Source organism: Perna viridis, chromosome 6, assembly GCF_037379345.1.
Source record: "Perna viridis isolate PV_CMFRI_1.1 ecotype Kerala chromosome 6, ASM3737934v1, whole genome shotgun sequence".
NCBI classification, from domain to species: domain Eukaryota; kingdom Metazoa; phylum Mollusca; class Bivalvia; order Mytilida; family Mytilidae; genus Perna; species Perna viridis.
Window position 1 is genome coordinate 2508170 of NC_142450.1, and position 72089 is coordinate 2580258.

General features: G+C 32.3%; 1 protein-coding gene and 1 pseudogene across 2 annotated transcripts; both read right to left on the reverse strand.

Annotated features, from left to right (window-relative positions):
* Positions 1–13826: 13826 nt before the first annotated feature.
* On the reverse strand, positions 13827–22288 carry LOC148613206 (lewis-type alpha-(1,3)-fucosyltransferase-like; annotated as a pseudogene). The gene is made up of 2 exons (XR_015923289.1): positions 22178–22288; positions 13827–18160 (listed from the first exon to the last, which is right to left on the reverse strand). The product of XR_015923289.1 is annotated as a lewis-type alpha-(1,3)-fucosyltransferase-like (transcript).
* Positions 22289–25032: 2744 nt separating this feature from the next.
* On the reverse strand, positions 25033–27682 carry LOC148613207 (lewis-type alpha-(1,3)-fucosyltransferase-like). Its single transcript, XM_088586443.1, is given in 2 exon segments — positions 25033–27189; positions 27192–27682. Coding segments are annotated over 2 exon segments (669 nt in total). The 5' UTR covers positions 27276–27682; the 3' UTR covers positions 25033–26604.
* Positions 27683–72089: the final 44407 nt, after the last annotated feature.

Here is a 72089-nt window from a genome sequence, read left to right on the forward strand (position 1 = left end):
TCTTGAGAACCCTCAAGCCTGATTTTTAAGTCGCATATCTTCACCAAAGAAAGGAAAGAAAATTAACAATTTCCAATTATAGAAAATGTAGATTATGCAATGAAAATATTTATTTGTCTTGATTTGGCAATTGCGGATGCTAGAAATTCCATTCGCACATTCCTGTTAATATAAATAGAATCGACATTGTCTGTAGTAATATTCCATCCCAAACACCCACAGAACGAACCAGTACGAAGATGTGATGAAAGAAAATAATAGGTCCATCCATAAATGGGCTTTTGGTACACTGTGAATTGGATTGAATTTGAACAGATGTTCAGTAAGCAAAGTTCTAATCCACAGATCATTGATATACATGTATTCAATAATATAAACAAAACATGAAAATTGCGTTCGTTGAAAGTTTTACGATAATTTAATTTCGTTATGTCGGAATATTTTGCATTAGTACAATTTTCGCAGATTGCAGATTGTGGTCTTGAAGACATTTTAATACAAAAACATCTTTGTGAAAAGTATTTTCGCAAATATTTCGTGACCATCTGTACAGCGAAAAGTACCCTTAGAGAATCCAATACAACGTTACAGTGAAGCTCCGATGAACTTTGCCTTTGCACATTTAACCTTTTTCTTATTTTGTACTTACTCATAAAACACAGTATGCATCATTTTCATCTATTTTTGTTTTATTTTACTTGATTTTCTTTTATATTGTTCTTTGACTTTCCGTTTCATTACGATACTCGATCTATTTGTCCATTTTATCACAGACTATCAATATTTTCAATAAAGTGCACAATGAATGATGTACGGTCCGGTCGACTTGCAATTATGTTGTATATGGGGGATTCGAAAGGGGGAATAGGGGATTGAGAATTGGGATTTGAAAATAAGGGAAAATGGTCTATTTTGAAATATTTAAAATCAAATAAAAATAGAAGTTGAAATGATGATAAATAAGATATATATATATATTTCATTCGATATTATAAACAGTTGCAAAGACATGATTTCACTAGGAATTGTAATGGAGACGCGGATCGTTCTATTGGGGATACTCTTTGGGGGTACGGGGACGCTTAATATTGTAAATAGAAAGTTAAAACCATTCAAGAGTTGTGTGAATTTTGAATCTACGAAATTGCTATGGAAGAAATATATCATGCACTTCTGAATGTAACCTAATGGTTTTGGGTCAAAATTCATATGACAACATAATAGTATATCCTGTCTCTTTAATTAAAAAGAGAAGTAGTTTAAATGAGCAATGTGTGGGTTTTGATACGTCCCCGGGATTAAAGCTGGTGTTTGAGAATAAAAGATTTAACTCAAAGCTGCCGCCGGTCTTATAGATATCTGCAATTACTGTCAAATGAACTTTATTATTTCATTGACAGTGCTGATCGGTGAACTTAGGTTTAAAAAGGAGCTAGCAATTGTGTAATGAGGAAAGGGAATACTATTAAGTTGGGCAGATGCACCTTTACTACGGTAATAAAAACAACCGGTTAAAATGGCAATATTAACAGATTTTCGAGTTGGAAAAGTATATCGTTTAATGCTTTTGTGAAATGTTTAATTAAAAAAAATACGTTTCATTCTAAGAAATTAAGTACTGTTTGTATTGCTGTTATTATGTATAAACACATATATTAAAAAAGTTTATTATGTTCCGAACTATTTCTGTTACAATTTAAGTACCTTTGCAACAAAACTATTATTATTAAAAAAAAACAAATTGATGTCCGCACATATCACGTTTTGCTGACATTTGTCAGGTTTTGTATTGGCTTTAAAGGAAGAACAATATTTTTATTTTTTTAATTTGCGACACCTGTATATACAGCGAGTCAAATACAACTTGATATTTTCTCTTTTGACATTTGTTCGATAATTTAACAATTGTAGTATTTTAATTTGCGACACCTGTATGTATTTCGTATTTACAGCGAGTCAAATACAACTTGATATTTTCTCTTTTGACATTTGTTTGATAATTTAACAATTGTAGTATTTTAATTTTTTAATTTCATGCAACTTTGTTTACCCCTGTAAAATGTTGAATAAATATGTATATACAAGAAGTACTCAAAACTAAACTCTATGAGATTCTACTATGTGCAATACAAACAATTGAAGATATACATTTGGCTACGGATTACTTCAACGATTAAGAAAAAATACTTACGCTATATGCATGTAAAGCTATTATTTAATTAAAAACAAAAGCAACATTATACTTTTTCGTTTTAACCCTCTGACCAGAAATGTCTTAATCGTCTAATTATAAAGAATTTGCTACTGTGATGTATGGTTATTTCATAATTGTTTTAATTATGCCATAAACATGGATAAGGAGAACACTCTTTGAAGTTGGAAGTATGATTCACTGGAGAGAAATTATATTTGGAAAATAAAACAGTTAAACATGTTTAGGGGGAATCAAGGTAACCATATTTACAAACGCAAAAAAAACCAAAAATATATTATCCTATGATAACAACTAAAATGGAAAAATAGACACGGAACAATGAATACGACATTACCAGAAGGTATATGCATTGACATTTCCAATTAACCGATATGTTTATAAACCAGAATCTTGACTTCACCGAAATGCTTATACACCAGAATTGCGATTTTAACTGAAATGTTTAAACGTCGGAATAAATTAAGCGAACCATAAATGAGAAACATCCGTTTTAGACGAAATTGTTAATTCTTCAGATATTTTAAACAGAACCAAACGCATAACATATCATTTGTTAGTCTCTGTTGTCTTGTTACATTTTCAATCTATAATACCAAGAGGTAGTTGTTGACGCTTACCCTACCGTCCCACGCAGTCAAAAGTGCCTTTTGGAAGAGGAGTTCGGAAAGCTAACTAATTATTCAGATTTCGTGTGTATTTTTTTAGATAGTATTTGTTACTTATTCTGTTCAATCTAGTCTCTGAGTCGCATCGTTCTACCAAATTATGATTATCTTATTCCTCGTTATTTTCATGGAGTCCTATAACTTTATCTCAATTATGTTGTGATATATAATTATGCACAACGACTGTCAAAACCCAACATTAATTGATTACTGTTTAGGACTCTGAGATTGATCCATTATACAAAAAGACGAGTTTTCTTGACGAGTGAAATATTAGGATGCATTTCCTGAAAAATGAATAACTTTGCACTGTGTATCAAAATATCTAATTTAAGTTTAAGTCTTTGTAAGAATCAGGCAAAATGGGAAAAATCAGAAACTTATCTGTCAAAAACCTGAAAATATTATTTCACTTAAGAATGCTTTCTTATTCTAAAATCACCGCTTTTTCATTTCTGTATCACTGCATTTGTCCAGAATTTTTTAAATGGAATGTAACAAAAATGAGGTTTTTGATGAAGTTATCTGCACTTGAAGTGATCATTTACAGTGCATTTCATTGAAATTACAACTCAATTTACTAAAAAAAAAGGATATTTTATATTGTGTGTTATCCGTTATTTCTGAAGGAGCCATTGCCGAATTATACTATCAACATGGTTGGTTTTGTCATACCATGTTTAATACATTGCCTGATTCTTAAATAGACTATCACTTAAAAGCTACAGATAATGAATTACTTATTCTGAGCAAAAAAAAAACATATTTATTGTAAATGCGTTAAAAAAGATTATATTTCCCTGAAAAAAAAACTTAGTAGGTTATATTATGACAAAATAAATGAAGGAAAGAAGAAGAAAAACACTTTTGGCATTTATGTAATGTTGAAAATGTAGGAGTTTGCAAACTTACATCAGGAACAACTAATTATCTCTTAATATGACGGGGAACCATCTTAATGATCAGAATGTACATGTAAAGGATTAAAAGAAATCCCATTTTGTAAAGGAGAAGACCTTACTTCATATACAGTTATGTTTGAATAAAATACTAGTTTTCAATTATTCAAAGATGTTATGTGAAGTTTGTAGCAAAATGATTGGTATTGTTTTAAATGAATTGTCACGTTTATTACATTTTATAGTAGTTTAGAATCAGTGTTCAAAATACTTTCAAGTATGTTAGAATATAATCGTCTTTAAAAATATAAAACCCTAAAAATTATGTAGACAGAAGATTGAAAAAAGTGAAATTGATTGAAAATTGTATAAAGGACCAATTTAAATTAACCAAAACTTTTTGATAACCCTAATTTATTTGTCTTATAATACCTTTATAAAAAATGAATTTTGATTATAAATATAATAATAGCTTTCAGAGTTGTCTACGAAAGACCGGTAGTGCCGTGACTTCTGTCACATTTCCAGATTGATCCGAGACATTTCTGAGTCCCCAGTTGACAATTCTTAGTTTCATGTTGATATATCTTTCTTCCATGTAGACGCTTCGCAGTTCCAACTTGACTTTTCTCAGTTTCAAGTTGACATTTTGTAGTTCCAAGTTAACATTTTTCATTTCCAGGTTGAAATTTCTCACTTCGCAGACTTTTTGTATCGCGCTAGAACTCTAACAAATAGGCTTCTGGAACCGGGTTATGTTGCTACAAGATTGAAGTCATCACTACAGAAGTTTTATGGTCGTCATCATGAACTCGTGGATCGTTATGGTGTATCCATCAGCACCATGATTTATTCAACGGGTCATAGTTTTCCTTTCCTCGTTTGTCTACCCCGGACTTGACTTTTTATGAGCGACTCGGCGGGTGTTTCTAGAAAAGCAGAGGACGCTGACCCTACCAGTGCACCTGGTCCATGCTCCCAGTTTTTAGTGGAGTCCGAGTTGCTCATTTACTTTTGTTACTTTGTATGTATGATTTTAGTTACTTTATGGTCTTTGTTGTGTATGTCTGTTTTCTATGTCAGGTCTTTGTCCCTTGATTACATTCTTTTGATTACCGCTATAACCTTGGTTCCCTTGATTACTCTTTCAAACTTGACATCTCTTAGTTCCAACTAATGTGGATCATTTAATGTATTCTGGTATATATTATCGGTTTGAATTTATCTATCTTTTCGATATTCTTCTTTTAGTTTTTTAGTACTTCAGAAATAATCATCACATGTGTTGCTTTGATAAAGAAAAGATGTACATAACTATCGCTTGAAGTTTGTTTTGATTCATTTTCAGGTTGGAAGGACGCATGTTTTCAACATTAATAACAAAGAGAAAAACATATATTCACTCCCTAGTTGAAACTATACAAATGTTAAAAAAAATATTAAGCATCAGATATCAAAGTATTTTAAAACGATGACATTCCAGTTTCAGAAAATTTGTTTTTATTTCGGAAACGGTTCCGGATACAGAATGAAATTTCACAAATTATCTGAAGGATCAATATGATAAATGCAGAGACAGAAGTGACGTTAATGCTGCGGGGAAAGCTATAATCACGCTGTTGCGTGTCAAAACTAATATTGGTATTATGGATTATAATTTACCAACCACATTTATATTACGCGAAAATTCCATTCCAAAAACAAAACATATTTTCTCAATTATCACCCAGTGTTCATCGTTTAGTGGTCTGATTGAGATATACTTGGACGAAAATATTTTCCCTCTTTTAAGTTCGAAATGTTACATACGTTCTCTCTATTATTCAATAAAACTGACTGTTTTTGTAAAATTCATATACAAAAACAGACAGGAGGTTATTATGCATATTAAAGTTCCAAGAAATTCACTTTTCTTCTATGTAAAGAACGGAAACAGGCAACAAATCTTAGTCTGTTGATCTTTGTTATACAATTATATAGTTGTGTTTGAAATTATCATTTTGATGTTTTTTTATCTGGTTAGTCTAAGTAACAGATGCATGGTTTTCTCCAAAATTATGACATTAAGATACATGTAGTATACCTGGGGTTACCACAAAATTTTCCCATAATTCAATTTTTCTTAAATGTGTACATAACATTACACTAACTGTGGCGCATTATTGTCAATTTTTTAAGAAAATTCACCGTGCAGATTTTGAACAATGAAGATTAAAATATTGCTATTTCTTTAAATATGAATCGTTGACCAAACTGAACCATATCTGGTATTTAAGGGTCATTTTGACAATATATGTAATTAGATAAATCGGATCTGATATCGAATTTGATTCCTTCCATTTTGTAAAAGAGACACCAGGCTTTTAATTTACAAAATTAAAAAAGCTATTGGTTTGGGTAAAAACCTCTATTTCCAAAAAAAAAAAAAAAAAATAATAATAAAAAAATAAAAAAAAAGATTTTTGTACAAAATTGATATTATAGGTAATATTCATATGCGACAAATCGAAGAAATTTAAAAAAAAAATTCACCGTGTAGTTTAAAAAAAAAATTAATATTTTAATGATAGTAGGGTAAGACATTGAAATATTTTTTTGATTTTGATAATTAATTGGCTAAAATCATGTTACTCTTCAATAAGGATACCAGGTATCAAATTATGATATTAATTAAAGAGCATTGCAGGGCACAGCTTGAGTCATCTACTGTTACGAATTCATGTCATACAAATATGTATACTTCTGCACGAAGGGAGAAACTTATATGCTAAACGTAGTTCAATGCTAGATAGAGTCATATGCTGAATAAAATGAAAACAGGAACCTGAAAGTCTTATAAGGAATTATAGAAAAGGTATACTTTTTTAACTCTAAAAGGTTAAGGAGTTACAAAACTGGGAATATTATTGGTTAACCGTACTGTCTAATGACAGAGATCATTTCATATTTCAATTTTAATATCACATCTAAAGGAATCTTGGTTTGCCGTAAAAGGTATCTTTTCCAACGTATTCCCACTTTACTAAATGTATTCCAAAATGTTCCCATTTAAAACAATCAATAATTCAAAGAGTAGAGTATGGGGCTGGTATCTTTGTTTAAGAAGTTGAACCCTTTCTTGGAGTTATTTCTCTTTAACATCAGTATCACTTTGAAGCTTGCATTTTAGGAGCCATTCAAATGACTAAAATCCTTTCAATTTGGATTACCACCCTTACCCCAGGTCTACAACCTTTAGACAGGAAGGACTTTTGTAACGTATATTATATTTGGACCAATATAGAAACAAAACTCTTGAATAGATAAAGAACTCATTGAACGTGACGGTGCTATCTTCTTCCTTTGCCAAACGCAAGCTCCGTTTCCCTTCTTCAGTTCATAAATCCGGACCGGCCTCTTCTATATATATTTTCTTAAGTTTAATATCTTTATGACTAAAAACTCCATACATGTATGGAACGATGAAGTAAAGTTTTATATCTTTATGACTAAAAGTCAATACATGTATGGAGCGATGAAGTGGACCTCCAGCTTTTGTTTCAATTGTTTAATTGTATATTAGATTTCGTATTGGCTGTGTCTAATATTGCAACATAAGTAATTATTTTTTATTAATAATTTGAATCGATAGGAATTAAATTGTAACGTTTGATCTTTTTTTTCTCATATAAGTGATTGCATTACGAACTAAAAGACAAATAACGCTCGTCAACAACTAAAATTAATCTTGAAAAAAAAAATAAAACGACAGATATTCATCATGTTGATGACCTTGTGTCGATTTCAAAAAGTGTGAAATTGACGTCATAACTTACGGTCAACTTAATACTTACTTTTTTTGTAAAATCGACGTATGTTTCACAAGGTTCGAAAGTAAACCAATGAATATGAAGGGTTATTCAAATAGATATCGCCTAACGATAAAAATACGAGAAGAAGTTAACAAAAAAAATCACTTTATAAGTGAGTTAAGTCATCAAGTTTGTTTGGTCGGTTATTAGGAAAGATGTTACATTAAAATTAAGATATCTAGTTTTATATGTGAACAAATAGATTCAACAATGGCTGATATCCCGACACGTATCCTGCTTGTATTGCGGAGATGAGAACTGTCTAGACTTATTAACACAATACAGAATTACATAATAGAATAAATATACTTGTGAGAGAAGATAATTTTTATTAAAATATTCGTTTTTTTTTAACAATAATAGGGATGCATAAATTTTTGTTCATTCATATCAATAAAGTTTAGCTTGCAACTTAAAGTACATATCTATTTTATTCATGCCAGTAAAGGTGGAAGAACAAGATTAGTTGAATATCTGATGACACATAATTAAAAAAAAAACCAAGGAATTAGGTCGCAAAACGTAAACAACCAACTACACACAAAAGTAAACACAGAACAATTGGAAAAAGATAAGCAACCCATCAGGTATAGATCAGATGCATCTGTACGGTAGGGTAATAGTCCTTGCGTCCCTTTTCTCACGATAAAGATCACGAGTCCTTCATAATTTATGGTATATGGCTATCATTGGAATGATGATTTTTATTCTGTCGAAATGGTTAATTTGCGATTGTGACATTGGGGTTTTAAAAGGGATTGAACATTTTAAATGAAGGGTATGCGAAGTATGACACAAACATTTTTGCGTTTCATCTTATAACAAAAATGCACGAAAAAGTTCGTTATAATGAAATGTGAAAAAATATCGGCATATTTCAATTAAAAACAGCACAATTCTCTGGGTAATTACTACTTTTTATTTGGAATGAGTTATCATTCATTACAATTTGTTATAAGCTGACTAGTAATGGGAATTTGAATGCAGTGAAAATGAAATATGGTTCAGTTTTGGGTGTAAATTAGAAATAAATTTCAATCCACGACAGAGTTTAATAAATTTCAAAATCAGATCTTCTTCGTATCACTGTTTTTGAGCGATACATGTATGACTACTAGAAATTTGAGTAGCGGAAAATTAAAAAAAAAAGATATATGTTTGTTCATGTCGGCCATAGAACCAACAACTACTTATTTTGATTTTTGGCATCACATGCGGGTGCAAAATGTGTGAATTTCATTAGATTGCATTAACAGACTTTTAAATTTCATTCCTTTTTTTTAAATTCCATTTTGAAAATGAATTGTTTCATTACAAATACTGAATATACCATGACTGCTACCTGTCTATCATTGCTTTTTTGCCGACGCAGTCGGTATAGTTACGCTTTTTACCCTTTTTCCTAAAGCACACTCTTCTATGAAAACGCAAATCATCTGATTGCAATTCTGTTTCCCGATAGTCTCAATACTGATAACTTAATGGCGTTTAAAACAAATGGCGTGCCATGTGTTGTTTTCTTGAATGAAATGTACAAACTTGTAAGTAAAATTGAAATTACTGCGTCGGCTATCTTGTTTTAAAGATAACACTTGTTTATCATTTACATACGTAGTTTCAATTTACGAAGGTAATACCAACACACAAAATGTACCCATAAACAAAAATAAATGATCTGTATCATCTTCATCTTTTAGATTGATCTCACAGGAACTTGATACTTAAAGAAAGGTTAATTTCGTATACTTTCACAACAAATTCATTTTGATGTTTAATAACTGACACTTGGTCGACCTATAAACACAACTTTACACCTTTATGGTTCTTGTCATTTCTTCACATTTCTTGTCGGTACTAAGTAGAGACCGTTTTCACTTAGTGTTCGTACTTCAGAATTCCTGGGCAGAAAGGCCTACTCATATAGCATTTTGGACACACAAAAAAGGTATCCGAATATAATTATTGAAGATCAAATAATAAACGCTTTGTATTGAGACGATACGAAAATACCGAACTTTGTATGGGAGCTCCGAAGTACTTACCTTCATGTAAGAATGAATTCAAGCTGTCAGTGTTTTCAAGTATGACTTTATGTTGCATTGTATACCGTTATGAGCTGTATACTTAGGAATCTTGAAGAATATTATTGTGTCGCAGAGTGTTTTTTTTTCATTTTAATAATTCATCTTGTTATGGGTTTCTTTTTCTGTATTTTGTCTTGTTCACTCACCTTAAACATACAAATTTTGCCCGCGTTTTTCGCAGACGAAATATTTACCTGAGCAACACCTGTTATACGTTATTTGTTATTCTAGTCAGGTGTTAAAACGTTAGGGATATTTAGTAATAATCGCTGGTTATTATTTTGTAATGTTCTGATGCTTTAAACTTATATAGTTAAGTTGATAATTTCATTTTGTATGCAAAATACATAATGTCGAGTTTATTGTTCAGTTCAACTGGAACGGAAATCGTTTAAATGTCATTTTTCTAATGTTTGTGCTTTTTTCTGACCGCTGATTGAGTTAACATTTATACCACCATTCTTGAAGAAGGTTATCCATCGTCCTTAGTATGACTGAGATGTAGTTTGAGTGTTGTATGCTTTCAATGGATCAGTCTAGTATGAATGTGCATTGCCTGATTGTTCGTTTAATATTTCATTGACCTTTTAACGTTTTGTCTTGTGTATCGAGTCAAACTTAATAATGTATTGAGCTCATGATAGGTATTTTAAAAATGCAATGAGAAAACCAGAGTGAGAAATTCGTGATGTAGGTCCAACAAGATGCAGAACAAGCTTTTTCTGTAGTCTCCTTTATCTCGACATCTTGTGGAAATATTGAAGGTAACCATTTACCAAAGAAGGAATTTATACTTACAGAAAATGAATCAGAACGGGCATTTTCTTTTTTACCCTTATTTAGATTTTTTGACTAAAACCGTGTTTTCATTCTGTGCCATAGTATACAAAATGTAAATTATGATATACTCAATTGAAAAAGTGGTGAGTAGGGTTGCGGGTAAAACGTGAATCGCTGAAATCCTGAAAACCGTCTTGTAGGAAATGAATTACTTTATTCAGAATGGTTTCTACTGATTAATGGTTTGATAATGATTCTACTGTTAACAAAGACATATTGGTTAGTACAATTCTATCTGAAGACATAATGTATTCATGATAAAAGCCGGTTTGTTACATGTGTAAATAGATAATTGCAAATAAACATATAAAATACCTTCTGACTTAGATAAAGCTTTGAGCAATAAAGTGAAGTAGTAAGTTGGAAATTGTGAACTATATACATATCACTTACCTTTATTTTTTTTTCAAAAAAGTTATAAAGGGAACCATGATTCCAGCGGAAACAAAAGAATGTAATACAAGGCAAAGACCAAACATGAAAATAGACACATAGAACAAATAACATAAAATAGTCTGTAATAGATATATATACAAATAACAAAAGTAAATGAGCAACTCGGACTCCACTAAAAACTGGGAGCAATGGATCAGGTGCACCGGTAGGATAATTTACGTTTACTAATAAATTCTGGATTGATGCCATGAGCAAATACAACTACCACTATAAAGTATGTTTGACAATATAAAGAAAACAAGAGTTGCAAAGAATCATATTTTTATGTTGAGATTTATTAGAAATCATTGATAAAGCTGTTGCATTCGTTGTGCTAACATTGTTCCTTATCATCTAACTTTGAAAATTTATATCCGAAAAAAAGGGTAAACAAATTAAGGCACAATGCCAAACATATTTTGGAGGGTGAATTATCTACAACAAGATCAATGATTTATAATATGTTTATTATCATGACTCGATCAAAAGAGTATACTTTGTACCAATTATGATAATTTGTTGTACACGTATGCTATATTATGTTTTTTCTATCTACTTTCCAGTTTGCGATCGCCTATTCTCATTTAAAATTTAACAACAAATGTTTCAATGTAATGAATTGTCACATAGCAGGTGCGTACATTTACTAGGTAACGAATGGTTGACTCGGAGTAAAAAAAGTATGTTCAAGTGAGATTACGCCATGTATACTGCAGGCTGTAGTTTAAGTGAGCTGGCACGGATGTTGGTGATAAGCAGTGCAACAAGTACTTAAGTTCATAGTTACTTCTGAATTTATTTTGGCCTTTTAAGACAAACGATAAATTTAGAAACAAATAAGCACTCGCGAAAATCACCTGCTATATGTACATTGTATGACATACAAATACTATCAATAAATCAATTAATTAATTAGATACACTCAGAATATGTTTCAAATAAGCTTTTAAAAGAAATCCTGATCTGTGTCACTTAATCACATTCAAAATTATTTTGTGCTCATTTAATATTAAAAATGCTCCCAATATAAATAGAAAGCTCTACAAGCAATTAGTATCAATCAATTCTTTGAGTGAAACGTACAAATGTAGAAAGTAAAATCAAATAAAACAAAACAAAACAAAAAAATAAAATAAAATAAAATAAAAAAATAAAAACAACAACAAAATAACAAACAAACAAACAAACAAAAAAAAAACCAAACAAACAAACAAAAAAAAAAAAAACGTCATTCATTGCAAACGTTTAATTTCTTTTCCATTTTGAAGATTATTTGCCTTCTATGAGGTTGGTGACTTTAGTTTACCGTCATTACATATGAATCCAAATTCAATTTTACATAGTAAAGGTAGAACATTGATATCTGAGCCATCCCAAATAACCTGCATAATAGTTTTCTTGTACCATTGTACTTCAAAATGAATGCAGAATGCAGAAACTGTGATGTCATATTATACCGAGGCAAATATGAACGTCTCATGTAGGTTTAATTTCAAAATATCGGCAAACAGAAAATAACAAAGCCTCAAAAATAAGATATAATTCAAGAACATTGAACGTATGCATGCATGGCCAAAGTGTTCACAAAGAGGCTATTTATATACTCGTATACTAAATGTAACAAACGGAGAAAAAAAACATTAAATATAAACTGAAAATAAGGCAAATAAATTTTCATAAAAAAACAAAACCCTTAAGGGTTTACCAACTTTAAAAGCTGTAAATAGAATGATAAAAAGAGCTTAAAACTTATTATTGTAATTGACAACATAACATTTATCGCCAAGGACAGGTAGGGAATAGACCTTCTAGATAAGTAGGACGGAGCTTTACTTTGGTTAATAAACGGCAAATGTCCCATAAACGCCGCCCTTTATTACCGCATGACTGTTACAATAATTGTCATGGTAACGTGTAAATTATATTATTACGAGGGTATTTAATATATTAAGGCAATTAGATATAGAGGACCACTGCCAAGGAGAAAACAAAGTCACATAGTATGTTGTATGTAATACAGGTATCGAACATAAAATAATTATGTTAGTTTTTTATGGATGTTGTTTTGTTGCTTTTTTTATTTCAATTGTTTTTTTTTAAATTCTTCTTACTATGAAAAATGCCGTAAGTAGTTTAAAGAACTTCAAATGTATCAAAGCTTAACCCATCTCGGCTACCTGTTTCGATGGTTTTGATTTTGAATGGCTATATATTTGATTATTAACCAACTTACTACAATGTAAATAAAAATGCCCATCCTTTATGAACCGAACATTTCGATGAGTCATTACAAACAGGTCATTCCTACCGCCGGTCATTCATACAGGCGGTCATTCCTACAGCCGGTCATGCGAAATCGCAGTTTGTCATTACAAATCTAAAAATGAGGCATCAATACGGAATACGGGACCAGTTTGGACTACATCAAACAACGTACATTTCTTACGATAAGTGAAAACTTTTGGTAAGATTTCGAGAGTTGACAAATAATATGCTCACTTCAATTGGCACTGTAACGTTTGAGCTGGCAAACGACGAAGGTCCTCAATGGAGCAAAAATCAGACGAATATGCAAAAATGAATTGGAGGATATGATAGAAGTCCTTGATGACATTGTCCGCTACGAAAAAAAAGATGAGCAATCTTATTGATGTTGGTTAAAACATAACTGAAAATAAAAGAAAAAAATCTTTCGTGTTTAAAGTTTTCAACAATTTAAACGATGCATGACTTGGTATGAATAACAAGTACCATTCACAAATTTCTAACGCTGAAGCAAAATTAACAATGTCAAACATAAAAATAAAAACAAAAAATGCTAATCATAATAATAAAAATAGCTAACACCCAGTTCTTTTAATATCAAAATCATTATATTACAACATGTGAATAGAAATAACACGTTTGACTTGATAATGCTATGAAAACAAGATATACCGGAAACAACTGTTTGCTAGAAATCGGATACTGATTCAAATGTCAAATGAACCAAATGCAAACTTACAATTTCATGTTTGTATTTGTAATTATGCTTTAACCTAAATGACATACCGATTATGTGCAAAATCGTTTTTTTTAAAGCTTCCATATAGGTTCATTTGTGTTCAACGACTTGTTGCTTGTCTGCTTTCGATATTGCATATTGCTTTTTTCTTGTTCTGGTTACCGTATGTAAATACTTTTGTTTTTCAACATCTATCGTCTACAATGAGCATTGTAGAAAAAAGAATGCCAATCATACGCACAAAAGAGTTAATACAATTGAAATCGACTTATCATGTAAGAGAAATAATCTTTAGACCGGAGTTAAGCTTTAATCCCACTGAAAAACAAAACCTGATTGAATTCCAAAAACTTGGCAAAATGTCTGACATATGAATTAAAGTAATATTAACTCTTCCTTTCAATTAGTCACGTTCAATTTCTGAAGTTGTCATGTAGACGCCTCTTTCTAATGTTTTAAACCACATTGCTTTCACGTTACATTTACAATTGACATTTGAGAACAATATCAAACCATTAAGACTTCCTTAAGGTCTTAAATTGTCAAGTGGCATAAACAACATGATTTGTGTTCAAATGTTACTACATGTATTGACACGACAGATGTTATTAAAATCGGAACTTCAACTCTGTTTTTTTCGATTGAAATACATGGATCGTTATCGCTTCTGTGTCCAGTTTTTAAATTTATGACAATGTTTCTGTATATTTCATGTCCCTGAATTATCCCCTTGTTTTGATGCCTTGGTATATTGATATGCCGATATCATATTTGTGTAATTTAGTTGTACATGTAAGACCCGTCTATTGTACTAAAATGTCGGGGTAAATTATTGTATTTCCATTTGTATGAAGAACGGACGGTCTGTATTATAAGGAAATCAAATAATGTCCATTGAAGCAGTACACCCAGTATTTCTTGATGTTGGTTACTAACTGATTGATGCGTTGTTAAAGTTTTTTTCTGTCTAAGAATCAGACAATATGTAAATGAGATGTCGCATACGAAGAACAAACCTGAAAATATTTGATTGCATTATAGTGTACTTACGATTTCGAGTACACTATCCTGTTGATTGTATATTGAGAAAAAACCACAAGTTTGCATACATTGTAATGTTACTAATACATTCTTATCAGGCAACTTCCGGGCATTTATAACACGAACCTCCAGCTATGTAAGACAGTTCTTTACAACTCTTCGTAAATGTCATTCGAGATCTATTATACACGATATTGTGTATTTCGTTATTTTCCAACGTTACATGCCAGACGATGTGAACTTACTGTTGTCCGTAATGATGTTGAGCATGGAAGCGATGAAAGTTTGCAAACATTCTAGTGGTCTACATAAACCTTTTTTTTGTAAAAAAGGACATGTTTAATATTTATTCAGGTAATCATGGTCACCTTTCTGAAACCCTAATTTGTCGCCTCATGTCCTCCCAACCACTAAATTTTAGTTACCTTATATAAAGTCTGTATTTTGTGATTAACTTTATATCAAGGTAAACCATAAAACATAATGATGACATTCTATTGTTCTGAACTCCCCCTTTAACAACAACAAAAAACAATACCTGGCATATTCAAGAACAATCATGTCAAACCAACTCCGAAGCATTATAAGAGTTTATTAAATATTTGAATAATGATGTTATGGGAGCAGCTGCAGCCTGTCCTGTGCTGTGAGGGTTCCTTGTCGTTCATTGAAATGGGAGGCCTTGTGCTAACATGTTCCTCCCGTAGGGATTGTTCTCTCTTTGGCATATTCACCATGCCTATCATCGTTATATTGTAACCTAATGTTTATTCCTGGATACATGATGATTTTTTTCTAGTTAATCATTGTTAGCAACATAACTTGTGTTTCTACTGATTTGTTAACAATAGCACGTAGCCCATATTGATATTGTAGATTTAATCCTTTACTTTCCCGTTTCTTGCCAACGATAATTCCTGACAATTCGGGTAAGATGTTGAGGCGTGATTTTAAAACGAAATATCTATCACTTTCTAAGCCATTCCACATGTTCTTTTAACCTCCTCCTAACATCCCCCCCCATGGGATAAACTGCCTATTACAAACTTCCCGCATGTTGACATTTCTAGGATTTTTACAGGGTAAAAAAAAGAAGCGAATTTTTCTTGTTTGTAAATACACTTTTTGCCAACTTTAGATAATCGTATACTTCTATGTTGGTATTTAGACGTCTCTCTGTATTTGATTCTAATACTGCTACCTGTACAGCATGAAGGAGTTTGTTATTTTGATATAAGTAAATCTCTGTATTAAACAACAACTTGGTCAATGCCTGTATTAGGTCAATGGTGCTCCAGGGTATTTACTATTGGTCAGACTTCTTTGACCCAATTTATATCATTGAGTAATGCTCAAATTAAATGGGTACCATATAAGTCCAATCGCTAATACATTTCATTCTCTTTTTGTCCTTGGTTGAAGCTCTTGATGCTACCATGCTTTCGTTCTTAAGTTTGTATACTAGATTTGCCTTTGTACATGTTCATTTTTATTTCATGGTAAGATGTATTAATGACAATAAATCGGTTGCTATTTATAACCCTGTTTGTACTAAAAATTCCAGTTATTCTGTTTCTGTAGAAACACGTTAAAACAATGGTGCAATGTGATAGAGCATCTATAGAGTAGTCTTATTGAAGATTACATGTTTCTAACACGTAAGACTATTATATTCCTTGTTTTATAATCTAGGTCGACAGTCTTCTACGTCAGTTTTCAATTTTAGTACTTTCTGCTCATGTAGAAGATTGTATGTCCGAAAGTATGGCCTACCTTTTTTGTTTTTTAATACTTTTTGCTTGTGTTGTGTTTTTTTTTAAACAGTCCCCCTAATTCTTTAATTCTTTTAAATGCGACTATTGTTGACTTATTTATGATTTCTATCTACGTTAACTCAATCATTTCATAATTGTTTTTAATTTTTATTCCTCTTCGATATACCTCGGGATAGTACCTTGGAGAAGTAAATACACCAAATGTATAGAAAAGTGATATTTATGTAAGTACTGAAACACCTTTGTGGTGAAAATATTGCGCATTAATACATTAAATTGTAATTTGTTCAACTTCAGAAACCCCATAGATATTTTTTTCAAAGAACGGCTTCGACAATCCTTAGCCTCTCATAACATGTTGTATCTATCAAATATCATTTTTGTTTAGCAGTTTGCAAATGTAACATAAACCTGGATTTATCAATTGACTTTTGTGAGGGTTTATATACTTGTCTTTTTCTTGGAGATAAGAAATATATTTTTCTTCATCCCTTTCAAGATTCTTTAAGTGTTTTGCTAAATGAACAGCTGACTCAAAGTCAGGCGAATATATATAAGTGCCGTTCGGAAGGTAAAGTTTACTATTTGGAGCACCTCTGACCACTGGTATCATGTCAATATTATCTTTATACAGATCAAAAACCTTTTCTGTCATATAGTCATCACACAAAGCATTTTCAAATGCAAGATAAAACTTGTAAGTGCTTGAATACTGTTGTTTGCATTTTTCTTCACCTTTGCATTTAAGATTTCTTCCGCATGATCCAAAAATGTCGACTGAGATAACATTTGGCATTTCTTTGATATATTGTTCACGTTTTGGTTCAGTTAAACAATGGCTTACTATCCATAATACATCCTTTGTTTTTTTCCTAAAAGTTTCCGTGTTTTTTTAATTGGTAATTTTTCTCTTGTTACCATCGCACCATAAGGAGAAAATATGTTTGAACTGTTTCGATATGACATAGTCAGATCAAATTTGTTTTCCCATTTTTGACTTGACCATCCACGTTGGATGCTATTAGGTGTTTCGTATGTAACAAACACCCACGTTTGCGATGATGATACATTTGCAGGAGGATTTACAGGCATAACATTATGGTAGAACATAATCACATCACTCTTGGTTATTTGTAATGGATCGTCGGTTGTGTAACAATTACCATATTCACAGTTGCTGATTGGAAGAACCTTATTACTGTAATTAACAATTTCGCTATGTCGAAACCACGCAATAAGATATTGAGGTTTGTATGGTCATAAATAAATGATAAATCCATGTAAATGTTGAGTTACAACCAGGACTATAATGATACTCAAATTCCAAATTTCAGCACCGTTTTACTTGAAACTGAAAAATGAATAATTACAGTTAATAGCAAGCATAGCTTTTGTTTACATGCATCGGTTAAACAAAAGGTGAGAGTATAAAAGTACAAAAAGGTGTAAATCTAGATCTATATCGTCTTTATATTCTAAATTTCTTATGTGTTTTTTTAGTCGAAGAAAGCCTAAAAAAATTGTAATCGTATACTTAGCAGAAAGTAATGACTTCAAAATACTTACCCATATTTTGACTTCATAACTTATGAATATGAACGTAAAAATGAATTAAAGAAGTTTGAATATGAATATGGCATTCTCAACAAATGATAGGGTTTATGCACATGTCAACAAAAGAAATTCTGGATAAACACTGTGTCTTAGATTTCTGTTCTAATGATATACTTCTCTACGTGGGTAGTTTTGGCACCTATGAAATTCTTTACAATATCAGTACAACTACATTTCTAAGCTTCAACACAGAAGGACAAATCAGATACGTCAGAATGGTTAAACGTTGAATAATTGTGTAGTATTGAATTTGAAACACCACCTTCAATTGTCTTGTCTTATTCCTAGGAATTTTTTAACTCAATTTGAAATTCATTATTAAAATAGTTGACAATTATCGCGGTCTACTTTGATAAAAAAGTGTTTTACTGTATACTGAGTAAATTGAACACATGATAATCATTAATGGTAATAGCGTTTACATGACATACTGGGTAAAAATCGTATGTGGTTTAGATTTGTACAAAACCCACATAAAGATACGTACGTACTTCTGCCTTTGCTGACATGTGCCTTACCACAATCAAGAAAGGTTGGTTATCAATCTGTCTTCGTGTCGCAATTTTACTTTAAGTTTGTTTTTTGGAGTAGTACCATCGCTCCATTACGTATTATATATATATTTTTTTTTGTAATTGGAGTCTTTTAGAGCTTACTTAAAGGTGTGTTTACTGATTTGGAAGGCCTTTTGGTAATCTCGTAAAGTATTTTCCACAATATAAATAGAATATGCGCTATTTATTATGTTGCATTTACGTTTTTTTCTCAAAATGCGCATTTTTTATAACATCTAAATGATCCTACCTTGCTTGTTCTGAAACGAAAAAGGATATGTTAATGTAAGATAATATCCTAAACAAATTGTAAAAATTAAGGGAAGGGGTACCTTCGCGCGGTCCTAATACAGATTCAGATTTAGAAATAGAGTAAATAGGAATATTTTGGGTTTATTTTTGACTCTGGAATAAAAATAAAATTAGTTTTGGTTGGATCTCTGAAGGGCTTACTTGAAGGTGTGTTTAGACGTATTGAAGACCTTTCAGTTTGTAAGCATTTACGTAATAAGTATTATATCATGTTTATAAAGGTAATATGATAATGCAGTCGTGTTTATGTCTGTTCCTTTTTCTACTGTATGGATAATACAAGACAGAAATATTTGAACTGTAAGACGACGGGAAAAAAGATATTGATATTCGTGAAAAGTATGATATTAACTGGGACTTATTTTCTCTATGATTTTATAAAGCTTCAAGAGGTGAGTTATGTGTTGATAGACCAGTTGTTATGGCTAAAGATACGAAATTGAAAAGGATTTTACTCCATATTACCCTTGGTGTCACAGGTTAACCTTCTGTCAGAAATTGGGCTGTAAGTGCTTCTAAGGTCAAGGGTTAAATTTGAATTGATTACCATTATGAGGACTTTGTCCTCTATCACTTAATATTAAATTAGATATGTGCCTTCTTTGTCAATTAAATATTTGTTTTTAGTTCATCATTCAGTTTATAAACATTTAACATGAATACCTTTGTGAAAATGAACCAAAATATGTTAATTTTGCAAACTTTGTGGAAACATTTATTTATACTTGGTTCCCTTGATTACTCTTTCATTAAATGTTTCTTCGTGGGAAGGTTTGGCCACAGGCTTTGACAGCTGAATTTCTCAGCAATAAAAACCTATCGTATCAGGACTAGATGTGACAATCAGTTTTATTATCCTTTATGTCATATCGCTAAATTTTGAATATGACGGTAATATTCTGATCTATAATATTTCTCATTGGAAGATAGTCTTTTTGTCCATTACCCTCTCGTAAAAAGCTAAACTGCTTCCGGTAAATATTAGGTACCGGTTCAATCTTTGACAGGAATCAATATGCACACATTTCCTATCAATAATTGATATATCGAAAACATTGATAAATAAATGAAATCCAGCAGAAGTAATTGTTTAAGTATTCTACTATGAGTCTGTACCGATACATTTGGAATTGTATTGTCAAATTAAAACGTGACTGGGGTTAGAACGGAAATCAAAGTGTAAAAATGAGAACTAATATCATTGTTGTGGAATTTCCATCCACTGAATTTTTTACCTTTTTTTGTTTTTTGTTTTTTTGATTTTGTCTTTTGTTGTTGTTCTTAATGCTGCCTCGTAAGGGCATACAATAACAGAACGACAGTTGAATTAAATGACTATATACACGATAACTTAAAAAAAGAAACAAAAACAAAAGCAAAACCAAACAAAACAATAATAAAACAAACAAAACAAACTTATTGACATTTCTGATTGTGAGTTGGTAAAAAGGGGTTAACATTTATATTTTCCTTACGAATGCAAAGATTAAGGAAGAAAATAAAAAAAATAATATTGAAGAAAATAGAGATGATCACCAAGCACACAAAACTGACTGTTAGGGCTTAATTTGAACAAAAAAGTCAATTAACATACATTCAGTATAACAAAGTAAATAGCATACAGCGTAAGGGGTAGAGAGTTTGTTAACCTGAGAAAGAAATATTGTCATCCTTGGCTACGCTTCGAAGTGACAACGATTTTCTCGGGATATCAAGTTGCTCTACAACCCTTATTAGCATTAAGAAATAAGATATGATAGCGTGGGTTTCTTTCAAATTATATATTTCTCCAAAAATGAATGAATAGAAAGATTAAGTCGAATATTTTTTTAATTCTGAAAGATTTATATAATGCAACTTTCATTCAAATCTTTCTTGCTCGTTAACAATGAACGTATGTAATGTAATTAATGCACTATTTGTACACCATTTTTTTGTTTTAGAAATCCGACAGTAGTTCAACTCTAATTCTTTCACAAACACGGATTGTTTTTACCAGTCGTTTTGGTTCGCTTACTCGAAGTTAGTGGCAAGAAGCACCCCCACATAATCTATGCATCAGTTAATAATTTGTCACATCTTGCAAGTATGTCTATGGGCAATTGATAATTTCTATTCCACTTTATCTCGAAAATAACTTATGATAAACCGTAAGTATTGTAAAAACGTTAAACAGCCATAAGCCTTTGCGAGAATCCTTGTAAATTACCCATGAATATTTTTACAGCTTGTTGTAATTGTAGTTTCTTAGGCGTGTATGAATTGAGATACATGCGCGAAATCATCAGATATTTCTCAAGTTGACAAGGGTATGATGTAGTAAACAAAATAAAATAAAAAAATCATCTCTGTGTCATATATATATATATGGAGTTAAGCATATGAAAGTTTTATTTGGCGTTTTATATATACGATTCTTCAACTGTAACACTAATGTATTGAACGTGAAAGTCAAAACTGCGCAGACATCCCGTTTAGCTTTGTTAATCATTTTAAGTTATATATCAGAAGACATATAACAGAAAAACGACCACCCATATCAATATAAAAACTGTCTCAGCTAATTATTTTTTTTAGATTTGAAAATGCAAACATGCAATTATATATTTCATACCAATGATGGCGTTCATAGAGTCGAATACAATCCTCCTCCATCCATCCTCGCGCCCCCCCCCGTCCATGCGATGAATTCAAAAACAAGGAGAACATAAGATATCATGTTTTTTTTTAGCTCTTTTTTTAAAAATGATTTTGTTTGTCGCATTCCATATAACCGGAAACTAATGCTAACAACCCAAATCACCATTGTACCGGAAATAACACTTGTGTACCCCCTACAAAATTGTAAATTTGGGGTTAAATATGTTATTTAAATTATTCTAACCTACCATTACTTTGATATCTAATCTCAACTACACTGCACATGACAGTTTGACATTGTTAGATATGCATTACATGGGACTTTTGTGCGACATGTGATTATACATGGAAGTATTTAAATTCCACCTGCATGGAGTGAACTTTACATTCGGTGCGTTACAGGTGATGTGACATCGGGTATAAGGTGATACATATCATTCATGGAACATTTGTGAATACAGTTTTAATTTTTAATAGCCTTGAGGACAATCGGAAATTTAGTGATTGGGGAAAAAAACGGGTTTTTTTTTTACAAAAGAAGTACAAGCCAATGTTAAAGCCAGGCAGAATGTTATTAGCCTTTTTTTTTTAAAAAATTGTATTATTGTTGTATTAATAATTAAAAAAAATTGTTCATTCAAAATAACAAAAGGTAAATAACTCGTAGATATAATACTAAAACTTGGTTTCTCCATAATGACATAGGAATGAAAAATCTTGTTATTGTCGTTTAATGATAAAAACATATTCGGCAATGTCAATATATTAACGCAATTAATTTTCACTTGAAAAAAGAAGTTCTGTCAACAACGTAAACATATAAAACCTCCCGCTTTAGATTCACTTTAACTACCTTAATCCTTTATCTCTAATTGTAATGTCATGACCTTCATTATAATTATGAGTGTGTATCAACAAATGTGCATGGAAATCTATCAAGCAATCAACACAGCGTTACGCTAACAAAGTTTCAAACTTCGAAATTCAAAATATGTAAGTTGTATTACCCCCTTAATAGGCATAGAAGAATAATTATTTGCACATCTATATCCTATATCTATCATTCCTGTAAATGTCAACGGTTAATAATGTATTTAGTTCACGAGATTAAACATGTACAAGTAAAACACGATTAAGTTCTAGAGGAAGTTGTGTTGACAAAATATTTGGAAGGAAAAACGAACATATGGAAAGGACGACTAAATTGCCATTATCATTGATTCTTATTCAGTTCACAATTTTCATTCATTTTCGAAAATACAAAAATGTCCTTTATTCACAGTTTAACCAATATCATAACTGCACGAACTTTTTTGTGTGATAGAGGAAATACTTTTGTTTCTACACGGTATCATTAGATATTAGCGGTCAAAGGGCCGTAACTCTAAATGTTAATTTATTCGGAACCAGTTTTTCCGTTCATATTCCATGCATGGTTATTTTGAATGATCAAAAAATTCATAAAATGCTATAAACAATTTAATTTCAAATTTAATTTAATTGTTATAAACATGAAATGACGAAAGGAAAACAAATAACCATTTTTTATACTGATATTTTTCGTTCTGCTCGGTAAGAATCATTAAATATTTTTTTCTGCTGCAGTACCTAAAGTACACTTTTAAAACTTATTGAAATTGTTTTTGGATATTTCAAAGCTTATTTCAACTTATGGCATCCCTTTTTATTTCCAAACTGTTTCTTAGATGCATTTTGATATGTTTAGCTTAAAAAAATCATTTTTTTTCCCGATATGTATTTTTATCTAATGTTAAGATTTGTTAAGTTAACAAACAACACACTTGGTATCTAATAACAGAGGATTCGTATCTTGTTGACACAATTTATGAACTATTTGCATAGAAACAGTACAATTCACCGGCGATTTTCCTTTTATTTAATTTTATTCCATTGAAAGGGTGTACAAATAAACAATCTAATGGCCTGATTAAGAATTTATAAGTTCTTAAAATGTTTCATCATGATAATTTAACTTGACTGTCTTCAAACTTTATTTTAGTTACATATGTACCATACTATTATATAAGACATGTGTATGCATTTCCACGACAAAAAAAATCACAAGAATGTTTAGAATTTACGGTTTCATTGAAGTATTTGTTCGTCAATTAATCTGACGCCATATATTAAACTATAAATTAAGATGCTTTTCCCATCTCCCCATTCCCCATTTTTCATTGTCCCCATTCCCATTACCCATTGATAATTCTCCATTCTCCATAGAAAAATTCCCATTCCGGCACAATCCCAATTGTGTATTTCTTATCAAATATTTACATTACTAAATGAAATTTTGTGTTTCTAAATTCTTCAACATTTAAGCTGTTATGTTAAATTAAATTTAATGTTTTTCTTCATATAAAATAAATATTTTAGAACTAATTTCCCAATCCACTCCATTCAAATCCCCCATCCCCCCATTCCACATACCCCATTCCTCATTCCCCATTTACCATAGAATATGAAGCTTTCCCATACAAGTACTGTTCGATTTATTGTTTCGTAATACTCCATCAACAATACACAGTAGAATATGCCTTGTTATACAACTATAGGAATGAAGTGTTCATATTACAAGTAAGAATATAAACGACAAAACAAATCCGAGTTAATACTTAGATCGCTAGACAATTCGTCATTATTTTAAAGCTCCTTTTTAAGCATTTCCGTACGTACCGGTGCACCTGGTCCATGCTTCCAGTTTTTTGTTTAGTCCAAGTACTCATTTGTTTTTGTTCTGTGGTATCTTTGCCTGTTTTACCAGTCTGGTCTTTATCTTTGGATTTCTGCTCAAATTCTTATTCACTTGATTACTCTTTGGTCCATAATTTTGAAGTTAACCCCCTCAGAATCCGGATAAGTAAGTATTCATTTGTATGAAAGAACATCTTGCGTAATGGCAAAAAGGTTATCAAAACTCTAAATAAATTGTATGTGTTAAATAGGGTTTATATCAAAAGATAAACAAACATACCTTTTTTTTCTTTGCTTTTAAACGTTTTTATCGAACATACGTTAATGACCTTAACTCAAATGACCTGTTAGTGTATGTTTTACAAAATAAGAAAGAAAACTGATTAACTGGTGTTGATTGATAAGAGTTTATTAAATATTTGAATAATGATGTTATGGGACCAGCTGCAGCCTGTCCTGTGCTGCGAGGTTTCCTTGTCATTCATTGAAATGGGAGGCCTTGTGCTAACATTTTCCTCTGGTAGGGATTGCTGTCTTTTTGTCATATTCACCATACCTATTATCGTTATATTGTAACCTCATTTTTATTCCTAGATACATGATGACATTTTTCTAATTAATTAATAATTGTTAGCAACACAACTTGTGTTTCTGTTGATTGGTTAACAATAGCATGTAGACCTATTTGATATTGTAGATATAATCATTTACTATCCCGTTTCTCGCTAAAGAACGATAATCCATGACAATTCTGGTAAGATGTTGAGGCATGATTTTAAAACGAAATATCTCTCACTTTCTTAGCCATTCCGTATGTTCTTTTTACCTCCTCCTATCCCCCCTATGAGATAAACTGCCTATGACAAACTTCCCGCATATTGACATTTCTAGGATTTTTACAGATGAAAAAAAGAAGCGCATTTTTCTTGTTTGTAGATACACTTTTTGCCAACTTTAGATAACCGTATACTTCTATGTTGGTATTTAGACGTCTCTGTATTTGATTCTAATACTGCTACCTGCACAGCACGAAGGAGTTTGTTATTTTGATATAAGTAGTATCTCTGTATAAAACAACAACTTGGTCAATGCCTGCATTAGGTCAATGGTGCTCCAGGGTATTTACTATTGGTCAGACTTCTTTGACCCAATTTATATCATTGAGTAATGCTCAAATTAAATGGGTACCATATAAGTCCAATCGCTAATACATTTCATTCTCTTTTTGTCCTTGGTTGAAGCTCTTGATGCTACCATGCTTTCGTTCTTAAGTTTGTATACTAGATTTGCCTTTGTACATGTCCATTTTTATTTCATGGTAAGATGTATTAATGACAATAAATCGGTTGCTATTTATAACCCTGTTTGTACCAAAAATTCCAGTTATTCTGTTTCTGTGGAAACACGTTAAAACAATGGTGCGATTTGATAGAGCATCTATAGAGTAGTCTTATTGAAGATTACATGTTTCTAACACGTAAGACTATTATATTCCTTCTTTTATAATCTATGTCGACAGTCTTCTACGTCAGTTTTCAATTTTAGTACTTTCTGCTCATGTAGAAGATTGTATGTCCGAAAGTATGGCCTACCTTTTTTGTTTTTTAATACTTTTTGCTTGTGTTGTGTTTTTTTTTAATCAGTCTCCCTAATTCTTTAATTCTTTTAAATGCGACTATTGTTGACTTATTTATGATTCCTATCTACGTTAACTGAATCACTTCATAATTTTTTTCATTTTTATTCCTCTTCGATATACCTCGGGATAGTACCTTGGGGAAGTAAATACACCAAATGTATAGAAAATTGATATTTATGTAAGTACTGAAACACCTTTGTGGTGAAAATATTGCGCATTAATACATTAAAACGTAACGTGTTCAACTTCAGAAACCCCATAGATATTTTTTTCAAAGAACGGCTTCGATAATCCCTAGCCTCTCATAACATGTTGTGTCTATCAAACATCATTCGGAGAATAACACTTATTTTCCGAAAGCCACGACGATATGTATAGTTTTTTGTTGGATAAAAATTCATTTTTGTTTAGCAGTTTGCAAATGTAACATAAACCTGGATTTATAAATTGACTTTTGTGAGGGTTTATATACTTGTCTTTTTCTTGGAGATAAGAAATATATTTTTCTTCATCCCTGCCAAGATTCTTTAAGTGTTTCGCTAAATGAACAGCTGACTCAAAGTCAGGCGAATATATATAAGTGCCGTTCGGAAGGTAAAATTTACTATTTGGAGCACCTCTGACCACTGGTATCATGTCAACATTATCTTTATACAGATCAAAAGCCTTTTCTGTCATATAGTCATCACACAAAGCATTTTCAAATGCAAGATAAAACTTGTAAGTGCTTGAAAACTGTCGTTTGCATTTTTCTTCACCTTTACATTTAAGATTTCTTCCGCATGATCCAAAAATGTCGACTGAGATAACATTTTGCATTCCTTTGACATATTGTTCACGTTTTGATTCAGTAAAACAATGGCTTACTATCCATAATACATTCTTTGTTTTTTTTTCCTTAAAGTTTCCGAGTAGTTTTTTATTGGTAATTTTTCTCTTGTTACCATCGCACCATAAGGAGAAAATATGTTTGAACTGTTTCGATATGACATAGTCAGATCAAATTTGTTTTCCCATTTTTGACTTAATCATCCACGTTGGATGCTATTAGGTGCTTCGTATGCAACAAACACCCACTTTTGAGAAGATGATACATTTGCAGGAGGATTTACAGGCATAACATTATGGTAGAACATAATCACATCACTCTTGATTATTTGTAATGGATCGTCGGTTGTGTAACAGTTACCATATTCACAGTTGCTGATTGGTAGAACCTTATTACTGTAATTAACAATTTCGCTATGTCGAAACCACGCAATAAGATATTGAGGTTTGTATAGTCTTAAATAATTGAAAAATCCATGTAAATATTGAGTTACAACCAGAACTATAATGATACTCAAAATTCCAAATTTCAGCACCGTTTTACTTGAAACTGAAAAATGAATAATAACAGTTAATAGCAAGCATAGTTTTGTTTACATGCATCGATTAAACAAAAGATGAGATTATAAAAGTACAAACAGTGTAAATCTAGATCTATATCCTCTTTATATTCTAAATTTCCTAAGTGGTTTTTTAGTCGAAAAAAGCCTAGATGTCTATTTAAAAAAATCGTAATCGTATACTTAGCCGAAAGTAATGACTTCAAAATACTTATCCATATTTTGACTTCATAACTTATGAATATGAACATAAACATGAATTGAAAGAAGTTTGAACATGAAAAGATATACTATTGGCATTCTCAACAAATGATAGGGTTTATGCACATGTCAACAAAAGAAATTCTGGATGAACACTGTGTCTTTAATCTCTTTTCTAATGATATACTTTCCTACGTGGGTAGTTTTGGCACCTATGAAATTCTTTACAATATCAGTACAACTACATTTCTAAGCTTCAACACAGAAGGACAGATCAGATACGTCAGAATAGATACAAAAACGTTACCAAACACTATCATGATACAAGAAAGTACACTCTGAACAATGAAAACACCATTATAAACTATAATTTCATATCAAACTGAAAATAAAAATGCATCACAAACAAGGAAAAAACAGACTTATGAACTCCTACACAAATAATCTTAAAAACATATACAAACGCTCAAAATTACTAATAATTACTTTGTTAACGTGAAGTATCAATGTGATTGAAAATATCAATGATAAAATCAAATTAAAGATAACATCGGGAAAGAATCTAAGGCAACCATCACTTTTATTCTGATGTAGAAAATTTTCCAAAACAGAATAATGCTATAATTGCTCATACGTCGTTTTTATGAATGAACTGAAATGGTTCCTCGATTCTATTCGTATTTTCGTAATCCACAATATGCATATTTTACAACAACATGTACTGTAGGTTTATCTGAATTGAACTTTTTCGACTTTTCACAACCTACACAACTCAAATGGAAAAAGAATAAAGAAACAAAAAAAAATGAAAACAAAACAACACACACAGAATGCAGGACAAAAAAAAAAACAAAAAACACAAGGCTAAATAAAAAAGACAGTAAAAATAAACGTGTCATTGACGTTGAATTCTTTGGGTCGATGGCCCCTATACGAATCGCAGTTATATGTGTAGTTGTATGTTATACATGTAACTTCACAATACTTATGTCCATAACAGTATTGCAATGAAAACATAAATTTACAGTTTTATTTTAAGATATTCCATTGGAACTAATTATTTTTAGGAAAAAAACTCAAAATTTGATGAAAAAAAAAAAACCAATGATTTAATGACAAAGTAAATGATTTAATGAAAAACTCATTGATTTGGGTACAAATACAATGATTTGGGTAATACCCCAGTTTGACGTTTTTAATGTTACAATATATCTGAAACAAATCAAATAATTCTGATAATTTTACATGTACACACTGTATCAGTCCACGTAATATTTGCGGCCAACAATGTAGTTCTTGAATAATTGTGTAGTATTGTCTTGTCTTATTCCTAGGAATTTTTTAACTCCATTTGAAGTTCGCTATTAAAACAGTTGACAATTATGGCGGTCTACTTTGATAAAAAAAAATGTTTTACTGTATACTGAGTAAATTGAACACATGATAATCACTAATGGTAATAGCCGTTTACATGACATACTGGGTAAAAATCGTATGTGGTTTAGATTTGTACAAAACCCACACAAAGATACGTACGTAATTCTGCCTTTGCTGACATGTGCCTTACCACAATCAAGAAAGGTTGGTTATCAATCTGTCTTCGTGTCGCAATTTTACTTTAAGTCTGTTTTTTGGAGAAATACCATCGCTCCATTACGTATTACATATATATTTTTTTTGTAATTGGAGTCTTTTAGAGCTTACTTAAAGGTGCGTTTACTCATTTGGAAGGCCTTTTGGTAATCTCGTAAAGTATTTTCCACAATATAAATAGAATATGCGCTATTTATTATGTTGCATTTACGTGTTCTTTTTTCTCAAAATGCGCATTTTTTATAACATCTAAATGATCCTACCTTGCTTGTTCTGAAACGAAAAAGGATATGTTAATGTAAGATAATATCCTAAACAAATTGTAAAAATTAAGGGAAGGAGTACGTACGCGCGGTCCTAATACAGATTCAGATTTAGAAATAGAGTAGATAGGAATATTTTGGGTTTATTTTCGACTCTTGAATAAAAGTAAAATTAGTTTTGGTTGGACCTTTTTAAGGGCTTACTTGAAGGTGTGTTTAGACGTATTGAAGACCTTTCAGTTTGTAAGCATTTACGTAATAAGTATCATATCATGTTTATAAAGGTAATATGATAGTGCAGTCGTGTTCATGTCTGTTCCTTTTTCTACTGTATGGATAATATAAGACAGAAATATTTGAACTGCAAGACGACGGGAAAAAAGATATTGATATTCGTGAATAGTATGATATTAACTGGGACTTATTTTCTCTATGATTTTATAAAGCTTCAAGAGGTGAGTTATGTGTTGATAGACCAGTTTTTATGGCTAAAGATACGAAGTTGAAAAGGATTTTACTCCATATTACCCTTGGTGTCACAGGTTAACCTTCTGTCAGAAATTGGGCTGTAAGTGCTTCTAAGGTCAAGGGTTAAATTTGAATTGATTACCATTATGAGGACTTTGTCCTCCATCACTTAATATTAAATTAGATATGTGCCTTCTTTGTCAATTAAATATTTGTTTTTAGTTCATCATTCAGTTTATAAACATTTAACATGAATACCTTTGTGAAAATGAACCAAAATATGTTAATTTTGCAAACTTTGTGGAAACATTTATTTATACTTGGTTCCCTTGATTACTCTTTCATTAAATGTTTCTTCGTGGGAAGGTTTGGCCACAGGCTTTGACAGCTGAATTTCTCAGCAATAAAAACCTATCGTATCAGGACTAGATGTGACAATCAGTTTTATTATCCTTTATGTCATATCGCTAAATTTTGAATATGACGGTAATATTCTGATCTATAATATTTCTCATTGGAAGATAGTCTTTTTGTCCATTACCCTCTCGTAAAAAGCTAAACTGCTTCCGGTAAATATTAGGTACCGGTTCAATCTTTGACAGGAATCAATATGCACACATTTCCTATCAATAATTGATATATCGAAAACATTGATAAATAAATGAAATCCAGCAGAAGTAATTGTTTAAGTATTCTACTATGAGTCTGTACCGATACATTTGGAATTGTATTGTTAAATTAAAAGGTGACTGAGGTTAGAACGGAAATCAAAGTGTAAAAATGAGAACTAATATCATTGTTGTGGAATTTCCATCCACTGAATTTTTTACCTTCTTTTGTTTTTTGTTTTTTTGATTTTGTTTTTTGTTGTTGTTCTTAATGCTGCCTCGGAAGGGCATACAATAACAGAACGACAGTTGAATTAAATGACTATATACACGATAACTTACAAAAGAAACAAAAACAAAAGCAAAACAAAACAAAACAATAATAAAACAAACAAAACAAACTGATTGACATTTCTGTTTGTGAGTGGGTAAAAAGGGGTTCACATTTATATTTTCCTTACGAATGCAAAGATTAAGGAAGAAAATAAAAAAAATTATATTGAAGAAAATAGAGATGATCACCAAGCACACAAAACTGACTGTTAGGGCTTAATTTGAAAAAAAAAATCAATTAACATACATTCAGTATAACAAAGTAAATAGCATACAGCGTAAGGGGTAGAGAGTTTGTTAACCTGAGAAAGAAATATTGTCATCCTTGGCTACGCTTCGAAGTGACAACGATTTTCTCGGGATATCAAGTTGCTCTACAACCCTTATCAGCATTAATAAATAAGATATGATAGCGTGGGTTTCTTTCAAATTATATATTTCTCCAAAAATGAATGAATAGAAAGATTAAGTCGAATATTTTTTTAATTCTGAAAGATTTATATAATGCTACTTTCATTCAAATCTTTCTTGCTCGTTAACAATGAACGTATGTAATGTAATTAATGCACTATTTGTACACCATTTTTTTGTTTTAGAAATCCGACAGTAGTTCAACTCTAATTCTTTCACAAACACGGATTGTTTTTACCAGTCGTTTTGGTTCGCTTACTCGAAGTTAGTGGCAAGAAGCACCCCCACATAATCTATGCATCAGTTAATAATTTGTCACATCTTGCAAGTATGTCTATGGGCAATTGATAATTTCTATTCCACTTTATCTCGAAAATAACTTATGATAAACCGTAAGTATTGTAAAAACGTTAAACAGCCATAAGCCTTTGCGAGAATCCTTGTAAATTACCCATGAATATTTTTACAGCTTGTTGTAATTGTAGTTTCTTAGGCGTGTATGAATTGAGATACATGCGCGAAATCATCAGATATTGGAGAAGGGTATGATGTAGTAAACAAAATAAAACAAAAAATCATCTCTGTGTCATATATATATATATATGGAGTTAAGCATATGAAAGTTTTATTTGGCGTTTTATATATACGATTCTTCAACTGTAACACTAATGTATTGAACGTGAAAGTCAAAACTGCGCAGACATCCCGTTTAGCTTTGTTAATCATTTTAAGTTATATATCAGAAGACATATAACAGAAAAACGACCACCCATATCAATATAAAAACTGTCTCAGCTAATTAGTTTTTTTAGATTTGAAAATGCAAACATGCAATTATATATTTCATACCAATGATGGCGTTCATAGAGTCGAATACAATCCTCCTCCATCCATCCTCGCCCCCCCTCCATGCGATGAATTCAAAAACAAGGAGAACATAACATATCATGTTTATTTTTAGCTCTTTTTTAAAAATGATTTTGTTTGTCGCATTCCATATAACCGGAAACTAATGCTAACAACCCAAATCACCATTGTACCGGAAATAACACTTGTGTACCCCCTACAAAATTGTAAATTTGGGGTTAAATATGTTATTTAAATTATTCTAACTTACCATTACTTTGATATCTAATCTCAATTACACTGCACATGACAGTTTGACATTGTTAGATATGCATTACATGGGACTTTTGTGCGACATGTGATTATACATGGAAGTATTTAAATTCCACCTGTATGGAGTGAACTTTACATTAGGTGCGTTACAGGTGATGTGACATCGGGTATAAGGTGATACATATCATTCATGGAACATTTGTGAATACAGTTTTAATTTTTAATAGCCTTGAGGACAATCGGAAATTTAGTGATTGGGAAAAAAAACGGGTTTTTTTTTTTACAAAAGAAGTACAAGCCAATGTTAAAGCCAGGCAGAGTGTTATTAGCCTTTTTTTTAAAAAATGTATTATTGTTGTAATAATAATTAAAAAAAAATTGTTCATTCAAAATAACAAAAGGTAAATAACTCGTAGATATAATACTAAAACTTGGTTTCTCCATAATGACATAGGAATGAAAAATCTTGTTATTGTCGTTTAATGATAAAAACATATTCGGACAATGTCAATATATTAACGCAATTAATTTTCACTTGAAAAAAGAAGTTCTGTCAACAAGGTAAACATATAAAACCTCCCGCTTTAGATTCACTTTAACTACCTTAATCCTTTATCTCTAATTGTAATGTCATGACCTTCATTATAATTATGAGTGTGTATCAACAAATGTGCATGGAAATCTATCAAACAATCAACACAGCGTTACGCTTACAAAGTTTCAAACTTCGAAATTCAAAATATGTAAGTTGTATTACCCCCTTAATAGGCATAGAAGAATAATTATTTGCACATCTATATCCTATATCTATCATGCCTGTAAATGTCAACGGTTAATAATGTATTTAGTTCACGAGATTAAACATGTACAAGTAAAACACGATTAAGTTTTAGAGGAAGTTGTTTTGACGAAATATTTGGAAGGAAAAACTAACATATGGAAAGGACGACTAAATTGCCAGATAAATTATCATTGATTCTTATTCAGTTCACAATTTTCATTCATTTTCGAAAATACAAAAATGTCCTTTATTCACAGTTTAACCAATATCATAACTGCACGAACTTTTTTTTGTGTGATATTGGAAATACTTTTGTTTTTACACGGTATCATTAGATATTAGCGGTCAAAGGGCCGTAACTCTAAATGTTAATTTATTCGGAACCAGTTTTTCTGTCCATATTCCATGCATGGTTATTTTGAATGATCAACAAATTCATAAAATGCTATAAACAATTCAATTTCAAATTTAATTTAATTGTTATAAATATGAAAGGACGAATGGAAAACAAATAACCATTTTTTATACTGATATTTTTCGTTCTGCTCGGTAAGAATCACTAAATATTTTTTTTTGCTGCAGTACCTAAAGTACACTTTTAAAACTTATTGAAACTTAACAAAGTGGACAAAATGGCCATGTTAAATTGGAATTATTTTTGGATATTTCAAAGCTTATTTCAACTTATGGCATCCCTTTTTATTTCCAAACTGTTTCTTAGATGCATTTTGATATGTTAAGCTTAAAAAAAGCATTTTTTCCCCGATATGTATTTTTATCTAATGTTAAGATTTGTTAAGTTAACAAACAACACACTTGGTATCTAATAACAGAGGATTCGTATCTTGTTGACACAATGTATAAACTATTTACATAGAAACAGTACAATTCACCGGCGATTTTCCTTTTATTTAATTTTATTCCATTGAAAGGGTGTACAAATAAACAATCTAATGGCCTGATTAAGAATTTATAAGTTCTTAAAATGTTTCATCATTTGTTTAAGCATTTCCGTACCTACCGGTGCACCTGGTCCATGCTTCCAGTTTAACTTGTGTTTCTGTTGATTGGTTAACAGTAGCAGGTAGACCAATTTGATATTGTAGATATAATCTTTTACTATCCCGTTTCTCGCTAAAGAACGATAATCCCTGACAATTCTGGTAAGATGTTGAGGCATGATTTTAAAACGAAATATCTCTCACTTTCTTAGCCATTCCGTATGTTCTTTTTACCTCCTCCTATCCCCCCTATGAGATAAACTGCCTATGACAAACTTCCCGCATATTGACATTTCTAGGATTTTTACAGATGAAAAAAAGAAGCGCATTTTTCTAGTTTGTAAATACACTTTTTGCCAACTTTAGATAACCGTATACTTCTATGTTGGTATTTAGACGTCTCTCTGTATTTGATTCTAATACTGCTACCTGTACAGCACGAAGGAGTTTGTTATTTTGATATAAGTAGTATATCTGTATAAAACAACAATTTGGTCAACGCCTGTATTAGGTCGATGGTGCTCCAGGGTATTTACTATTGGTCAGACGTCTTTGACCCAATTTATATCATTGAGTAATGCTCAAATTAAATGTGTACCATTAAAGTCAAAACCGCTAATACATTTCATTCTCTTTTTGTCCTTGGTTGAAACTCATGATTCTACCATGCTTTCGTTCTTAAGTTTGTATACTAGATTTGCCTTTGTACATGTTCATTTTTATTTCATGGTAAGATATATTAATGACAATAAATCGGTTGCCATTTATAACTCTGTTTGTACCAAAAATTCCAGTTATTCTGTTTCTGTAGAAACACGTTAAAACAATGGTGCGATGTGATATAGCGTCTATAGAGTAGTCTTATTGAAGATTACATGTTTCTAACACGTAAGACTATTATATTCCTTGTTTTATAATCTAGGTCGACAGTCTTCTACGTCAGTTTTCAATTTTAGTGCTTTCTGCTCATGTAGAAGATTGTATGTCCGAAAATATGGGCCTACCTTTTTGTTTTTAATACTTTTTGCTTGTGTTGTGTTTGTTTTAAACAGTCCCCCTAATTCTTTTAAATGCGACTATTGTTGACTTATTTATGATTCCTATCTACGTTAACTGAATCACTTCACATTTTTTTTTCATTTTTATTCCTCTTCGATATACCTCGGGATAGTACTTTGGAGAAGTAAATACACGAAATGTATAGAAAATTGATATTGATGTAAGTACTGAAACACCTTTGTGGTGAAAATATTGCGCATTAATACATTAAATTGTAATTTGTTCAACTTCAGAAACCCCATAGATATTTTTTTCAAAGAACGGCTTCGACAATCCTTAGCCTCTCATAACATGTTGTATCTATCAAATATCATTTTTGTTTAGCAGTTTGCAAATGTAACATAAACCTGGATTTATCAATTGACTTTTGTGAGGGTTTATATACTTGTCTTTTTCTTGGAGATAAGAAATATATTTTTCTTCATCCCTTTCAAGATTCTTTAAGTGTTTTGCTAAATGAACAGCTGACTCAAAGTCAGGCGAATATATATAAGTGCCGTTCGGAAGGTAAAGTTTACTATTTGGAGCACCTCTGACCACTTGTATCATGTCAATATTATCTTTATACAGATCAAAAACCTTTTCTGTCATATAGTCATCACACAAAGCATTTTCAAATGCAAGATAAAACTTGTAAGTGCTTGAATACTGTTGTTTGCATTTTTCTTCACCTTTGCATTTAAGAGTTCTTCCGCATGATCCAAAAATGTCGACTGAGATAACATTTGGCATTTCTTTGATATATTGTTCACGTTTTGGTTCATTTAAACAATGGCTTACTATCCATAATGCATCCTTTGTTTTTTTCCTAAAAGTTTCCGAGTAATTTTGTATTGGTAATTTTTCTCTTGTTACCATCGCACCATAAGGAGAAAATATGTTTGAACTGTTTCGATATGACATAGTCAGATCAAATTTGTTTTCCCATTTTTGACTTAACCATCCACGTTGGATGCTATTAGGTGTTTCGTATGTAACAAACACCCACGTTTGAGATGATGATACATTTGCAGGAGGATTTACAGGCATAACATTATGGTAGAACATAATCACATCACTCTTGGTTATTTGTAATGGATCGTCGATTGTGTAACAATTACCATATTCACAGTTGCTGATTGGTAGAACCTTATTACTGTAATTAACAATTTCGCTATGTCGAAACCACGCAATAAGATATTGAGGTTTGTATGGTCATAAATAAATGATAAATCCATGTAAATGTTGAGTTACAACCAGGACTATAATGATACTCAAATTCCAAATTTCAGCACCGTTTTACTTGAAACTGAAAAATGAATAATTACAGTTAATAGCAAGCATAGCTTTTGTTTACATGCATCGGTTAAACAAAAGGTGAGAGTATAAAAGTACAAAAAGGTGTAAATCTATATCGTCTTTATATTCTAAATTTCCTATGTGTTTTTTTAGTCGAAGAAAGCCTAAAAAAATTGTAATCGTATACTTAGCCGAAAGTAATGACTTCAAAACACTTATCCATATTTTGACTTCATAACTTATGAATATGAACGTAAAAATAAATTAAAGAAGTTTGAATATGAATATGGCATTCTCAACAAATGATAGGGTTTATGCACATGTCAACAAAAGAAATTCTGGATAAACACTGTGTCTTAGATTTCTGTTCTAATGATATACTTCTCTACGTGGGTAGTTTTGGCACCTATGAAATTCTTTACAATATCAGTACAGCTACATTTCTAAGCTTCAACACAGAAGGACAAATCAGATACATCAGAATGGATAAACGTTGAATAATTGTGTAGTATTGAATTTGAAACACCACCTTCAATTGTCTTGTCTTATTCCTAGGAATTTTTTAACTCAATTTGAAATTCATTATTAAAATAGTTGACAATTATCGCGGTCTACTTTGATAAAAAAATGTTTTACTGTATACTGAGTAAATTGAACACATGATAATCATTAATGGTAATAGCGTTTACATGACATACTGGGTAAAAGTCGTATGTGGTTTAGATTTGTACAAAACCCACATAAAGATACGTACGTACTTCTGCCTTTGCTGACATGTGCCTTACCACAATTAAGAAAGGTTGGTTATCAATCTGTCTTCGTGTCGCAATTTTACTTTAAGTTTGTTTTTTGGAGAAGTACCATCGCTCCATTACGTATTATATATATATATATATTTTTGTAATTGGAGTCTTTTAGAGCTTACTTAAAGGTGTGTTTACTGATTTGGAAGGCCTTTTGGTAATCTCGTAAAGTATTTTCCACAATATAAATAGAATATGCGCTATTTATTATGTTGCATTTACGTTTTTTTTCTCAAAATGCGCATTTTTTATAACATCTAAATGATCCTACCTTGCTTGTTCTGAAACGAAAAAGGATATGTTAATGTAAGATAATATCCTAAACAAATTGTTAAAATTAAGGGAAGGGGTACCTTCGCGCGGTCCTAATACAGATTCAGATTTAGAAATAGAGTAAATAGGAATATTTTGGGTTTATTTTTGACTCTGGAATAAAAATAAAATTAGTTTTGGTTGGATCTCTGAAGGGCTTACTTGAAGGTGTGATTAGACGTATTGAAGACCTTTCAGTTTGTAAGCATTTACGTAATAAGTATTATATCATGTTTATAAAGGTAATATGATAATGCAGTCGTGTTTATGTCTGTTCCTTTTTCTACTGTATGGATAATACAAGACAGAAATATTTGAACTGTAAGACGACGGGAAAAAAGATATTGATATTCGTGAAAAGTATGATATCAACTGGGACTTATTTTCTCCATGATTTTATAAAGCTTCAAGAGGTGAATTATGTGTTGATAGACCAGTTGTTATGGCTAAAGATACGAAATTGAAAAGGATTTTACTCCATATTACCCTTGGTGTCACAGGTTAACCTTCTGTCAGAAATTGGGCTGTAAGTGCTTCTAAGGTCAAGGGTTAAATTTGAATTGATTACCATTATGAGGACTTTGTCCTCTATCACTTAATATTAAATTAGATATGTGCCTTCTTTGTCAATTAAATATTTGTTTCAAGTTCATCGTTAAGTTTATAAACATTTAACATGAATACCTTTGTGAAAATGAACCAAAATATGTTAATTTTGCAAACTTTGGGGAAACATTTGTTTATACTTGGTTCCCTTGATTACTCTTTCATTAAATGTTTCTTAGTGGGAAGGTTTGGCCACAGGCTTTGACAGCTGATTTTTTTCAGCAATAAAAACCTATCGTATCAGGACTAGATGTGACAATCAGTTTTATTATCCTTTATGTCATATCGCTAAATTTTGAATATGACGGTAATATTCTGATCTATAATATTTCTCATAGGAAGATAGTCTTTTTGTCCATTACCCTCTCGTAAAAAGCTAAACTACTTCCGGTAAATATTAGGTACCGGTTCAATATTTGACAGGAATCAATATGCATACATTTCCTATCAATAATTGATATATCGAAAACATTGATAAATAAATGAAATCCAGCAGAAGTATTTGTTTAAGTATTCTACTATGAATATGTACCGATATATTTCGAATTGTATTGTCAAATTAAAACGTGACGGGGATTAGAACAGGAAATCAAATTGTTAAAATGAGAACTAATATCATTGTTGTGGAATTTCCATCCACTGAATTTTTTACCTTTTTCTGTTTTTTATTATTTGATTTTGTTTTTGTTTTTTGTTGTTGTTCTTTATGTGCCACGTAAGGGCATACAATTACAGAACGACAGTTGAATTAAATGACTATATACACGATAACTTAAAAAAGAAACAAAAAAAAACAAAAGCAAAACCAAACAAAACAATAATAAAACAAACAAAACAAACGTATTGACATTTCTGTTTGTGAGTGGGTAAAAAGGGGTTCACATTTATATTTTCCTTACGAATGCAAAGACTAAGGAAGAAAATAAAAAAAATATTATTGAAGAAAATAGAGATGATCACCAAGCACACAAAACTGACTGTTAGGGCTTAATTTGAAAAAAAGTCAATTAACATACATTCAGTATAACACAGTAAATAACATACAGCGTAAGGGGTAGAGAGTTTGTTAACCTGAGAAAGAAATATTGTCATCCTCGGCTACGCTTCGAAGTGACAACGATTTTCTCGGGATACCAAATTGCTCTACAACCCTTATAAGCATTAACAAATAAGATATGTTATCGTGGTTCTCTTTCAAATCATATATTTCATTAAAAATGAATGAATAGAAAGATTAAGGCGAATATTTGTTTTAATTCTGAAAGATTTATATAATGCAACTTTCATTCAAATCTTTCTTGCTCGTTAACAATGAACGTATGTAATGTAATTAATGCACTATTTGTACACCATTTTTTTTGTTTTAGAAATCCGACAGTAGTTCAACTCTAATTCATTCACATACACGGATTGTTTTTCCCAGTCGTTTTGGTTCGCTTACTCAAAGTTAGTGGCAAGAAGCACCCGCACATAACCCATGCATCAGTGAATAATTTGTCACATCTTGCAAGTATGTCTATGGGCTATCGATAATTTCTATTCCACTTTATCTCGAAAATAACTTATGATAAACCGTAAGTATTGTAAAAACGTTACACAGCCATAAGCCTTTGCGAGAATCCTTGTAAATTACCCATGAATATTTTTACAGCTTGTTGTAATTGTAGTTTCTTAGGCGTGTATGAATTGAGATACATGCGCGAAATCATCAGATATTTCTCAAGTTGACAAGGGTATGATGTAGTAAACAAAATAAAACAAAAAATCATCTCTGTGTCAGACATATATATATATATATATATATATATATATATATATATATATATATATATATATATATAAAGTCTCAGAATGTGACGACTCTATTCGCTACACTGCTCCATCGCATCATATTGATACAGGGAAGATAACGTAAATTTATAGAAGGGTCTGAAAAATTCCCAACGATGTTAGAACTGTCAAATTTGCGATGCAAATTTTTGGTCGTTCCCTCCGCGGGACTGGAACTCGTATCGCTGTGACATCTATGGCAACACCGCCTGCACTAAATCCAGCGCCCTAGACCACTCGGCCAGCTAGGCTATATATAGTATGTTTTGGAACTCTAAAACTCGTCCTTGTATAATCTGCTCGGAAATACTGTTTTGCCTTGCCTGCCGCAAATACAAAAGCAAATTAAAAGGGCATCAAAATCAGGTGGCTGATGATTGTATCATTGTATCGCAAGACAACTACTCGTGCATCTATTAAACGTCAGTTTGTGTATTTTTAACTTTAAACAAAAATTCGATTTCTTAAACTATATACCGTATGTACTGTACTAATGTTAAGGCACCAAGCCTCCGTATTATGAACGAAACTCACAAACCTAAATGGTTCAATGTCCGTATCAGCAAGAATTCCCAAACAATTTTGAATTGGAACAAATCTTATTTGTTTCATCAATTTATGTATGTTTTTACTTATATATTCCGCTTCAGTGGCTCTTTTCACAAAAAAGTCGTAAGAGTAAAATTAGTCGTAAGTGATGATTTCACTTTGATTTACTATGAAGTCATAACTTACGACTCATTTTACACTTACGATTTTTAGTGAAAAGGACCACAGCATTGTAGATTTGGTATTTAAATACTCGCTATATTACAAATAACGCTTGTGTAATTGTCAATATATATTAATACGAGAACATTAACCCTGAGGCATTTAACGAATAAGCAAAACACATTTTAACTTAGAGCAAAAAAAAAATGAAGAACATGACAATTAAGATACTATATCCGCGGTACCTTCATATATTCTTATCATTAAATTGTCTATACAGTTGTTAATACAACTGAAACTGTAGCTATTCTCCTTTTTAAATCACCATACAAACCATAAGGACTAATAGCTATTTGTATAGAAACTGAAGAATTGGCGACATTGAACCATATGGGGTATGAGAGGTTCTTTTTTTCACAAAATGTTTCAATATGCAACTGCAAATTCATTAATACAACTTTCAGCATATAAAATTTGATATTGAATTTATATTATAAAAATGTGGTAGAAGAATTATGTGGATTTAAAAAAAAAATAAACTAAACTTACGAAGAATTTTGCTCTTTGTATATATTGAAATAACAAATTTGCATCTATTACAAAACTGATTCTTTAAGGACCAAATTCACCGTGTTTTCATTTCCTGCAACTGGCTAGGTATTATGTTATATCGGAAAGTTGTGTGTCCGTCACACTACAATTTGGGAACGGATAAGAGAATACTTTCTTTACTTTGTACAGTTTGTAAGTACTATTAAACACAGGTAAAGTTCAATTCTCAGCAAAATCCAAAAATGTAGTTTTTTTTTTGAAAGATCACTTCAAAAATATTACCGGCCCGCTTTTTCATCATCACGTGGCAGGGTAGCACCTAATGTTCCATTAATGCCTTATTTTAATGCTTAGGTGATCCTGATGAAAGTCATTTGAATATTTTTTATCAGTCAGATTTTGAATATTGCTTAAAATGATGTTAGTACTTAATGAGGTTACCCTATTTCAAATTATGACTTGTACTGAATGAAGTGTTTGGCCAAGCACAGCATGATGCAACCAATGAGGAAAAATAGTGTAAAATAGATATTCCCTTTCTGCATGACGGAACAAATTTATATTGTGGTCATATTTACATGATCAAGGCTATACTCATTGTCATCAATACTTCTATACATTTGCGATATCTTCACATTACAACACAAGCGACAATTTGGTTACTGATGCATTAAACATAGCCGTGGTGCTGACTAAGTCATCACAATCCGTGCAAAATGTGATACACATCGTTTTTTTTTCTGGTGCTTCACTTGTAATCAATGACCTAGATATTGTGTTTTATTTACAACACAAAAACACTTCGTCATGTTTCAAAACTATGCATATCTCCGTTTTGTATCATTGTATACACATTTCTTCTTAAAGTATTCAACTAGATATAGCATGCGTGGGGCAACATTCCAACAATATTAAAGTCAAACCAAAATCATATCAGAATGTTTTATATGTTGCCATTTGATACATCAAACTAACTTAACGCTTTAATTTGGTGTTTGAACGTTTGCTGCCTGCAGGATCTATAAAACATTATTTTTTTAAATTTAATCGTATTTCTACTTATTTTTTAGTTTAAAGATTATGATCGATGCACTTACCTTTTAATTTTGCATCAATTTAAATACTATATGAATATTTTATTTTGATTTTTGCATTTAATTTTTATTTGTATTTCATTAATTGTACGGCTACACAAAGACCCTTTGTTGGAAGCTGAGTAGAAGAACTACTTCGCCAAACAATAAATATATATACCATCTAAATTTTATTTTCTCTTATAAACATATAGAGAGTTTAGTACACAATAATTAATCTATGTTACGATTACATTAATTATTGCATTAGAATTTGCAAAAAAAGTAAATTGGGTAATTCTCGCGGGATTCTTATTAGTCATTTTTATTCGTTTGTAGTGGTCTGTCAAAAATGCAATCACAAATTACAAAATATTTAGTCCGGGCTTCAGTACTCAGTACAAAATCGCCAATCTTTGCATTCGATAAAAACACAACTTACTTTAGCTTTAATTCCAGTACATTAAGAACTTTACTTCATAAATTCAAACATTGATACCAGATCAGTCAGGAACGTTTGACAAATTGTTTAATAGGAACCCTTGGACAACATAATCCTGTCAAAGTAGAGTCTGTCCTGTCTACTTATCCCTTAAAAAAGGTGTTTTCGTATTTATAAGCTGAAATTTGTCGGTTCAGGCCAAAAAAAAAAAAAAAAAAAAAAAAAAAAAAAAATTCCAGAGAATAACTTATAATGAAACACGTTACTGCATTTTGATTATCATATCTATGCCGTTTAATCTTAACATCATTTCTTGTTTAAGGTAAAAATGCAGTCATTCTTTTACTTTTAAACGGGTGTATAGTGTTCATATGACTATATGAGCAGAATATAAACACGTGGAGAAAGATTGGGCTGAATATATTGAATACCATGTAAGCTCATAAGATAATTTACGTATATAAGGAGGCAAAGAAATAACAGTTTCATCATACATTCTAAACACGCTGGATGTTAACAAACTAAATAAACATCAACCAAGACAGAAAAATGAAATCAATTATTTTAGAAAAAAGAGAAAATGTTGTACCCTCATCACCTGTAGGATGAGATTAATCAACGTTTTGAAGTGTTAACCATGATAGGATCAATACATAGTAGTCACGATTGAAGGATACTAAAGGAAGCATAAATTTCAATAACACGTATATCAGATCGAGGCCAATAATTCATCGGGCGATCCACGTTGACAGGACTATTAAGATACATTAGATACATAAGAAATCATTGGCCAACAAGGAGATCTTTAGATACATTAATATTGCATTGAAAGAATTTCAGATAAATCTAATGTTTACCTTAATGCTTAACGTCTTAGTGTTTCTTTTTTTCTAATTTTGATGCAATTGCTTAACTGCGTCTTTATGAGTTTTGTATCGAGCTTAATATGTTTCTTTAAAGAAATTATCAATTTACCTTAATTCCATTGTATTTTTGAAACTCTTCAACGTTGTTAGAATTAGTCTTCCCTATCTGATGAGATCACCTGGTAAGGTTGCGAGTTGTTAAATTAGCATAAATCGACATTTATACTTAAATACATCACCTCGTATGGTATCACCAGTCATCTGGTCAATCTAGGTTTCCGTTAGCCTACGCAAAATGTTATCAGGAGGTCAATAGTGCGTGCATGTGTGTTGAAAGAAAATGGCATTATTTGACAATGAGAAGAATATATCCTTTACTTTCCGGTTTATTAATTATGTTCCGATTTGAAGTTTTATCTATTCCCCCACTTTGAAAGGTTATCATGCATTTTTTTTCCGTCCACAATTTTCATTTTGCATTCTCCAACTAATTAACGTGGTTTATTTTGACAGAAACATTTTATAGTTATGCATATTGCGGGAATCAAATTAAGACTTGGGCAACATCGACAGTTTATATTGAGACAATATTGTTTTTTGAAGGGATCGGAGATGCCCTTTGGTAAGCTTTTCGATTTTAAGCTTCATGTCCTTGGTTGAACATTTCTCAAAGTTCCTGAATTCATTTTCACATCTCCTGTAGGTCATTTTAATTTCCGTTTACTGGATTTGTTGTCAAAACAAAACTTTATCTGGCACTTGTTTTCAAAACACCTTGACCGTTATAATGAGAACAGAATAAATAGATTTTATGATTTAGCATACTCACAATTGCATAGCAGGTATATATTGTAAAAGTTGTTCGTCTATATTCATATTTCCGTTTAGCAGGGTTACCATCTCTTATTCGTCACCCACTCTTCATCACTAAATGGATTTTAATGAAACGTTGTACGATCACAAATTCTTTCTTACATAATCCTATTTTCAGATTTGGATATGAATCAATTAGGAGGTTTCGCATAGATAAACATTGGCTTTTGTCTTTTATGAATATGGAGGAGCGCATCTTGTTACCGTTTCTCCTCATACACATGTTCCACATCGAAGAATAAAAATTAATGAAGCTTTCGAATATGTGCACCTCTTATTTTAAATTTTGACCAGATTCTTGGGGCATAAAAGCAGCGAAACATTATCATTATCTGACGGGGGAGGGGGTATTTTTTTTCATCTGTTACTACATTTGTACGACATTGAATTTAATTAGACTATTACAGATTATAATAACATATTATTGTGTACGCTATTTTTCAGATTTAGATACGAATCGGTTTGAAGGTCAAAGGGTGTATGTTATAAAATGGGTATAAATTAAATGAACAATGCACAAATACTGTCTAGTTAAAACTCTCTTTATTAAATCATTAATTTGAACTTATGTTAAGTAATGTCGTAGGCTTATTTGTTGCTGATAAGAATCAGTCATACGTCTATTAAACGAAAATTTAAATGTGGGCGAGATATGAAAAGTTAATTGTCCAACGTTTATCAGTTCTGTCAACCAATAATGTACAAAGTAACCTTTCAGATAACGCGATAGATGATTCACAGAAGAGCAATGAAGAGACATAAGATGCAAATGACATGAGAACATGTAACAGAAATGATTATTCAGGATTTATATCATGGTGTGTTTGATCCTACAGTCTAATAATAAAAACGGCGGCCAAGGTAGTTGTGAAGTCAAACTCCACATAATCAGTTCTTGGCAGGATGATATAAGAAACTTTTTTTTAAAGTTTGGCTCTCATATAAAAATGTTTGTTTTAACGAGGTTTTTTTTAGAGTTAATAACATGTAAAATCAAATATAAAATAGGGCAATCACTGAAATGAGAATTAACAACATATTACAAAAAAAATTACCATGGATAAATCATATGCTACCGAATACTTTTATCCGCAAGAATTTATCTTATCCTACTATTATAGATACATTTAATAAGAAAAAGCAAATGATACAGTATACGCCAAATTTCGCTAGATGTTTTTACTTTAGCAGACTCCAATTTAAGCGATTTAATATCTGGTCACTTACATACAAATAAGCAATTTCATTTTCATGGAACTTAAACTTCGCGTCTCCATGATTCTTACAAATGTAGAAAAAAAACGAATAACCACAAAAAATACCCACTTACAAGGTATTTAAACCTTTGGTCTATTTTAGTAACAGAGGTTACGATCGACAACGGATCATAAATCCCGACATCAGATCAGTGTAGGTACCCCATCATGAGCATTGGTTCAATTTTTTACTGTCTAATTTGTCAGATAGTTTAAGAGGAGACTATTTTTGGAACAGTTAAAAGAAAATAGCATACAAAACGAAAATTAAGTGCAATATCCGTGACCATGGCTGATGAAAGGAAATTTCCTTCTCATCATATACATTGTATCACCTTTTAAGCTGAATTATATTGCCTCCATGTAAATATCCATACAGTGCAAACATGGTAAAACTCGCTAAAAGGGCGATGAATTTAAGAACGCGTTGGAAATAACGATTTCGAACATCTGTTTAGGAATGTTAAAAATGAGTAGGTATAAATTCAATGACAACAGAAAAAAAACATGCCTTTTATGCAGAAAAGGAACTGTCATGAACAAAGAGGCCAAATATGAAGAAAAATCGGTACCTTGCAAATATAACTTCCAACCGATTCACCGTGTACAGTATACTGAAATTTGTAATTAATATGATTGGCATTTTATGTATGTAATAATCACTGGGTCAACGCTATTTCTGATGGATCTAAGGTCCCCAAAGGTATTCACAAACCAGAGTTAAGGTCAGGTTAGGGTAATGGGTTAGGGTTAGAGTTTCAGATTAAGTCTAGTGTCAAGAGAATTATAAGAGTCAATCGTTAGATATAAGCTCAAGTCTATGGTTAGACTTAAGTGTATGGTTAAGTGTTGGGTTAGGATTAGGATTATGTTAAAGGTTGGGGTCAGGTATTATCTGTCTGGGGTTATGGTTAAGTTAGGGTTAGGGTTAGGGTTAGGGTGTAGGATATATGGTATATCTGACCACACACACACACACACAGTTCTAGAAACCATATATAAACCCGGAAAAAGTAACAGTAGTGAATGGACTGTCGTAGAGTAAACATGATCCCCTGTTCCATCTGTTCAATTTTGTATAGTAGTTTGGATAGTTTAAATAGACATATGAGATTAGGTCACCGTAAATCATAGATACGACAAGATACAGACAGACCCTACCCACAGGTTAGACCCATTCAAACCGGCGCATGGGACCTTGATACTCTGATGACCGGACTTTACCAATATTCTTTGAGTAAAGAAAGAAAACAAGATACTTTGAGGAATGGACTACGCCAAGACCCTTATACTCCGATGAAAGGGCTTTGACAATCGATCCAGGATGAAAATGAAGAAAACTTACCAAATAACCTAGCTGACGAATTTTTTTTTCATTTTTTTCCGATAGATAATATCCTGGCTTTGGACGTACCCAAGGGGAAGTTGGATGACAATTTCATGTCGTGGCCCATTCATTTATCAGCGTCATAGCAGGACCCACCGGAAGTGGAAAAACGATGTTTGTACGATGATTTGTACAAAATGTGAAACACATGTTGATGCCTAGACCCGATCAAATAACGTGGTACTACAATGTGTACCAAACTATTTACTGAACCATGGAGGATGTCGACTTTGTACAAGGACTCCCCGACCTTGATACCTTGAACCCCAGAGAGAGACACTTGCTTGTGATAGATGATATGATGAATGAAGTTGATGTATCTATCTCGCATCTCTTCACAAAATATCTGCACAATAAGAATATAAGTGTCATGTTGCTGGTTCAGAATCTGTTTAACAAAAACAAGTATCATAGGACAATTAGTCTGAATGCCCATTACCTGGTTATGTTTAAAAATCCAGAGATGTATCACAGGCCATGACCATGGCCCAACAAATGTTCCTCAAAAAGACAAACTGCTTTATGAAATCCTACGAGTATGCGACCGCCAAAACCCACGGATATTTACTGACCGACACATTGAGATTGATAATCAACATTTTCCAATGGGAAATTCAGGATGTAATCTTGGATGAGGAAAAGTATAAATACAGATGAAAAAAGGATGAGTGGTCACTTCTTGACCGACTCGCAAAGGAGATGGACGCACCCGGAGCAATAAAGATTTACAAGATAGTCCCTGCCGAAGGATTTATTTAGAAGAGGTCAGTCACACTGCAAACCAAAAGTTGAGCCCCAAAGTAAGACCCTACAAAGACCACGTTGTAGACCAGCTGGATGAAAAAAAGCCAAGAAAACAGATGTGAAGTCTATTTCGGATTTCGGAAAAAAGATCGTGCAGATGTATTAAGGATGTAAACAAAATGCGGTACAACGTCAGAATATCAAATGCAAGTAGAAACCAGTACGATGCACCGTGCATCCTTGCATAAGAACCAACGACCTTAATAAATCAAGCATAATCGTATTTATCTACGATACCAGGGCTTTATATAATGACAAGACATTTCATCAAAAATAGCAGGAGCTATATGGGATATACAATGAAATCCTAGCCCAAAGACCGAAGTCACGTAAACCGGGGAACAAAAAGGAAGAGTAGAAAAAACAGCCTTGATGCCATCGATACTCGGACGGCAAGAACACTCGTATAAGAACCCAAAACGTTCTCGGAATCATAAGAAGATGCGGTCGTGAAAATACTTAACATAATACGACCGTGATTATTTTGCGGTTTTATAAAAACTGAATATACGAGATTACTTACATATAATTTAAGACGATAAAAAAAAAAAAAAATGTGGGTCCACCTCTTACAGTTGGGACAAGTTAGTATAGACACAATATTCAAATTTGATATAGGTCTTCGTGAATTTGAAAAGTGATTTAACATTAAAAAAAAAACTTAGCTCTTTTGAAAGAGGTAAGGACCGTGTGGTAGGGAAACACGGCAGTACCGCTAGATCTTTTTACTTTTATTTCCGTTAAGAACTTGGGATGCTTTTTATAAAGGTTATAATTTGCAAAGAGAGAAATATTGAGAGCTATTGGTCCTGCAAAAGCTATACTGCAAACATACGTGATATAAACCATGTATAAATATTTAATCATTCGACTTTCAAAGATGCCAAAAACATGCTTAATTCAACATTTTTTTCAATAATGCAAGTTTTAGCTATACTATTAAGTGGGAGTGCAGGAGGATGGAAATTTTCTATTTTTATTGGAAAAGTGTCATTGTCAAGTGTATAATTGACAAACAATGGTAAATAATGTCAAAGCACCCCCTAATATAAGGAACCCCGGCTGGCACCCCTGTGTTCTTCTAGAAATCTTCATAACATGTATCAGAATAAGACGATACACTTGGAAATAAGCGTGTAGTACTTGGTAGAGATTCCTCATATTTTGTAAAATCACCTTCAAAATATACCACAGAAGATATTTTCAAAAAACTTGATTCTTTTTTCGACAGCATATTTGTTCAGTGTGGTGGACGTGTTTTTTAACAAACGGTCGGCATTTCAATGGGAACAATGTTTGTTTCTCTACTGGCTGACCTATGCCTTTACTCTTACGAGGCTGACGTTATAGCTGATCAAATCCAAGAAACGAAACTCGTGTAGCTTTATGTTTGATCTCCGTTTTGCTATATAGATGACGTTGAACAATCCTAGTTCGGGGACTTTACACATTGCATCTACACCAAAGAACGAAACTGTGAAGTCAGCTTTGCATCTTGACCTACACCTTCAGATCGATGGTAGGAAACAATTGATCAAACTATACGACCAGTGCGATGACTTTAAATTCTGTATTGTTAACTTTCTTTTAATCTGTATAAGAATCTCTTCAGCATCTGGGTATGTTTAAATATCACAACTCATAAGTTATACCTGAGCTTTCTGTAACAACACAGACTTTTTTACTGCTCTAGACCTCTTACAATTAGGCTTCTAGAACTGATTTATGTTAACGTTTCTCCAAGATTGAAGTCATCACTACAGAAATTCGTGGTCTTCAATATGCACTGGTGGGTCGTTACGGTGTATCAATTTGCATCTTGAGAACATCTTTGTTCATCGTGTCAGGTTTTTCCTGACTTCTTTCGAGAAAAACAGAGTACGCTTATCGACGAACCTGGTCCATGCTACCAGTGTTTTACACATCGGAATATTACATGTACGTGTGTTTGTTAAGATTATGTAAGGTGAGCAGTAATTTACACACACGCAAGCCACGTCTGATACGTCGCGTGCTGCTCATATAGCAATCGAAAATAATAAACAGCTGTGGTCTTTAAAGGACGTTATATTAGTATCTGTTATTTACAAAAAAGTCAAAAATAAACACATATGACTTAAGTTGGGTGGGTGCTAAATTCAGGCAAAATCAGGAACAAAACATAAACACGCATTTCAAAATTCCATCGATCTGACAATATAATTTTACTCAAGGATGCTTCCTCTGTTTGATAAGACCATTTTTCGATTTCTGCATCACTGGATTTGATAAAAAAAATATTCCTATAATGTTAAAAAATTATATTATAACTAGATTTAAAAATTAAAATGATATAGACATTTTTTTCCCTTTTGTCCTTCATTTTTTTAATAAGCGTTTCAACAATTCTGCAACAGCAATAATGCCACAACTTTCTGTTTAATGATCAGTTTATCTGTTTGTTTTCTGTATACAATTGCCTTATGTATGGACATCCAGAAAACTTCATCATACATGCACTTTGTGTTACAAATTCCTTCATTAAATGACAAATAAGATTATTTTTTTGTATAAAGTTTTGTATGCATATGATAACGTTTCCAACCGTCGTTGCAAGAAAGTAAACCCGATGGTATATTAAAGTTAGAGTATTTTGCAAATATGAATGAAAAATCTGAGACTATTACAGTCTACATCTTGACTATAAGAATGTTTGATTTGATTTGATTTGACAGACCGTGTTAAAATGAAAGAATAAAAATGAGACATTTTTTACATTCACGTTTAAAGAATCTTTGTGAAATATGAGTACTTGTATTTCTGACATGTCAATCATCTTAGCACCATATGCTTATATTTAGATGTAGTTTTAAATTTGGCTGACAATTTCATCCCGTTGTTGACATATACACCATACATATTCTCGATATAAATAAAATTTGTATTCATTACAGGATTACTTATTTACGCAACTAACGTCTTTTCTCTGGAAATGAAAGTAAATTAAAACAAAAACTGGCGTAAGTACAGTTCCTTTATAGGATAAACTTCCAATTTGCCCCATACCCCATTGCCCCATCCCCATTCCCCATTCCCCAATACCCCACTCCCCATTACCTTTGACTCCATTCCCCATAGCCCCATCCCCCATTGTCCCATACCCCATTCCCATTAGCCCAATTTCCCACATTGCTCCATCCCCCATTGCATTGACTTATTTCGAAAAGAAAATCAATAAATATTTTATCAAACATATATAATGAATTTGGAAAAAAAAAGGTTTTGTGAAATCAATATTAATTTTAGAATCTCGCTGCCGAGTTCCAAATTTACCGAAATTACACGATATTTGCTCTGTTTACACGTATTATCGCCACTACGAGCTGGATGAGAAATAATCATAAAAATATTCTTAAAACTATAGATATATATATAAATTGAGCATGAATAAATTCTAAAATGATTCTTTAAATGGATATTCTTGTTTTATTTCAAATTTAAAATACACTTTTCCAAATGTATGCCATCAAGTGCATACATATCATTATAAAAATAAAAGCTCAGTAAATGTTCATTTCCTCCATGAAACTGGAATAGTCCTACACAGGCAAAACTATTTCACACGATTTACACATTAACTTCACATTATGTTCACCTCAATAGAGCAAATACACTTAATGACAGAGTTTACCTGAAGTTCTGGTGAATCGTGCCTTCATGTGCAATTCACCTGAATTGTTTGCATTATGTGAACTTCGCGTGAAAATCATGTAAAATTCATGTGAAATTCAAGTGAATTTCATGTGAATCTCGAGCTCAAATAACGTGAATTTCACATAAGAGATGTTTATTTGTGTATTAAGGGCCCTTTTTTATAAGAGTGCATGATTCCTACTATAGTTAAAGAACAGGTGATATACAAAAGGCAAATAGTTGGAGGTTCATATGAATTGTGTTTTTTTATACTTCCATATTCATTGGTGTTATAAATTTGGAATGAGTACATTGACTATAATTGAATCTAAATTCCGTATTTTGGACGCAATGATTTCCAGTGCGTTTTTTAGATTTGAATTACATGTAAGTGTTATTTACATTGAAATTTCTTTGGATTACGTGCAATTTATATAAGTGGATTTTAAAAGTGCAATGATAGTTATAGTCATAATTAGTTTGGATGTAGTGCATGTGTTTTCATTTGGATTAAAGTGCTCTTTCTATTTGAATTGCAGTTTGTGATAAAGTGCAATGGTATTTATTATGTGAAATGTAATGATTTCGGGTTTAGTGCATTATCAAAGTGTTTCTGGTGGATAAGTTGCATAAATGCTACATTGTTTAGCGTCATATGAAAATGTTACACTTTTCATTTGCAACACAAGTGGTGCAACATCTTCACCGAGACATCGCCGTATCATCACCAATTAATACGGTTTGTTTAAATGATACCTTCATTACATTTGCATACGATGAGACAAAAAGAATTCCTTATCTTCTTGGCAGAAGCATTTGGTGGTCACCAAGCAGACAAACAGTATATACACAAATAAGTTTTGTTTTCATTTTTTTCAAAAGCCACTTATATATTTGCAGCAACATTCATTTACTTATTGCTCAGTGACAATGAACCAATTTGTTAATTGCTTGTGTTGAAAACAAATCAACGGTTAAAATTCAATTGTTTGAAGAATAAAGCTTTAATTTTGCACACAGGAATCGAAATAAAGTACGGTAAAACCTGAATGATGTTATTGATACATTTTAAAACCAATCCTCAATTTAATCAAATACATGTGGCTGCTATGAGAAGGTTCATCAAACCTATCAAATTCAGTACTGTAACAACAACCGATATATAGATATTTTGTTCTCATAAACCATAATTTACAAATGTACAGAGCCATAACATATTAATGAAAAAAAAATAAAAAATATATATATAAAACAAGACAAGAAAAGGCTCACACTCCCATTTTACTTCACACACTCGCCTATTCATAATCCAGGAAAATATACTTCTTAAGAGATTTAAAGGGTAAGTCTAGAAAAAAAATATGTTTTTTTGATGCGTTTTATATATCTACGTAGTTTTTCCAAGATTATTCTATTTTGGGAACGCATAATGTGTCGGTATTTTAAAATATACGGTCATGATGACAGGTTTTTAGTAATAAGTTTGTTTCTTTTTCCATTGAAAAATTGGCACTTAATAATGAAATGAAATTCGCTTCCAATGTTAGAGTCATCACACTTATTACCGAGTCGTTTACCTCTTTCGATCCTGTTCCATCGCCATGTTTCGATTGGCAATTCAATGCTATAAATTACAATCGCGAGCAGAATAGTACAGTTGTTAGAATGGTTTCAATCGTTTTGACAATACGTTCACATATTATGTTGGTGTTCAATGCGAGTAATTACGGAATTCTGACTTGATTGATATTTTGTTCTACGATTTACAAATTCATCTCGAAAGATTAAAGATACATACAATAAAAATGCTTTGACATTTCTACAGTAAAATAACATAAAGCGTTTGTGTTAAATATTAAAAAAACAAACCAATTACTTCTAATGGATTTTTTTTCTTAACAGATCAATCAAAACCTTATATTTTGTTTTTGTTTTTGTTTTTTTTTTATTATTATTCAATAATTTAAACATGGTATCATCATTGAAACTATTAGATATAATTCAACACGATGAGTGGCGTACATCTTATTCTAAAAAATTATAAGCTAATTAAAAGTATCGCAAAGAAACTTGATTGTACAAAATATATTGGTACAATACAGATACATTTTAATCCTAATATAGGGCCTTGACTAGAAAGAAACAAAAAACTGAAACATCAGATTCTGCGGAGGGATACAAGATTACTTCGGCTTCGGTTGGTTTAACAGAATATTACACTGAATAGATAATGATATTATAATTGAAAGTACTAAACTATCATAAATTAAATGTTTCGTCTGGTATACATATCGTATAGATTATTTTCTTGAATGTTTATACATTCAAACAAACCCTCATCAATTTCCATAAAAGTAGTTTTAATCGCCTTTTTGTTTCTCAGGCATAGAAAATACTGGTTGGTTAAGTATTTAACAAATTACATTGATCGATGTCATAAGAAACTGAGTAACACTTTGATTACCGCTATAACCTTGGTTCCCGCCATTACTCTTTGATTACCGCTATAACCTTGGTTCCCGCGGTTACTCTTTGAGTAGAACCATATGTTTTACAACAATCAAACAGTGTCAGATCAAGAAACTGAATAAAAAATAAGGCAGTTTTGATAGTCTATATAAGGAATAAAGTTGGTTGATTGGGGGAAAATAAGTTTATCAACAACCAAAAAAAAAATATGCATCAAGGTTATTTGATAAAAAAACATATAATCATATATCTGTTTGGAACATTTGAACAAAACATCAAACAAATGGTAGAGTATGTCAAACTCATCATGCACTAAACAAGAAATAAATGTTTTATATAAGGACATTATGTACCTGAACGGATATTTGGTACGCCCATGTCATTTATGATTTTGACAATGAGTACAATTCGAATAACAACAATCGGGCAAAGATAACCCCGTTACTCTAACGTTTTATAAACTGTCAGTGCAGTGTAGTAGTGAACAGTAGTTATGTAGCAATTTGTCATTTGGATGTGTGATAAAAAATGTGATCTAGGGACAAATAATTATTAGATATAAATATAGTTAAAAAAGTTCCTCGGATTTCTTAATCGGAGCTAAATGAATATCTACATATAATACTAGTTACGCAGATTCGGCAGTCTTTATAATCTTCTGAAAAAAAATACAAAAGTAAGAGGTTACGAATTATACAGTGTACTAGTATCATTGACAAGTTCTAGGGTTTATCTGTGATTTGCACGGACATGCATTTTTTTCATAGTGACGGTTAGTTTGGTCTCAATAATAATAATGTGTACATGTATGAGTAGGGTACGATGCTTGCTAATGGGTTGTGTCTGGTCCATAGCATGATATATCAGCATTGCAGGTTGAATAATTTCAATCAAATAAATGCCAATCAATAGATTGTTTATGTTACATCGTTCTTGTTCAACATATACCACGACAAGGATATCGATCCACAATGGGGGGGGAGGGGGGGAGGGGTGGGGTGGGGGCATGTCTTAGTCTGAGCACTTGTAAATTTAAACTCATAAAAGTTGGCCTTTTGCATGGAATTGTTGATTAAAATATATTATTATTAGGTAATTGTTTGAAGTGCTTCACATGACATTTCTAACGAATACTTATATTATAATGATAGCAAATAATTTTGATCTAATGTGTAACCGTTTTATGTACCTTGCAATCTTTGATTGCATTCCCGTGATCATATCACAATTGAATTCCTATTGAATTTCTGGGAAATTTAGTCGAAGGATATTATTTTCCAGGTATGATTTCTACTAATTAATTCAAACTTCTAATAAAACCATTGATAAAAATCTTTCCATTTCATTTCATACAAGACCTTGTCAAACATCAATTGTTGATTGATTAACCTGTCACCAAGATACAATGTTAAACTATTCATCTGAAGTAGGACTTTCATCAATATTTTGGTATAATGTATCATTCTTTCAAAAATCAGACATAAGGTGGCTCATGCATGTCAAAAATTCTACATATTCAGTTTTAATTTTTGTTCAGAAACAGTTACTGATAACATAGCGAATCTAAGTTTTTCACTTGGTTGTTGCGCTTTTGTGATAAGAATTATACAGATTGTACGTAAAATGAACCTTGCAAGATTTAATGTTCTTTATTATGTTTTACTTGGTTGGTTTTTGTGGCAGATGAATGTATAATTTTCTAAAAAGTGCAGTTCTGAACGCAGGAATGATTACCGTATTGAATTTTGTGGAGTACATACGATTCTATGTTTAGTAGATAAACATTTAAACCTCAGTTGAGAAAGTTACAAGAACCGACTACGTTCATATGGATGATGTCATAGTTTATTATATACAAATGTTAACATAATTGAAATATGTTTTGTCTGTATCCAGTACGATAGAATAAAAATATAAATCCATATTATTTTAATTCATAATTTCCTTTCAGCATTTTAGATTAGATCGACGTATAAACAACTGATAACCATATTGCTTGTCTTACGGCCTTTCACATATATAACTTCCTCTCTTAGAACAGAAGCCAATTTTCCAGAAGAAATCACCAGCTGCTCTTATACGCGTACATGGCTTATGAGGCTCTATGTCGGGATGCCCTGGTCCGCAGTCCGATGTTTCCCAGTTCCATTTATTGTCTTATTTTATGCCTCCAAACCAAAATCCTTTTAAAAGAGCAATAAAAATCTTTATGGAGATCGATAATATAAAAAAGTTGTGTATTGATCAGATAAAACACCTGAGCATTTATTTTTAAAATAATAGTTCTTGCCATGATAACATTGAAAATATTGCCAAGGAAGCTTTTATGAGAGTAAAGGTGCGTTTTGTCCTTGACAGGTATGTCTTACAGAAAAGTTACTTTTTTCTTATATCAGACCTTACCATGAAAATATTGACAAAACCACACCCAATATCTAGTTAACAAATTAGAGAGTGTTCAGGTAGACGCCATGCACATTATCACGCGAGGGGCACAATGAATGTCTTCAGAAAAAAGTTTATCAAATTACTGGTATGGAGACACTTTTTACCAGAAGGGACAAACAATGACTTTTTTTTTGGGGGGGGTATAAGATTATAAACAAGGAATCCCGAAGTTATTTATGTGATCTTGTTCGTAGTTCACTTGGCGATCGACACAGACATGTTCATAATATTGCTGATTTTCGTAGACGCATAAAGTAGCACTCTGAATACTTTTTGCCTTCTACTATCCGCCTGTGGAATAGTTGGGCACTGGAAACACTTATATTTGGTTCATGAAGCATATTTATAAGAAAACTTTGGACACATAATAATTTATGTCCAAAATATTATACAGGGGCAAGGCGAGGACAGATTCTACATGCGAGGCTTCACATTCACAGCACATCTCTTATCTAGCGACTTTTTTTCTGCGAAATATTGTAGACTCTCCAAACTGTTCACGTGGCCAAATCAAATTAACCTATCATTTTCTTTTTCAGTGCCATAAGTATGACCAGCTTCGTACTTTAAATACACTTAATTACCCTATCGATATAAAGATGTTATTGTATGGATCGGATATTTTACATTTGATGAAAATATGCATGTATTTGAAATTGCTGAAAAATACATTGTTCAGAGCAAACGCTTCTGTTGGACTGCATTTCAATATTTATTCCTTTCATTCAACATAATTATGTATATTGAATTACATAGCAGTACATGTACATGATATTTCTTATTTCTTAAGCGTGCTTGTTATACGTTTAAATATAAAAAGTGTTAGTATTGAATAGGAGACGGTTAATAAAGGCTTAGTGTTTGCTTCCGAATCTTATTTGTCAAACTTATTTTATTTACTCTGTACATGTGTATGATATGTATTAATTTATTATATTTAAACTTAAACAATGCATTATAGTTTTTTTTATTAAAGTTTCCTGCATTTCGTTCAAACTTCGTTCTACTGACTGTTTTATCTTACATCCAATTTTAGTTTTTTGTTGTTGTAAAAATGGCATTTACATTTGAGTATTTAATTATCTCTACTTAGATATTGTATTTTAACTAGAATTGTTACTAAATGCTCTATACAATTGACCCATATAAAGAAAAAAAGTTGAAACAGGTACTTTAAAAATGAGTAGGTATAAATTCAATGCCTTTTATGCAGAAAATGAATTGTCGTGAAGAAAGAGGCCAAATGTGAAAAAAATCGGTATCTTGCAAATATAACTTCCAACCGATACACCGTGTACAGTATACTGAAATTTGTAATTAATATGATTGGCATTTTATGTATGTAATAACCACTGGGTCAACGCTATTTCTGATGGATCTAAGGTCCCCAAAGGTATTCACAAACCAGAGTTAAGGTCAGGTTAGGGTAATGGGTTAGGGTTAGAGTTTCAGATTAAGTCTAGTGTCAACAAAATTATAAGAGTCAACCGTTAGATATAAGCTCAAGTTAGACTTAGGTGTATGGTTAAGTGTTGGGTTAGGATTAGGATTATGTTAAAGGTTGGGGTCAGGTATTATCTGTCTGGGGTTATGGTTAAGTGTTGGGTTAGGATTAGGATTATGTTTAAGGTTGGGGTCAGGTATTATCTGTCTGGAGTTATGGTTAAGTTAGGGTTAGGGTGTAGGATATATGGTATATCTGACCTAAGTCACACACACACACACACACACACACACACACACACACACACACACACACACACACACACACACACACACACACACACACACACACACACACACACACACACACACACACACACACACACACACACACACACACACACACACACACACACACACACACACAGACACACACACAGACACACACACACACACACACAAAGTTCTAGAAACCATATATAAAATGTGAAAAAAAAAAACAAAAACAAAAAAAACAAAAACTGTTTCAGGGGTCGTTACTCCTACATTAGTCTTTGAATGGTTTTGATAATTACGGCATAGGTCCTTCTCATGATGCTCAACAATTTTACTCTTGCCAGAAATGTTCTAAAAGAAACGGTTTCTGAGTTATTTGTAAAAACTGCCATCTGACCCCTATGTTCTATTTTTAGTAATGGCGGCCATGTTTGTTTATGAATCAACAATCCCATTTGTCATATTGTGTGGGATACCTTAAGAAACATCAATATTAACTTCCATTGAATTCTGTGCGATGGATTTTGAGAAGAAGATTTTCAAATTTGCACATGCAAAAAATGCAAAAAAAACCTGTTTCAAGGGCCGTAACTCCTACATTGACCAATCGTTTTGAAATTTTGGCATATGTCATTGGCATCTCATGATGCTGATTAATATTATTCAACCAGAAATTTGCTAAAGGCAACGGTTTATGCAAAAAAACTGCAATCTGACCCCTATGTTCTATTTTTAGTAACAACCGCCATTTATTGTCATGGATAAAAAATCCTAACAGCAGTTTTGTGCAGAACACCCTAAGAAACAATCATGCCAAGTTTAAAACCTGTCAGACCAGTAGTTTTAGAGGAGACGATTTTTAAAAATGTGTCCACAACGAAGACGATGGACGCCAAGTGATGGCATAAGTTCACTTCGCCTTCGGCAAGGTGAGCTAAAAATGAACTATTTGGCATGGATCGATTGGCAATAGAGCACACGACATACGGAAATCCGAATGAATAATGCACACTTTGTTAAAATGCAAAGTTATACGTTATTTGTAAATGCCAAATATTGTTCTCAAAATGTGCTATTATTGTTAACTATGAACTGGGCTATATTGATTACGATTGGGAATTCGGTAATGGTGGAAAAGGGAACGTAGGGAGTTAAAAGTTTATCTAATAGAAAAGCTGGAATTTGACCATATCGGGCGTGTCTGGTCACTATTGTACTTGTCATTAGATATATATTTTTTTACGAATATCACAAGTATAACCCTTTGTTTAAGACTCGCATTTTGACGTTAATTATACCTCTAATCATCTGTATCAATCTACGTATACCTGCTGTCAACCATAACCAACATAAAATTAAATGTTCTTGTTATGCAAATTCACATTTCAGGATTCCGAAATAATTTACAGTAAAACGTCCACTTTGTCCAAAGAACAAGATCGAGTTCGTTTACCTATGAAAAATGAGTCTGCTCCAATACTTGAAAAAAGAATATCACAAAACAAGTGCACCGCTAAGTGGTTTGTGAAATGTTTTATGAGTATCATATTGCAAAAGTGGGCAATAAAATAAACCTGGATATTTTAGAGACGTAAAGAAATAAAAAGCGTGTAAAATAATTCCTTCTGTAAATTATACAAACAAATGAATCTTGCTGGCGTCAGCTATTTTAAATTTAATGTTAGGTGAATTTCTCGTGAAAGAGTAATCAAAGGAACAAAGGTTATACTATAATCAAAGAACACAAAGCAACTAAAATCGCACATACAAAATAACAAAACTAAATGAGCAACTCGGACTCCACTAAAAACTGGGAACATGGACCTGGTTCACCGGCAGGGTAAGGTCCTCTGCATTTTTAGAAACACCCGCCAAGTGGCTCATAAAAAGTTAAGTCCGGGGTAGACAAACGAGGAAAGGAAAACTATGACCCGTTGAATAAATCTGTTTTCATGGTGCAGATGGATACACCATAACGATCCACGAGTTTATGATGACTACCATAAAACTTCTGTAGTGATGACTTCAATCTTGTAGCAACATAACCCTGCTCCAGAAGTCTATTTGTTAGAGTTCTAGTGCGATACAAAAAGTCTGCGTAGTTTCGGCATGCTCAGGCATAACGTATGAGTGATATGAACACTCCATGCGCAGGTGCTGAAGGGATGTTGCTGAATGAAAAGTCATCTTTACGTTTGTCGTAAAGTTTGATCAATAGTTTACCATCGAGTTCAAAGTGTAGGTCAAGATATGAAGATGACTTCACAGTGTCTGTAGTATTCTATATCTCAAGTTCTTTTGGATAGATGCGATGTATCAAATCCCCGAAATTAGGATTTTAAAGATAATACGTCATCTTATATAGCGGAAACTGAGATTGAAGGATCTAGCCAAACGATATTCCTTCTTTCTGATCAGATCAGCTATCAAGTCAGCCTCATAATAGTGAAGAAATAGGTCAGTAAGTAAAGGAGCACAATTTGTTCCCATTGGAATGCCGACCGTTTGTTGAAAAACACTTCCACCACAATGGACAAATATTTTGTTGATTAAAAATTCCAGCATTTTGTGAACTTCTTCCTCTGTATATTTGGAAGATGATTTGGAATTATTTCTTACAAAGTATGAGGAATCTCTACCAAGAACTATATATTTGTATCTAGGTATACCATCTTTTTTGGAAAAACAACGATGAATAATGTTTTTAATTCGGGATTTTCACTGAGTATGGGATATAGAAGTATACAGTGTTGAAAAATCATAGGTTTTCATGCTATGATATTCAGATAATAGTCTTGAACTAATTGTTTCCAAAAGATCTTTCAAATTTTTTAGGATCCACATTGAATTAATACCACTACGGGATTAACAAGTGTTGTGGTAGGACTGCAGACCCTCTTTGACAGTTGTGAGTATAGAAGTTAAAAGTTTTGAAAGAGGTCTGGTGGTACATTTTTCAGATCCAGATATGAAACGTTGTTTGTATGGATTCTTGTCGAGGTTAGGAATCCAGTACATAGATGGTAAATCACAATCATCGTCCTTGGTAGAAAGACCAAAAGAGCATAGCACAGACATATGGTTTTCCACAATCTCTTCTTTGGAGAGTGTGGTAGCAGTATAGGTCTTATCACTGCGATTATTTTCTAGCCTCGTGCAGGTCCGGGTGTTAAAAGAATAGGCCTGCCGCAAACCATAGTGGTGCACCGTGATGGGGAAGATGCCACGTTCCCCGCACGATAAAGTACCTTTCTGTGGTATTCTCCCGGAGTAGGAACCATAGGGCTCCGCCACAGGAGGCTAAATTGCCCGACCCTACCCACCTCTCCCTATTTCCAGTACAAATCAAAATTTGTCGACCCCATTGTCCTTGTGTCCCATCCCTATTTCATTTCATCATCATTTCATGTTCATTTTATCATCAATTTCATGTTCATCGTCTGAATATAGCTGAAATATTGCTTGGACGTTAAACCCCAACAAACAAACAAACAAATTTTCTACGTCTACCCCTGATAATAAATATTGGATGTAAAACGTTTTGCAGGCTTTGTCTGCTGGTACGACAACGTATTTGTCATGTATAGTAGACAATGTTTTTGCTACATCGGGGTCTTTAATAACTAATATAGCCTTAGCTTTCATTGACCTACTTAAAATTTTCAATCGTTTCAAAATTAAAGACCTCACGGCCTTTAACCACTCTGACAGAGAATCCATGTCTTCTTCTACTCGTTTTATCCATTTTCTTGCATAGTCCTCGACGGCATCCATAAGAACTTTAAAGTTATAATTCCAATTTATGAAGCGTAGTTCACGGTACTTGGGACCTTTAGAAAGGATATTACGCAGAGATTCGTTTTCGATGATGGTTAAATCTCCCGTAACGACGGGACCAGAAGGACCATATTTCAATAGAGAGGTTTTGCAAGATTAGTCAGGTGATTTAGCCTTGAAGTCCTCAATCTCGAGGTTCTGCAATAGCCTTTTATAATTGAAAATTTTAGATGCAATGGGTGAAGTATAGAAATATGAAATAAGTGGTATGAATTTGTCTTTGAAATATGAGGGAATTTTGTTGGTAACGTGTGATGGAGGATGTTAGCCAAATTAATTGCATCTATATTTTTGTTGACAAACGGTAGTGGAAGAAATGATCGTTTTTCTTCATCTTGACTTTTCACACAAACTGGTTTAAGGAGTCTGTGGAAACCAATATCCAAAATGATGGCAACAAGTCTGTATAATGATGAGGTGGGGTCAGGAACAGTAGTGTCAAGACTTGTTTTGTAAAGAGAGTGTAGTAGAGTGAGAGGTATAGAATAAAGTTTGGTCCTAATATGATGAAGTCCAAGAGGTTTTTGCATGAAGGGAGGGAGACCATCTATGGAGACATCATGTAACTTAGGTGACGTATATGCTATTGTTATATTGGCTTGAAAGGTTTCCTATACTTTTGATGTTGTCATTGCATCCGTAAGGTATTGCAGTACCTTGTCTGCATATCCAATACTCCTCTCTTTCCCTACGATAGTTTTTACTTAGAACGGGACTGGTCGTAGGATGCTAATTTTTTTTTCTAAAAAACGAACTTTCATGGAGAGGATTGATTGATCTTGTTGATTAAAGTGTTGATAAACTGTCGGAAATTTGGTGGTGTTAATTCCCGAACGATGACCGCACATTCTTTTGTTTAATCGTTCTTGTGTTTCTCCGGCATATACTAAACCACATCAGTTACATTCTAATTCATATATTAAGTTTGTTGATTTGCAACTTAAGTCATCGTGACTTCTTGTATGGAAGGTTGTGTTTGTAAGGGAACTGGAGAAGTAAGGGTCGGTAATAAGAATGTTGTAAGTTTTGCAATTTTTAATACTACATTTTGATATGGTACAATGTGGTTCGTCATCGTTGTAGTCAAATATATCATTTGAAGTAATGGTACATGGTTTGATAATTTTGAAATAGTCAGAATTGTTTTAGCCAGAAATCACGTTAATTTCATGTCAACCTAATTTAAATTAGACGTATCAGTTATCCCATTCAGTCACTGCATGTAGTATCTAACAACACCTTATTTTACTTTCTGTTCAGATGACTTTTCTCATCAGCCAATCATATGTCATCTTTCATGAGGTTCCTACTCCTATCGAATACCACAGCAGGGTTCTTTATCCTGCGAGGAACGTGGCCTCTTTCCCATCACGGTGCACCACTATGGTTTGCTGTCAGGTTTTCTGTATTATAGCCTGACACCCCCAGTATGTAACACGCCAAGGGTACCCATTCCACCACCTGGAGCACACAACCCAGCTGCTCTGTGAGCAGAGCGCCTAGCCCCCCCCCAGGGTTCTGAGCACTATTTAGTCGCCTTTTACGACAAGTTTAGCGCTGCTGCAGGTCTATTCTTTTGACACCCGGACCTGCACGGGGCCATTTTGATACTGTAAAACTGTAGTATTTTTTGCATTGTATTAATTTTCGATATTTTTGCGGTAAACATAAACTGTGCGAAATGCAGTACCCGCACAATTGATATATTTGAAATCACTGCTATTGTTACTTTGTTCACTTGAATAATTCGGTAAAAATAAATACGATTCCGGTATTTGGTGTTTCCGGAGTTCTTTTGACAGAAGATGTCCACTAGATTTCCATCAATATTGCTTATAGGAAAGTTTTTTTTGTGATGTTATCACTTACCTGTGATTTTGTTTTGGTTGGCAAAATAAATCCATAAAGTCGCGTGGAGTTTTAATGTTAACTTATCATACATTTTGTTAAGATATTTGAATAATTTTGGTTCCCGAATTGCAAATAAACTCTTTTTATAAATTTTAATATAAATATTCAGTAATTTGATTATATGAAGAAAACAGTTTAATAACAATCTTATATGAAAACAGAGATTCACATATACCATGTAAATATTACTTCATTTAAATTTGTCCAAATAAAAGAATTATAAATTCACGGACAAAATAAGAATTAAACTATCTAAATAAAAATTTTACAGAACCAAAACTGGTTTAAAATAAAAAAAAAAGTTATAAAGTTTGAAAATTTGGATTATTATCATGAAATCGAAATTGTTTATTAAATTGTTTGTATGTCAACCAATATGACGCTAAATAAGATGCAAATTAATTAATATGACATCATTAATGCCATTGGCAAACTCTCATATTTTTTACACCTTATGAAGCCAATCAAATGGGCATGATGTTAAATAGCATACCATTTTATGTTTGTTTTAATCTGATGGGCACAAAATCTCCGCTTCGATAGTTCACATCCTATATAAAAAATTAAAAGTTTCGGTTTTAATTTCATTGATTCCACTGCAAAAGATATTTGAATTACCCAAACTACAAACATGCTTGCAGCAAAATTTGTAGAAACCGGTCTGTTATCATTTTCAGAACAATAAACAAAAGGATGTTTGGGTATGAAATGCAGTTTTGGCTTTATAGATTGTTAGTTCTTCTTTGCAATCTTGCGTGCAGCGGGATAAGCCAAGCGATTCCATATAATTATTCTCAATATGTGAAGATAGTGTCGATGATTAAAATTAGTCATTTATCTTGCAGAACCAAAATATTTTTCATATTATATATTTTGACATCTGATTGGATAATTATGGCACGTGATGCTTCATCAGATAAACCATTGGTTTACTATATCCATCCAAGTCGTTAAATAAAGGGAAACGTCCACTTAGATTTTTTGGGTGTCATGATCACCTAACTTAAACAATAAAAACTGGGCCCCATATATTCTTTAAACGATTTTAATGTTGCACTAACGTGTTGAAACTCTATAAAATTCAGGAGCCATTATCTGTTTACAGAAACGCACATTCTCACAATCTTTTTCATCCGTAGCAGAACCGATTGTGTTATCAAAGCGTTAGACGCATGTCTGGTTTTCTTTGATCAATACAAATGATACATACAATTCATTTATTTCTTCACATCTAAGGCCGTTTCTCAAAGGGTTCTGCTAAATTTGAAAAAAAAAATATTGTTATATGCAATACTCAAACATAATATGATGCTGCATTTATTTAGTAAAAATATGTAGTATAATAAGAACTATTACGTAAATCATTGGAAAAAAATTAAAAGGATAGTTTTAATTAGTTTAACTAGGGTTTTGTTGAGACGTAATACAATCCTATTCTTATCATCAGTTGCATTATTAAATGATAGTTTTCTAGGACGACGATATTACTAATACAGGAGTCAAATGACTTTTTGATGACATGTAGATAGACACAATTTTATTCTTTTTGTGTTAACGCTTGCTTTTAATTAGCATTGGTACAATACGAACCTTACGATATATACGTAATGTATAAATATTTTCAATTATCTACAAATTATTACTGAATTTTAAATTGCTAACAAAAAGCTCTATCATGAACGGTAATAACAAAATTACCTAATGATAAACGTTTTGCAATAGTCAAAAGGAATTTTAAAACTATCCTGCATTTTCACTCATGTATGATCTCAATGGTTTATTTGTTTAATTGATTTTAGAATTGTCATGTATAATCACCAATGCACACCGACTGTTTTAATTCTGATGGGAGGCTTGGAATTTGAAGTCGGATATGAATTTGTTCGCAATCACAGTATTTTTTTCTCGATTTTTTTTTCAATATATTAAAAAATCTTCCCTGCCACTTACATATAAAATGGTCTTTATCTATGTTTTGCAATGACTTGTATTGGGGGTGGGGCTTCTATACACTTTGATATCGTAGCATTGGCATGTAATAAAATGCATTCTTCTTAAATAGTAATCAAAGGGTCCAAGATTCTAGCGGAAATCAAGAGAATATAATCCAGGGACGAAGACCAGACATGGAAAACAGACACAAACAACAAAGAACATACATTAACCAAGATAATACATACAAAGTTATTAAACTAAATGAGCAATAGTGACTCCACTAAAAACTGAGAGCATTGACTAGGTGTACCGGTAGGGTAAGTGTCCTCTGCTTTAAACTAGAAAACAACCGCCGAGTTTCTATGTTATAATTATATATTTTAATTGTTCATATAATTAATAATACTTAGTACTTTTAATCAAAGGTTTGGCAACCTTTTTTTTCCATTTGCATTATATTTTTATCAGAAATAAATAAGTTCTACAATAATATATGAAAACTTATTTTTTAAACTAAATGTCAATTAACGAAAATGCGAAAATTAATACGTTTGAAGTATTAAAATATATGACTTTTTAAAGACGCCAAATGGTAACATTATCAAGCGTTAGTGAATGTAAATGTAGCTATATTTCAACAGTCTTTTTTTAAATAAAAATAGAAATGTCCCGCCAAAACACTGTTACACTAAAACCAATTAAAAGGTATCTAATATCATAAACTACACCGTTTGTATGGAAGCAAACGCTTGCGTGGTAATTTTAAAAATCGTTTAAAGGGGTCAAGGCTACTGAAATTTGATGAATCACCCCTGCCTAATTTTCAGACAGACCAATACTTAAATAAACACTAATTGAAGTTACAATCATAGAACAGTTAAATAAGCAATGATCAGCAGCGAAAGTAAAAGGTGTGGTCTTCCATGAATTTATAATAGTGCAGGACCATTTGATCTTTTTCTTGCGAGTGAAATAGATTAGATTGCAAACTAGGCATATATATATGAGAATTTAACCCGGAAAAAGTAACAGTAGTGAATGGACTAAAGTAAACAAGTAAACATGATCCCCTGTTCCATCTGTTCAAATTTTTTTGAGTCGATTGGATAGTTTAAATAGACATATGAGATTAGGTCACCGTAAATACACAGATACGACAAGGTACAGACAGACCCTACCCACAGGTTAGATCCATTCAAATCGACGCACGGGACCTTGATACTCTGATGACCGGACTTCACCAATATTCTTTGAGGAAAGAAAGAAAACAAGATACTTCGAGGAATGGACTACGCCCAGACCCTTATACTCCAATGAAAGGGCTTTGCCAATCGATCCAGGATGAAACTGAACAAAACCTACCCAATGACCTAGTGACGAAATTTTATTCATTTTTTTCCGATAGATAATTCCCTGGTTTTCAACGTACCCAAGGGGAACTTGGATGACAATTTCATGCTGTGGCCTATTCATTTACCAGCGTCATAGCAGGACCCTCCGGAAGTGGAAAAACGATGTTTGTACGATGATTTGTACAAAACGTGAAACACATGTTGATGCCTAGAACCGATCGAATAACGTGGTACTACGATGTGTAACAGACTATTTACTGAACCATGGAGGATGTCGACTTTCTACAACGACTTCCCGACCTTGATACCTTGAACCCCAGAGAAAGACACTTGCTTGTGATAGATGATATGATGAATGAAATTGATGTATCTATCTCGCATCTCTTCACGAAATATCTTCACAATAAGAATATAAGTGTCATGTTGCTGGTTCAGAATCTGTTTAACAAAAACAAGTATCATAGGTCAATTAGTCTGAAAGCCCATTACCTGGTTATGTTTAAAAATCCAGAGATGTATCACAGGCCATGACCATGGCCCAACAAATGTTCCTCAAAAAGGCAAACTACTTTATGAAATCCTACGAGTATGCGACCGCCAAAACCCACATATATTTACTAATCAACACATTTAGATTGATAATCAACATTTTCCAATGGGAAATTCAGGATGTAATCTTGGATGAGGAAAAGTATAAATACAAATGAAAAAGGATGAGTGGTCACTTCTTGACCGACTCGCAAAGGAGATGGACGCACCCGGAGCAATAAAAATTTACGAGATAGTCCCTATCGAAGGATTTATTTAGAAGAGATCAGCCGCCATGATGCCATACACATGAAATGGACGAAAGAAAGCAAACCTGCAACCAAAAGGTGAGCCCCAAAGTAAGACCGTACAAAGACCACGTTGTAGACCAGCTGGGTGAAAAAAGCCAAGAAAACAGATGTGAAGCCCATAAATGGAAAGAGTTTCGGAATAAAGATCGTGCAGATGTATTAAGAATGTAAACAAAAAGCGGTACAACGTCAGAATATCAAATACAAGTGGAAACCAGTACGATGCACCGGGCATCCTTGCATACGAACCAACGACCTTAAAAAATCAAGCATAATCTTATTTATCTACGATACCAGGGCCTTATATAATGACAAGACATTTCATCAAAAATAACAGGAGCTATATGAGATATACAATGAAAACCTAGCCCAAAGACCGGAAGTCACGTAAACCGAGGAACAAAAAGGAAGAGAGGGTTAAATTTAGTAGAAAAAAACAGCCTTGACGCCAACGATACTCGGACGGCAAGAACACTCGTCTAAGAACCCAAAAAGTTCTCGGAATCATAAGAAAATCGGGTCGTGAAATTACTTAATAGGGAAGAATAAAGAATGACTAATGGAACAGACCATAAAGTAGGGCCCGGATTTGAAGAAAATAGACGACCCCCTGACGAACGGAACGATGAATATGAATTGTAGGTAGAATAAAGAACAAAAAAATCTTGTTGTGTAATAAAATTAAACAAAAGAAATCTCCTTACGAAATAAAAGTGTAGGTCATAACCGATAATACGTATCAAAACCGTCAGCGGCAGCATAACAAGCATGCTTACTATCAGAGCCTCATAACACGGGTCACAGTTTGAGAGTTCGTATTTCGAAAACATGGAGAATAAGATAGCAGTCTAAAAAGTTCCAAATCCTTGTAAAAAAATCATCAAACAATACTTAAACAAAAAAGGGAGTTTAGGAAACAAACCACGACTGAAATTATGGAGGGAAAAATAAAATCCGAAAATCAATGGTTTATCCAGTATACCGGAACAAATCAAGTAGGCAGGACATATAAATATTAAAAGTATGAAAAAGAAATCGGTTTACCAGGCAGAGCCCCATAACACGGATAAAATCGGTCGGTGAGGCAATAGTCGACAATAAAAAATCTAATTACAATAAGAATGAAAGTCAATACACCATTCAAAAACTCTTAATGTGTCGATTGTAAAAATTAATTGTAAACCTTACAGTTGTCAGTATAATCTTAGAATCCAAATAGCAACATTAATTATTCAAACCGAATTATACAAAAAATATTAAACATAATGAAACAGACATAAGTAAAAAAAAAAACGATAAAATTAATGTCCTACTGGTACACATTGCACAATATGTCCTAATACCTCTAATGTTGTCATAAAGCACAATAAAAGCGGTTAAAAATCAAAACAAAACATTGGCTATTGAAATCACCAGTAAAATGGGAAGTTTCAAATATCTGTCCAAAATGAAGTACATAATCCATTAAACAAAACGAAGAGAAGAAACAAATAAGTTAATTACACAAAAATAATTAAACTACATAAAAATAATGATAAAAAAATCCGAGTTGCACCATAAATGTTTTCATAAACAAAGCTACTTTACACTAAAAACAAACGATAGAAGGACATCTGTTGAAAACATCTATTTAAAGTCCCAAATCCATTTGACATTATTGCACAATGACAATTAAATTAAAAATAATTGACAGAAAAAAATGGTTAAAAGCAATTAAGATAAGATGTAGCAATAATCTGACACAATATACAAAAACAAAGGACAAGTCAAAATTCCTCTCCCCTTCTATATAATTCCTATGTATGAAATGTAATACCATTGTATAAACCTAATTAGGACACTTAAGGGAGTTCCTATGTGGGTCGTTTCCGTTCCAACCTTTAAGGATACCGTTCCGAGATCAAGGGCCCCATGCTCCCTTCAATGGTCAAGGGTCCACTTCTGGTCAGTCATGGTCCACTGCCGGATCTCCAAGGCCCCCTCCAATCGCGGTCACTTATGGTCCCCCACTATCCTCCGGTCACTTGGTCTTAGACAAGCTGTCACCATAAGGTCAATGTAGGTCATATATGACAATCAATAATAAACCATAAGTCATCACATTGCACAACCAGGTGTCCGCTATGTGGAAAACTGCTCCTCACAGATAGATCTTCTGCTCGAGTGCATATTTTACTATAGAAAACCCCATAGAGAAGGTCATTAAAGTGGTCTAGCGTGCCGCCCATTACTACTTGCACGGAGAAATAAAAACAAAAATGAACAAAAGCCACATCAATCACCAAAGGGTTCACTTATCTGCAATAATGAAAAAGAATCGTCAGTGTTTTACAGATTTTGAAATTTGTAACACTGCAAATTTGATCATAATTCGGAATCAGACAAGTTTGACAATGAAAAACCACCAAACTATTAAACCATTTTATAATTAACCGCAAATTGTATTACTGCATTTAAAATCAAGCATACGAAGCTTTCGTCTTTAGCAGATACAATAAAGTTTTGTTTTGAGAACATAGTACAGTTAGTGATAACTAATATTCATATCAATTCTTTTAATTTCCCGATATTTCGAAATTAACAAAATAGTTTTCATCTTAAAAAAAACTAAATTACTATCAGACAATAGTATTTAAAGTTATGGGACACCCAATAAATAATTACGCATTTATTCGAAATCAAAAGTTACTTACAAATAAGTGTGTTAAATTAAGTTTATTTAATCACAGGTCTTTGTTTGGAACATGAATACCGTTTTAATTTCAAAACCAATACAGCTTTATATCATAACATAGATCCAACCTATTTGAGCTACATTGTATTCAAATGGATGGAATGACTTCATAAACGTGGAGACGATTGCGGGATATTATCTATGCAATTTATTGGATCAAACATTTTGCATGGTAAGGGTAATTTTTGCAGTCAGACGTGTACATATATATATATATCAAAATGAACGATGGCATTCAATGAGGGATTTATTTTAGGATGGATTGACTTGACAAAACTCGGAATATGAATTATGCTGATTTGGGTGTGTTGTAACCATTGAATGATTTCTGTTGCTTTCACTGGTTGTAGTCACTGCACTGTCATTTTCTGTAAATGATGCCCTTTTGCACCATTTTAACAGGAAATATGTTTTTATATGATTTAGTGGATTAAACAAAGATCCAACTTATAACTTTTGTAAAAAAAAACTTGGGTAAGGCTTTCAATATTGCAAATATAATACTAACTTGTGAAAGTGTTTTCGTTTTCATTTAAGAAACTTTGGGTTTTTTTATTTGTTCTCAAACAATAATTTTTTTATCTTCATTTGCATAGTAATGGTAACACAATTTTGTTAGGTATTTGTGTTCAAGTTTGATTATATTCCGGAAAATTAATGAATCGGTCCCCAAAGGTAATTATTAATAGATACATTTAAAATTATTAATTGATCCATTTAAAAATATGTATTGATGCTTTAAAAATAATGTCAAAATAGGGCATTCAATCGAAATGGTAATCACATATAAAATATATCTGGACAATGGAAAAGAGGAACAGAGGGACTACGTTTGCTACTTAGCTGACAAAGTGTGATCGGAGATAAGTTGT